Source organism: Rattus rattus, chromosome 2 (genome assembly GCF_011064425.1).
Source record: "Rattus rattus isolate New Zealand chromosome 2, Rrattus_CSIRO_v1, whole genome shotgun sequence".
Lineage (NCBI taxonomy): Eukaryota > Metazoa > Chordata > Mammalia > Rodentia > Muridae > Rattus > Rattus rattus.
This window is the reverse complement of record NC_046155.1, coordinates 8,905,571-8,968,933: the sequence shown is the minus strand read 5'-3', so window position 1 is coordinate 8,968,933 and position 63,363 is coordinate 8,905,571. Positions and strand designations below refer to the sequence as shown.

General features: G+C 49.2%; 2 protein-coding genes across 11 annotated transcripts in view; both read left to right on the top strand.

Annotated features, from left to right (window-relative positions):
- Positions 1 to 962, top strand: part of Eef1g (eukaryotic translation elongation factor 1 gamma) — a 10,829-nt gene extending 9,867 nt beyond the window's left edge. Inside the window, exons 8-10 of the mRNA XM_032891540.1 lie at positions 89 to 261; positions 353 to 477; positions 720 to 962. Coding sequence (XP_032747431.1) covers positions 89 to 261; positions 353 to 477; positions 720 to 878 — 457 coding nt within the window. The 3' untranslated portion in view covers positions 879 to 962. The remainder of the gene's footprint in view (positions 1 to 88; positions 262 to 352; positions 478 to 719) is intronic.
- A 10,736-nt stretch (positions 963 to 11,698) lies between these two features.
- Positions 11,699 to 46,294, top strand: Ahnak (AHNAK nucleoprotein). 10 transcript variants are annotated; one of them, XM_032891535.1, is made up of 10 exons: positions 15,732 to 15,826; positions 26,205 to 26,309; positions 26,638 to 26,794; positions 27,214 to 27,401; positions 28,253 to 31,538; positions 33,264 to 33,358; positions 35,753 to 37,775; positions 39,298 to 39,392; positions 40,527 to 40,815; positions 40,849 to 46,294. In XM_032891535.1, exons 3-10 carry the CDS (start codon positions 26,638 to 26,640, stop codon positions 45,432 to 45,434), a joined length of 10,719 nt encoding a protein of 3,572 aa, XP_032747426.1. In that variant the 5' UTR covers positions 15,732 to 15,826; positions 26,205 to 26,309; the 3' UTR covers positions 45,435 to 46,294. The 10 variants fall into 10 exon arrangements, with proteins under 10 accessions (XP_032747419.1, XP_032747426.1, XP_032747423.1 ...); XM_032891532.1 differs by having other exon boundaries at positions 32,301 to 33,358; XM_032891531.1 differs by having other exon boundaries at positions 28,253 to 31,598; positions 32,361 to 33,358.
- The last annotated feature ends 17,069 nt before the right edge of the window (positions 46,295 to 63,363 follow it).

Genomic DNA, 63,363 nt, shown 5'->3' with positions numbered 1-63,363 from the left:
ACTAAATGAACACCACTGGCCTAGAACTGCTTTGCAATCTCAGTAGGACTTGCTTCTTATGGACTCCTGTGTTTTCTCTTTTCTTTAGTACCTTTGTGTTGGATGAGTTTAAGCGAAAGTACTCCAATGAGGACACCCTCTCTGTGGCGCTGCCATATTTTTGGGAGCATTTTGATAAGGATGGCTGGTCCCTGTGGTATGCTGAGTACCGCTTCCCTGAAGAGCTCACCCAGACCTTCATGAGCTGTAACCTCATCACTGGTGAGAAGAGGAGGGTGGATCTAGGAGGAAGAAGATCCAGGTGGTGGTGACATGATTCCAGAGACTAGCCAAGTCTCCCTTTCCCCTCCAGGGATGTTTCAGCGATTGGACAAACTGAGAAAGAATGCCTTTGCTAGTGTTATCCTGTTTGGAACCAACAACAGCAGCTCCATTTCTGGGGTTTGGGTCTTCCGAGGCCAAGATCTTGCCTTTCCGGTAAGGACGGTGCTGGGGGAGTGGGCTATAACATGGGAAACTAGGAGTCTTGAGCTGTGGCCAGTGAGTATGAAGGAAGAATTCCGGGTGTGAACACAGGAAATATGCTCGCATCAGTGCGAATCCTGGCATCTGCCATCATGTCTGAGCTAGAATTTGGAGAGAGATGGTGTCTCAGTGTCCAGTGTCTAACCACATGCTTCTGTGCTGTTTCGTTATTGGTTTTTTTTTTAAACCTTCAGCTGAGTCCAGATTGGCAGGTGGACTATGAGTCATATACATGGCGGAAACTGGATCCTGGTAGCGAGGAGGCCCAGACCCTCGTTCGAGAGTACTTTTCCTGGGAGGGGGCCTTCCAGCACGTTGGCAAAGCCGTCAATCAAGGCAAGATCTTCAAGTGAACATGTCTTGCCAGTCACCTAGCTGCCTGCACCTATCCTTCAAGGGAGATGGGGGTCATTAAAGGAAACTGAACATTGAACTTTTTCCTGTCCTGCCTCCTTTGTGACTGATGGCTTCCTCAAAGTTTTTGCTTATGCCTGAGACATCACTGTGGCAGGGCAGAAGTTTTCAGAAGAGCAGAAGTAGAGGCCTGGCCTCAGTTTTGTCTTTATTGCCCTGCTTCCTACAATGATGCTGTTCTAGCTGGGAAAGATGAGAAACACAGGGTGGTGGCATGGGCACAGTTAACCAATTCTCAGGAGCCGTGTTTCACACTAATCATTGAAGAAAGTGTCTGCTGACCACGCTGAGCTGAGGGGAGCTCACGGATGCACAGGCATTTCTATCACAGCTGCTGCTCTGTGTGGGTTGGGTTTCTGCTGTAACCGAATACGTAGTCCTTATGCTGGAGAACCTCATGTAAATGGTGCCGTATTTTCATAGGGCCTACATCTGTCCAGTGCAGTTAATTTCTCTACAGAATATGGTTAGATAGATAGGGAAGTCTCATTTCCTCATAGAAGCCTTGTAGGGTGGGTAGGTGAGTAGCTGGATGTCACTGTCCAGCTTAAATGCTGCAAACATTTTAGATGACCAGCCACTTGGGGCAGGCGCTGGCTTGTTAGTCCTTGCCTGGCTGTGGATCACTCCAGTCATTTCCTTTGTCTGTGGGCACGTACTGCATGATTGTCCAGGTACCCTGGAGGCCAGGGTAGGGCATTGGAGCCCCTGGAGCTGGAGTTACAGGGAGTTGTGAGCTGCCCAGTATAGGTGCTGGGAACCAAACTCAGGTCATCTGGAAGAGCAAGTGCTGTTAACTGCTGAGCCATCTTGTAGCCTTTAGAGTTCGTTTCTGAAACATTTCTTATTGTGTAGTCCAGGCTGGCTACAGGTTTAAGACTCTGCTTCAGCCTCTCCCAAGTGTTAGGATTATAGGTTTGGGTGCTTGGTATCCATGCTTTCTAACATGGAAGCTTGGGGACAGTTCACAGTAACTCTAGGTAAAAACATCTGAGGTGGAAGCTGACTGCTGAATCCAGGAGGTGTGGCCTGAAGCCTGGAATACCAAGTTGTGATTATTTCCTAATACAACCTTTCAACAATTTTGGTTTTTGTTTTTTGTTTTTTGCTCCATACAGGCTCTTTCTAGGCCAGGCCAGGCTAACAGTGACCCTTCCTGCTTCAGCTTTCCAAGTACTGGAGTTAGAGGAATGCGCCACCCTATCTAGGTGTTCCCAAGTTTTAACAGCTCACATTAGAGATTAGATCCTAGGCTGGGTAGACCCGCAGTTGGTAGAGTGCTTGCCTGGTATTCATGCTGCCCTGTGGTCATTCCCCTATACTTACTACATAAATCAGTTGTGGCCTGATGGCAGACCAGGGCCGAGGCTAGATTGCCTCAGATTTAAACCATCTTCAGTATTACCAGAACTGTCAGTGCTACACAGTAAAACTCCCGTCTCTAAAAACGTTTAGGTTTGGTACCACCCACCCTTTAAGAAGTAGAGGCCAGCCTGGGCTACTTGAGAACAAAAAGCAAACGAATTAGAAACTAATATTTGCAGAAAGTTGACCTCCTTCATCTGGTACAGGATTTTGTGTTTGTTTTCTTATCCCATCCCTTAGTCCAGGCCTAGGAGACGGGTCTTGGGAGGAAGAAGAGTGACCTTACTAGGGATAAGACTACTTCGAGGCTGGAACCTGGAACCTGCTGTTGGTTTTTTTTTTTTTTTTTTAAGAGTGGATGGGTTAGTGGGAGTTGTAGTTTAGAATCCAAATAGCAAAGGTGGGTTGATCCTTACTCCTGTGCAGTTTGGCCTCAGGCATTCTCAGTACTAGATGCTGGTGTTGGGTGTTGCTGGGGCCTCACTGAACCTGTCAGACTCCTAAATTCCGTTTCTTACCCTCCCTACTTGTACAATCTCCACTACTTTTTGGTGTCCTTTTCATTTTTCCAATAGCAGAGGATTGAGGTAAAAAGACCATCTTGTGTGCTGCATAAAGGGTAGGTAGGCAGGCCGGGAGGCCTGACTGTTAAAGGATAGTTCTTCAGGGTGGGCCAGTGTTTGGGCAGCAGTCTGCCAAGCAGCCTACGTAATCTGGTCTGGAGGTGGGCAGAGACCCTCACCTCAGCTCCCTTTCCTCTCTGAGCCTGCAGGCAGGGTGACTCATCTGTACATCCTGCTTCAGGCTTCTGACCCTGGCGGCTTGCTTTGCTGCAGGGTGAAGGGTGGCCAGTGCACATGGGTTGGAGATCTGAGAAGAGCTTATGGAAGGAAGGCTTTGGGGGTTGGGCCCCTAGGAAAGAGTTAACAGGAGTTTCTAAGGGGTGGGGGCTGGGGTGGGGGTGGCCTTGTGCAGAAAGGGGAAGCACATCTGGGGTTAGTTTGGTCCCACCCTGCCCTGGGGAGGTCTGAGTCACCACACTGCCAGCCTGGCCTTCCTCCATCTCAGTTTGGACTGGAGGCATCTTGTCAGAGCCTAGTCCTTTCTACCGTCAGCCGCAGATACAAGCATGGGCCTGTGACTGCTCTGGTGCCAGGGAGCTTCTCTGCTCCCAGCCACTGTCGAGAGTTGGCAGCACTGCCCACAACAGGCGGCAAAAGTTAGGGGTCAGGGGAGAGGAGGTTGGGAATGGGTCAGGCTGAGGTCTTTGGAAGCTAGTGGAAGGAGGCCATTGTATCCACTTAACGCAGAATCTCAGAGCTCAGGAAACTAGAGAGGGGTCGGGGACTAGAGTTGCAGTTGCCCGAATCTTTAGAGTCTGGAGTGTGAATGGGAATGCAGAGCCTTGGTTTAGTTTGCAGATAAGCCAGTGGACACTGGTCAGAAGCAGCTCTTATGTTAGCTTTGTTGGCAACTCTGCATAAAACGCTTGTTAAAAAGTAAAGATTCTTTAAAATTCTGTCAAGATAGACCTAGATTATCTTTTTTTTCTTCCATTCATGTCCTACTTTGAATTAGATCTGGACAGCTGCTGTTCTCCCTGGGTTGGAGTCAACCCACCAGCTGCCTACATGCCCTAAATGTGCCACTTCCCCCTTTGAAAGATGCAAGTGTGTGTGTGAAGAGTGTTTTGAGGGCCCCACCCTGAAACGAATAGTTTCTGTGACAACTAGCACTCCTTAGAACATCCCTCCATATATATCAGATGGCTTGTGTCAGGAGGCCGTAGCCTGCCCAGGCTCTCAAAGTGGGAGGTCAAAGGTATAATATTCCAGTTTGTTCTGATCCTCTGTGTGGATGAATGTAGTTAAGGGTACCCACTCTACTCCCTTCCCCTAATGCTGTGCCACTGAAATATTGATGCCCCTGAAAGAGAAGCTACCACCTGCTCCTGTCTGTGTGCACTAAATCAGGCTGGCATGGATCCCAGAGTAGGCTGTCTCTTAACTCCAGTGGAGTTCTGGGATGTCCTGTGCTCAAGTGCCTAGGGCTTGGGGTAGAGATCCTTCTCCAGGGGACATCTGCAGAGCATCACTAGTCACTTTAATCACAAGAGGAAGTATACCTTGGGTACCTAAGTATTGGTTAATCTTGGATATCCGTTCTTTGGAGCCCATCGGTAATTGTGTGTTTTTTTTGGGTGGAGGGGGTTTGAGGGTTTTTGAACACGTGATAGAGCAGAGAGTGACCTTGTACTTCTATTCTCTTTCACCTTAGTGTTAGGATTACAGGCGTGTGATCCCGAACCTGGCTTCTATGAAGCTGGAGATTGAACCCAGGGCTTCGTTTGTGCTAAGAAAGCACTCTACCAGCTAAGCTACTTCCCCATCCCTGATACTGCACAGACCAGGAGCTGAGGTGGTTAGGCTATTGGACTATTTTCTGATGGGATCTTCCATGGAATGTGCCTCTATTTCCAGCTGTCCCATCCCCTTGCAGCAGCAGCAGCAGCAGCAGCAGCTGTCATGTGAAGGCCTCTAGCTGGCTCAGCCCTTTTGCAATTAGCTGGCTGGTTCTGCCAGCATTGGGGGTGGACAGTGAGGATGGGCAGAGCTAGTGGCAGTTGGGAGCATGGCAGGCAGGGCATGAGGGAACTGGCGGAGGCTAAGGAAGACAGGGTTTGAGGGCTAAGGAAAGGGGTTGCCTAGGTTAAATGGGAGGAGTAGAAAGCAGCTGAACAGGAAGTGGGAGCTGAGGTGGGACTGACAACTTTGTAGATGTAAGGGAGAGTGAGTGTTTGTTGTAGCCGGACCCTAGCCAGTCATCAGGGAGAACCTCATTTCCCCTGACTCAAACTGCAGAGCCATAATGCACTTTGCAGCCAGTCCTTTACCATGTGTGACTTGAGTCATACAGTTCTGAAGGCGTTGGCTTCCTTACTGTGGCAATTCCTCTGCCTGGCCCTGCCCCACCCATCCCCATTCATTTCTTCTGTGAGGACAGGTTAGTGAACACACGCCTTTTATCCTACTCTCTTCAAATAGTAAGTATCCATTTCTTTGACTCAGTCTTACAGAATGTACCTCACTTGTGCTGTCAGTAAGACCATCTCCAGTCATTCTTTATCTCACATGTCAATGAACTGGAGCCCAGAGAGGGGAAATGACTTATCCCACGTACTTCTTGTGGCCACATACTGAGTCACCTTTGCTCCTAAGTAGGAGAACGCTCCCCTCAGAAGATGGTGGTAATAACAGTGGATACAGAATGCAACTGTTGGAGGCCAGGGAGTAGGTAGCTTCCAAAGGTTCTAGCAGCCCAGAGCTGCTAAGAACTTAGCCCAGTGCTAAGAAGCCTAAAAGTGAAGCAAGTCCCAGGGCAGGGTCAGCTACAGCAATCTAAGTCCTGGGGCGGGCAGAGGGCATAGGGTGTAGCAGAGGCAAGACTGTGAGTGACAGGAACCTCAACTATGTGGTGACTCAGGCTCTAGGCAGTCTAGGCCTTGCCTTCTCAGCCTGATCTTAAACTGAGCTTGGGGAAGTGTGAACAGAAGAGGGAGGGAAACCCAGGCTGGCATTCCTTTCCCCCAGGAAGGCACAGGAAGTTAGAAAGCTGATTCCAAGACTGGTGTTCCCCAATGTCTCTGCCCCTCCCTGTCCCTTTGGAGAGGGAAAACAGGCTGGGCTAATTCTACTTACTCTAGCTCCCTCTCTTTGCTCCTATTTAGAACACTGCTTGCCCAGTCTGAGTGCCTGCCTTCTTTCTTATCCCCCCTTCTCTTTCTTAAGCAATCAGGCTTTTTTTTCTCTCCCTGATCTCTAATGGCACCACCATGCATGGAGTCTCTCCACTGCTGGTGTAGGTACCCATCCTTCCCTCTACTTAGCTATTTTCCTTTCTCTGAATAACCAAAGACTTCTGTCCCTCAAGACACCATCATCATTCTTGTTCCCTAACCAGTTTTAACTTGAACTCCAGCTGGTCCTAAAGGTTTCATTAGGGCCTGGTGCCCTGGAGGATTTCCCTGTATTGGTTTGAGCAATTCAGGAAGTCCTTATTTGAATCTGAGGTGAGTTACAGGCTGAGATTTGTATTGAATTGGGGAAAAGTAATCTTGTTTTTGGTTTTGTATTTTGCTTAAGAGGGAAGAGTTCAGAGTTTGAGCATTGCTTAGGAAATGTTTGGATTCCAGAACTAACCAATTGGCTGGGAAAGACAATAGATTAGCAAGAGCTAAGAGTGAATGGAGAAGCTCCTGCTTAACAGGGTCCCCTAGTGCTGGGTGGGGCTTGGCGGGTGGAGGTGGGCACTGGGAGAACCCTGTGGTACTCAGAAGGGTTGCCAGTCATTTTTCTGTGTATAAGGGTGCCACCCAAAAGGACTTTCAATGGGGGGAGGAGTATGTTTCTAAACTGTGAACAGCAAGCTTTGACTTCCTTTCTAGGATCGCACTTAAAAAGCTCTTGGTTTTTTTTTTTCTTTAATGTACTGGTTTCAGAAAAAGGGACTGTGGCAAGAAGGGAGGGGAAGGGGAATCCCCTGGCAGAGGGCCCATCCACAGAGCTCCCCTTTGTGGTTACTATGGAAACTGGCATAATAGGAACAAAACATAGTCATGTTGCTTGGCAACCCAGCAGCCTAAGGTTCATCACACACATACTCATGACTCCTTCATTTCAGGGAACCCCCCCAGGGTAGGAGCGTCATTCCTGGAAGCTGGGTTATCCCAGTGATGAGTCCTAGAGCTCTTATAGCTTTCTCTGTGAATTTGGAGGACTGAGGTGTGGGGCACCTCTGAAGGGTGATACAGTGCCACCTGTACAGCTGACCTGAACCTGGGTCAGTGTTGACAGGAGTCTGAAACCTTGAAGAAAGCAGGTTTTCTTTGCAATGTTAGGGCAAAGGAGATTCTTCTCAAGTGTGTGTGTGTGTGTGTGTGTGTGTGTGTGTGTGTGTGTGTGTGTGTGTACACGTGTGTGCATGTGCAGGAAAGACAGGCTTGCTCCTGCGTCTGGTGTTGGGTGTGGGATAGCAGAAAAAGACAGTTTTCCATTTCCTGAACAGAAAAATTTTCTGGCAAGGAACCAAGAAGACAAGGTAAAAGATTCTGGCCATTCCTTCTGGGCTAAGTACCCAGAGGCCAGGGATTCCGTCCTGCTGAGTTCCCTTTTACCTACTGAGGAGTCCTTGGGCCCAGGGTTGGATGACAATAATGTTTGTGCAGCTGCAATAAAGACCTACAAGTAGAGGAATTGTTCCCTGGGGGCTGACAGTCTGGAGGAGACATGAAAGAGAGGCAAGGCATTCGTATAAGGAGCCGGGGTTTTGGAGTCAGTTATATCTAGAGACATTCTAGATTAAAGTGAATTAACATGACGGAGGACTGTGGATGTATCTTAGTGGGGAGTGTTTGCCTAGCATGGATGCGACCCTGGCTTTGATCCCTAGCTCTACAATAAATAAACAACTCTTGTTTCTAAGCAATTGCTGAACGTCTGCCACCCACCCAGAGGGAAAATCCCTTTAAGGAGTGCAGATGTGAGTGGGAATCTTAATTTTTCCTTTGCCAGCTGTGTGACTTTAGGTAAATTACTAACCCCTCTGAGACCATTTCCTTATCAAGTACCTCCTCCTCCTCCTCAGGGTATGTGAGGATTAAATGAGCTAATATATGAAAATCTGCTGCAGAATCACAGACAATGGCCATTATGGCAGGGGTGGGATAAGGAGCTATGGCATGGGCTGGCAGTGGGCTAGCATTTCCACTCAAAACACTGAAAAATTGTTGTGTGTGATTCTTTGAGAAAAAGCTCTCACTCTGTAGCCCAGGCTGGCATAGAACTATATAATCTAGGCTGGCCTGGAACTCAGTGATCCCCCTGCTTCACTCCACTGGGCACTCAGATTTACAGACATAGAACTGTCATCACACCTGTCTGAAAACATGAAAACAGCCCCTTCCTCTGGGCTAACTAGGAAACTTCAGGTGTGGTTCCAATTGCATGATCATGATCTTTAAGGATTTTAAGGATGGAGGCTATCCCTTCTATTCCCTTAGCCTAGAATGGGACAGGAGCCAGTTCCCAGAACTATGCCCTGACCAGGTGATCTTGGCAACCTTAACCTTGAATGAAGCATCTGGACAGTAATCCCTGTATAACAGTTCCAAAAGCCAGCCTTGCCCTCCTGCCTTCTTCCCTGTTGACCAAGAGGGTGGCCAGAACAAACACTGGGGCAGATACAATTGGCTCAGAGTCCAGGAAGCTCTTCCTTTTGGAGATGCATTGTGCAGCAAAGTTGAGGTGCCCGGTGCCCACATTCCTTCATTGTTCTTGTCTCTCTCCTGTGGCAGCCATCACATCACATCATAGCCACCTTCCTGAAAACCTAGGGACAAATCAATTTTCATTTGAACATTCATTAGGGAACTTGTTCTTTCAAGGAATAAAATGAAGGGCTTCTCTGTGTAGCCTTGGCTGTCCTGGACTCACTCTGTAGACCAGACTGGCCTCAAACTCAGAGATCCTCCTGCCTCTGCCTCCTGTTATTAAAGGCGTGTGCCCTGCTACCATCTAGTTGAAGACTTTTCAAAATTAACAATCTGTTGGTAATTAACTGGTGACTTTGGGGCAGGAGAGTCTGGGTAGAGAAAAAGGAAGACATTTACACTTTTGGAGACAAGCTATTATGTAGTCCAGGTTTACTTTGAACTCTATGTAGCCAAGGTCACAGATGATCCTGACTCCTAGGGGTCTCGGTCAGACAACCTCAGAGTGACAACCACACCAGGCAGAAGTTTACTTTTAAGGTTCTGCCTCTCTATGGTGCTTAAATTTCAAGGACTAGGATGAAGCTCAATTGTACAGTGTTCATTTCTCATGTAAGAGGCTTTGGATTTGATTCCTAGAACTCATACACAAAACACCTAACAAATGCCCTTGACCATCATGGAGCCATTGATTTAATGTCAACAGGGATTACCTGACTAGTAGGATGCAGAGTACTTCATTTTATTCTTGGTCTATGTTTAAAGATTTATTTATTAGATATAAATACTGTAGCTGTCTTCAGACACACCAGAAGAGGGCACCAGATCTCATTATAGATAGTTGTGAGCCAGCATGTGGTTGCTGGGAATTGAACTCAGGACATCTGGAAGAGCAGTCAGTGCTCTTAACCACTGAGCCATCTCTCCAGCCCCTAATTCTTGGTCTATGTTTAAGAGGTGAAAAAAAAATGCTATTTATATGTAGACAGGGTCTTACTATGTAGCCCAGGCTGGCCTCATACTCAGAATTTGCCAGTCATTACCTCTTGAGTGCTAAGATTAAAGGTATGTACCACTATTCCTGACTCAATAAATGTATGAGCACACATCTAAAAAGAATGAAATAAAATGTCTTGACCTGGTAAACACTTGTAATCTCAGCATTTGAGAGGCTAAGGCGGAATTATTGTACATTTGAGGACAACCAAACTTACATTGTGAGTTCCAAAACAGCCTGGGCTACATTGTAAGACCCTGCTTCAGTAAATCACGATCGAGGGCTAGGAGATGACTCACCCTGTTCAGGTACCTGTCACCAAGCCTCATGACCTCTTTGATCACAGTGCAAGCAGAGAACAGACTCCCACAAGTTGTTCCTTGATCTCCACATGATCATGCACACTAAATTAAAGAAGGAGAAACAAAAAAACAACTGGCTCTTGAGTTTTATTTTTTTGAAATGAGTTTTAGCCTGATCCTTACTTCGTATCTCTGGGTGGCCTGGAACTCACTAAGAATTCACTCTAGTGAGTGCTGGGAAAGGAGTGGATGGGGGGGGGGTGTTGAGCCTATTGACAGTGTGTTTGTGATGTTTAGTGGGTTGGGGAGAGAGAGAGAGAGAGGGAGAGAGAGAGAGAGAGAGAGAGAGAGAGAGAGAGAGAGAGAGAGAGAGAGAGAGAGAGAGAGGAGAGAGGAGAGAGAGAAACGAATGTTAGTAACCAAGTCTCTGCCTTGCCTGTCCTTACACGTCCATGCCTGTCTGAATTTCTACCTACATTTCTCCACCCTGGTGCGTCCATTATATACGGGGCTGTTCTCTATCTCTCCCTTCTGTGGTCTCCCTCCCCCCATCGCCTGTACCCTGTGTGGTAACTGGACCTGGACACAGCCCCCAGGGCTGGCAGCAGACTTGGCTGATATTTTTAGCCTGTAAACATGTTTGCCATTTCAGAGGACAGGGCAGGGCTGGTCTCAGCCCCAGCCCACTCATGATCTTGGAGCGAAGGTGCTCCTGCCTCAGGCCAAGGTCTCAGTTCTCCAGCTTGAGGTCTCTTGGGGTGTTTGGGAAGGAAGGGAAACTGGAGTGGGCAGTTGGGTAGCCACCTGCCAGGGAGGGTAGAACTCATAGGGAAGGAGAAAAAGGGGGTGTGGAGGGGGGTGTAGCCAGAAGATCTCTGCACCCCATCATTAAACATTTAATAAAATCCACATATAGTTAGAAGTGGCTGTGGGAAATGGCTGTAAATCGGGAGCCGAGCACCTCCAAATGGGAATATGGGGGAGTAACTGTGAGGGGCAGAAGGACTGGGAGGCAAAGAAAAAAGCTGGATGTTGTTCCCAAGCTCACCCGGGGCACAGTGGTTCCTGCCTGCATCCCAGGGAGGCAGAGGCAGGCGAATCTGTAAGGGCTATCAGGTTCTAGCCGGTTCCAGTTCCAGAATCGCCAGTGTTGTTACACAGTCTGTGCTTCTTCCCCAAACAAAAAACACCAAAAAGGCACGGGGACAGGGTTTACAGAATGGGGTGAGCAGTCCATGGTTCGCCCGCAATGGCTGCAGGCCCGACTGGTGTCGATGAATGAAGAGCAGACTCCATTCTTGGGGTCGGATCTAGAGTCTTAAGTCAGTGCGTTTTGAAGAAGAGCCGGAAGGCGAGAAATGGGCGAGGCTGCAAGAAGCTTAGGGACGGAGAGGAGGCTGGGGCCTGGGACTAATGTATCTGAGCTTGAGAGAAAGCTCAAAGGTCCGTGTGGAGGCTGGAGGTCGAGGTTGAATCATCTGAACTTCTTGGCTCTCCTGCAGAATAGGTTGATGCTGGATTCCAACTGTGAGGGTGAGCCTCTGCCCCTGCGTGCTTCCAGGAATTTCTTGCCGGTGAAGACATATACACTGTTTAAAATGGAGTGGGAAGATCCAAACCCGGGACAGGAGCAATAGATGGGATAGAGGAGGGGGAAAGGCAACGCCTCCTAGTCCCTGAGCCCCCTTAACGTTCTTCCTTCACCAGCCCATTCCAGGGTGGCTTCAGTGTTGGTCTCACTCTCAGGTCCCAGCCCTGTTCGGGCCCCGCCCGGCCCCGCCCTCTCCCCACCGCTCCGGGCAGACCCGCCCGACCTACAAGAGCCGCCTCCGCGCGCGGGGGCCCGGCCACTCGGAGCAGCTCTGCCGCGGGGACTGCACTGTCCGCCCTGCCAGACCCGTCCCGACTGGGGCTCGCTGTCGCCAGCAGTCACAGCACTGCGACCTCGGGCCCTTCGCCGGCAATGGCTGCGTCCTGGGGCTGAGCCCACAGGTAGGGAAGCGAAGCGCTGGGCATCGAGGTGTGGGACCAGGGTATGGGCGATCAGGGGAGAGAGGGACTCGGACGAGGTGCATTTGCGCTAGTGTCACTGCGAGAGTTCCAACAGTTTGGAGCAAACCCGGCCGCCTACGGCCGCCGGGGCAGGCGACGCGTCACGCTTCGGGAGTAAAGCTCTTTCTCCGGAGTTGGAGCCAAGTTTAACTAAGTTAGAAAATCGCTTCCAAGTGTTCTTAGGTTTTTTCCGCGGGTGGATTGTCGTCCCAATTGCACTGCAGGGCCATCCTGGTCTGGTGGTCCCTGACCCACCTCCCTCTCTTTGGGGCGGTGGCTCAGAGCGCTACTGGGTTCCTATTCCATGTTTACTGGGGAAGTTTTCCAAGATTCCCCACCGCCCCTCCCACGCCCCTGCACCGCGTGCCCCCTCTGCTGTCTTTCGCGGCTCCCCACAACTCCATCTCGAGCTTCGCGTCCGAATCCCCTCGGCCCCACCCCTGTTCTGTACCAGCTAGCCTCTCCCTTTCTGGCTCCTAGCGGCGACTTCAACAGCTCCCCTTCAGCTGCCCCGCCCTAGTCTTGCCCCTCTGTGTTTCCAGATCCAGAAAACTCTCTTCTTTCTCCAGGGCGTCGGAGCCTGGAAGTTTGCAGCGTGCCTCCCTGTGGGATGGGTGGGAGTGGGGGGTGGGGGACATAATTAGGGAGATTCCTGCGCTGGGGTGGGCGGGGAGGGGGCTGTGCAATCGACTTAGTCCCCAGAACCTCCCTTGCTCCTTTTGGGGGCGGTGCTTTCTCCCCACCCCACCCCACTCCCAAACTCGTCCGGGCGGGATGGCCCCCGCCCCAGCGCCTGGCTGGATTCCAGCAGCCTGAGGAATGTAGTGGTTGGAGCCGGTGACTAATTCAAACCAGAATCCGGGGGGGGGGGGGAGGGGCAGAGGGGAGGGGGGAAAGGGGCCGTGTGTAGGCGGTGGGGCCGGAGCGCTGGGCGTAGGTGAAGGACTTCACTGCTCTCTTTGGAACCCTCCACTTTTGCAGTGCACGCCAGCGGAGAGGGCGGGGGGCAAGATCCTACTGTGGAGTTGGAAAGGCACCGTGCTTAGGGTGTGTGCAGAGAGCTGTGTTATGTAAGGCTTTCCCATGCAGGGAGGGGATGTGCAGTGTGCGGGAGCCTGGGCCTCCTCTGGCCGGAGCCCCTTGTAATGCCAGGAGGGGTCTGGGGGACACAGAACCTTGGTGGCTCTGGTTTGGCAGCAGGGCTAGCTGTACATGGCGATGAGCACTGGAAGACTCTTAGGGGGAACCCCGGGGATATGCTATAAGTCAAATGGAGTCCTGACCACGTAGTGTCCTGTGTGTGTGTGTGTGTGTGTGTGTGTGTGTGTGTGTGTGTGTGTGTGTGTGTGTGTGTGTGTGTGTGGTTTGCCTGTGCACTCTGTCACTTCTGCACAGTGTGACCACAGAAGATTGTGCGCATGATGTCTGCTGGCACTCTGGTTTGGCAGGGGTGTGGCCCTAGGCTGTCTCTGAGGACACGCGGTGCTCCGGGGTGCTTGTATTATTCTCAACGTCCCTGTTCTGTGGAGGGGAAAAGCTTTCTGAGGTAAATTGGGGTCCTTGGAGGACCTGGAATTCCTGAGAAAAAGGACCCAGAGGTCTATTTCTGTTCCCAGAAAACCGCTGGACTCCCAACAAATCGTTTTGAAACAGTCTGCCCCTAAACTTTGTAGGGCAAGGACAGAACCACCTTACTGCAATTTTCCTTAACAGCAAGCCTAACATATATTAGATGCTGGGATGAGTTCTCCAGTGATCCCCAGGGTGACTGGGAGAGGAAGGGCACACAGAAGGTGCCATGAGCCATGTTTAGGTCTCTCTCACCCATACTACAGTAATAGTTTTGGTCTGGCACTATTAGGGATGTCCCTGGGGGTAGGTGGGTCTTTTCCTTTTTTCCAAGCTGAGGAACAGTAGCCCTTTTCTTAACTTGAAAAACTAGGGGCGGGGGCTGTATCTGGTTTGTAGAATGTGCAGATTGTTCAATAGAAGGGAACCCCTCATTTAAGGGGCACTTCCTTGTTCTGAACTGAGTTATGGGGCAAGGGGAGTGTGGGAAAGGAACTGGGAACATGGGGGCTGAGCTAGTAAAGGACTCAGGGGCCTGGGTGTGGATAGGGATGACATCTGGAAGATGTCCTGAACTCCTTCTAAAGCTCTTGTCCCTAAGAGATTATGCAAAGGGACATTGTGAAGAGTTCCAGGACATTCAGAGAGACAGGCATGTGAGTCATCCGAGGCTGAGTGCTAATGGTATGGAGGTCAGCAGCGAGGGAGAGGGGGGTTTGGTTTATCACCCCACAGCTCCAGGTCCTGGAAAAAGGACAAGAGAAAATGGTGGACCAAGGAGCTCTGTGGAAGAAGAAAGTAGCATTAGCTAAGGATGAAGATGAGCTATGGAGCCCTAGTTCACTTCAGGCCTAGAGAGGCTCTGCTTAGAGGTTCAGAGCCCTACCAGGCCGTGTGCCCACTACCACCCCATCGCCTGTACCTCTGTGGTAACTGGACCTGGACACAGCCCCCAGGCTGGCAGCAACCAGGCTGATATTTTTAGCCTGTAAACATGTTTGCCATTTCAGAGGACAGGGCGGGCTGGTCTCAGCCCAGCCCTCATGATCTTGGAGCAGGTGCTCCTGCCTCAGGCCAAGGTCTCCAGTTCTCCAGCAGGGTCTCTTGGGGTGTTTGGGAAGGAAGGGAAACTGGAGTGGGCAGTTGGGTAGCCACCTGCCAGGGAGGGTAGAACTCATAGGGAAGGAGAAAAAGGGGGTGTGGAGGGGGGTGTAGCCAGAAGATCTCTGCACCCCATCATTAAACATTTAATAAAATCCACATATAGTTAGAAGTGGCTGTGGGAAATGGCTGTAAATCGGGAGCCGAGCACTTCCAAATGGGAATATGGGGGAGGAACTGTGAGGGGCAGAAGGACTGGGAGGCAAAGAAAAAGCTGGATGTTGTTCCTCAAGCTCACCGGGGCACAGTGGTTCCTGCCTTGCATCCCAGGGAGGCAGAGGCAGGCGAATCTGTAAGGCTATCAGGTTCTAGCCGGTTCCAGTTCCAGAATCGCCGGTGTTACACAGTCTGTGCTTCTTCCCCCAAACAAAACACCCAAAAGGCACGGGGGACAGGGTTTACAGAAATGGGGTGAGCAGTCCCATGGTTCGTACAATGGCTGCAGGCCCGACTGGTGTCGATGAAATGAAGAGCAGACTCCATTCTTAGGGGTCGGATCTAAGTCTTAGAGTCAGTGCGTTTTGTAGAAGAGAGAGCCGGAAGGCGAGAAATGGGCGAGGCTGCAAGAAGCTTAGGGACGGAGAGGAGGCTGGGGCCTGGGACTAATGTATCTGAGCTTGAGAGAAAGCTCAAAGGTCCGTGTGGAGGCTGGAGGTCGAGGTTGAATCATCTGAACTTCTTGGCTCTCCTGCAGAATAGGTTGATGCTGGATTCAACTGTGAGGGTGACCTCTGCCCCTGCGTGCTGAGGAATTTCTTGCCGGTGAACCTTATACACTGTTTAAAATGGGTGGGAAGATCCAAACCCAGGACAGGACAATAGATGGGATAGAGGGAGGGGGAAAGGCAACGCCTCTAGTCCCTGAGCCCCTTAACGTTCTTCCCTTCACCAGCCTGATCCAGGGTGGCTTCAGTGTTGGTCTCACTCTCAGGTCCCAGCCCTGTTCCAGGCCCCGCCAGCCCGCCCTCTCCCCACCGCTCCAGGCAGACCCCCGACCTGCAAGAACCGCCTCCGCGCGCGAGGCCCAACCCTCCAGGCAGCTCTGCCGCAGGGACTGCACTGTCCGCCTGCCGGGCCACGGCCCGACTGGGGGCTCGCTGTCGCCAGCAGTCACAGCACTGCGACCTCGGGCCCTTCGCCGGCAATGGCTGCGTCCTGGGGCTGAGCCCACAGGTAGGGAAGCGAAGCGCTGGGCATCGAATTGTGGGACCGGGTTATGGGCGTCAGGGGAGAGGGGACTCGGACGAGGTGCATTGCGCTAGTGTCCTTGCGAGTTCCAACAGTTTGGAGCAAACCCGGCCGCCTACCCGCCGGGGCAGAGCGACGTCACCTTCGGGGTAAGCTCTTTCTCGGAGTTGGAGCCAAAGTTTAACTAAGTTAGAAAATCCTTCCAAGTGTTCTTAGGTTTTTTCCGCGGGTGGATTGTCGTCCCAATTGCACTGCAGGGCCATCCCGGTCTGGTGGTCCCTGACCCACCTCCCTCTCTTTGGGGCGGTGGCTCAGAGCGCTACTGGGTTCCTATTCCATGTTTACTGGGGAAGTTTTCCAAGATTCCCCACCGCCCCTCCCACGCCCCTGCACCGCGTGCCCCCTCTGCTGTCTTTCGCGGCTCCCCACAACTCCATCTCGAGCTTCGCGTCCGGAATCCCCTCGGCCCCACCCTGTTCTGTACCACTAGCCTCTCCCTTTCTGGCTCCTAGCGGCGACTTCAACAGCTCCCCTTCAGCTGCCCCGCCCTAGTCTTGCCCCTCTGTGTTTCCAGATCCAGAAAACTCTCTTCTTTCTCCAGGGCGTCGGAGCCTGGAAGTTTGCAGCGTGCCTCCCTGTGGGATGGGTGGGAGTGGGGGGTGGGGGACATAATTAGGGAGATTCCTGCGCTGGGGTGGGCGGGGGAGGGCTGTGCAATCGACTTAGTCCCAGAACCTCCCTTGCTCCTTTTTTAGGGGCAGTGCTTTCTCCCCACCCCTCCCAAACTCGTCCCAGGCAGGATGGCCCCCGCCCCAGCCCCTTGGCTGGATTCAGCAGCCTGAGGAATGTAATGGTTGGAGCCGGTGACTAATTCAAACCAGAATCCGGGGGGGGGGGTGAGGGGCAGAGGGGAGGGGGGAAAGGGGCCGTGTGTAGGCGGTGGGGCCGGGGCGCTGGGCGTAGGTGAGGGACTTCACTGCTCTCTTTGGAACCCTCCACTTTTGCAGTGCCCGCCAGCGGAGAGGGCAGGGGCAAGATCCTACTGTGGAGTTGGAAGGCACCGTGCTTGGGTGTGTGCAGAGGCTGTGTTATGTAAGGCTTTCCCATGCAGGGAGGGATGTGCAGTGTGCAGGGAGCCTGGGCCTCCTCTGGCCAGGCCTTGTAATGCCAGGAGGGGTCTGGGGGACACAGAACCTTGGTGGCTCTGGTTTGGCAGCAGGGCTAGCTGTACATGGCGATGAGCACTGGGAGACTCTTAGGGGGAACCCCGGGGATATGCTATAAGTCAAATGGAGTCCTGACCACGTAGTTATCCCTGGGTAATGTGTGTGTGTGTGTGTGTGTGTGTGTGTGTGTGTGTGTGTGTGTGTGTGTGTGTGTGTGTGTGTGGTGTGTGCCTGTGCACTCTGTCACTTCTGCACAGTGTGACCACAGAAGATTGTGCGCATGATGTCTGGGTTGGCACTCTGGTTTGGCAGGGTGTGGCCCTAGGCTGTCTCTGAGGACACGCGGTGCTCCGGGGTGCTTGTATTATTCTCAACGTCCCTGTTCTGTGGAGGGGAAAAGCTTTCTCTGGAGGTAATCGGGGGTCCTTGGAGAGTGACCTGGAATTCCCTGGAGAAAAAGGACCCAGAGGTCTATTTCTGTTCCCAGAAAACCGCTGGACTCCCAACAAATCGTTTTGAAACAGTCTGCCCCTAAACTTTAGCAAGGACAGAACCACCTTACTGCACCCTTTTCCTTAACAGCAAGCCTAACATATAATAGATGTTGGGATGAGTTCACAAGATCCAGTGATCCTCATAGGTGACTGGGAGAGGGAAGGGCACACAGGAAGGTGCCATGAGCCATGTTTAGGGTCTCTCTCTACCCATACTAAGAGTAGCTTAGGTGAGTTTTGGTCTGGCACTATTAGGGATGTCCCTGGGGGTAGGGTGGGTCTCTTTTCCTTTTTCCAAGCTGAGTGAACCAGTAGCTTCCTTTTCTTAACTTGAAAAACTAGGGGCGGGGGCTGTATCTGGTTTGTAGAATGTGCAGATTGTTCAATAGAAGGGAACCCCTCATTTAAGGGGCACTTCCTTGTTCTGAACTGAGTTATGGGGCAAGGGGAGTGTGGGAAAGGAACTGGGAACATGGGGGCTGAGCTAGTAAAGGACTCAGGGGCCTGGGTGTGGATAGGGATGACATCTGGAAGATGTCTGAACTCCTTCTAAAGCTCTTGTCCCTAAGAGATTATGCAAAGGGACATTGTGAAGAGTTCCAGGACATTCAGAGAGACAGGCATGTGAGTCATCCGAGGCTGAGTGCTAATGGTATGGAGGTCAGCAGCGAGGGAGAGGGTCTTGGCCTATCACCCCACAGCTCCAGGTCCAGGAAAGGACAAGAGAAAAATGGTGGACCAAGGAGCTCTGTGGAAGAAGAAAAGTAGCATTAGCTAAGGACAGAAGATGAGCTATGGAGCCCTAGTTCACTTCAGGCCTAGAGAGGCTCTGCTTAGAGGTTCAGAGCCCTACCAGGCCGTGTGCTCCACTACCAGACTCTTTTTTTTTTTTTATAGATTTTTTTTAAATTTATTTTATTCTATGTATGAGTTACACTGTAGCTATCTTCAGACACACCAGAAGAGGACATCAGATCTCATGACAGATGGTTGCTGGGATTTGAACTCAGGACCTCTGGAAGAACAGTCAGTGCTCTTAACCACTGAGCCGTCTCTCCAGCCCCACTACCAGACTCTTATGCTCCACTTGGAACTGTCAGGTTCTGGCAGAGCACACCACTCTGAGCCTGAGGAGCTGGTTTGAGGGGTTGGGGTAGAGCTGTGGGGGTGGAGGACTGTGTTGGGCACTGGGGTGTGGTCCTACCTTTTTCAGAACTTGGGAACTGCCTGAAGACAGACAAGAGAGGCAAACTGGGAGAGCTAGTCTGACTTCTGAAAGGATCTTTGCCTGGACGCCCCCAAGTTTCTCTCCTTGGGGCTGGGCTGACCACGTGCTTCTATTCACTTAGGTTAGCGGAAGGGCGGTGGCTGCCGAGTTAGAAAGTGCAATACACCTGGGCCCCTTCGGGCTTCAGCCAGGCTCTAAGGAACTTGGCAATTCTTTGATTTGACCACTGGATCATCTGGCTGGCTCCTGAAGCCTTCTTGATCACAATATTACCCGTGTCTGAGTGTGTCCAAAAAGTGTCGGAATGGGGAGTTGGTGTCACAGAGTGTTTCGGCCGGACTGTCTGCGTACTTTGATGAAGCTCCCCTTTCTCTCTCCTAGCTCCAGTTTCCACTGGGGCTAAAGCTCAAATAGTTGGTCTTGGGTCTGTCACAGTTTGCACTACAGGAGTTGTTTCCTTCCAGCGAAGTTTGTGTTATTGCCTGTGAGAGGATGTCCTGTTGCCTATTCACGGGGCCCTCACACTGTGGTAAGCCTGGATATGTCACCTCTGTTGGCCTCCCGGGACTTGGAGGGCAGAGGCAATGACTGACTGTTCTAGCGTGGAAGTCCGTTTCAGTGTACGGAGACTGCAGTTATGGACTGAAGGGAGCTCCTTTGTCCTGTACAGGTCCAGGCCCTGAAGTTTGTGTCTAGAGGCCCCCAAGGAGGACAGGGCAGTCTTGGGAGTAGAGTCCCCACAGATAGAGGTTGAGCAGGGCAAAGCATTGCGTACAGTCTGTCAGGGAGCGGCATCCTGCCTGGTCCCTGGGGCCTGGAGCGGAGGTTCTGGGGGAAGGGGAAGTGCCTGGAGCTGATCCTGGCTACGTGTCCTGGCTAGGCTGGGGGTGGGAGGGAGCATTGCAGCCGCCGTTTGAAGACCTGGCTCTTAGTCTTTTTGCTACACGGCTTGACCACTAGGGGGCGAACACGCAGCACTTACTAGGGCGCTGGGTGGGGCACAGGGTCTAAACTGTAATCTACTCCACAAAGCAACGACAAACTTCTCCCCCGGGTTCCCTAACCATAGGACACTGCCGTTAGTATTTTAATCCCAGAAGTCCTGTCTAAGGCCACTTCTTCTTTAGTGTTGTGTCCTGATGGGGAACTTCCCACCTGGTAATACAATAGTGTCTTCAATCTCTTATCACTAGGAGAGGTGGAAAGCCCCTTGGCTAGGGGAGGAGAGAGGGACTCTCCCTGCTGGAAGTGAGAATTTAGAGCTTTGGGGCTTGCAGCTTGTTCTAAAGAGTTGGGGGGAAATGTGTGTGGCCAGAGTAGAGAGGAGGAGAGGTGGAAATCAAGAAGCAGTCATGGGTCTGGTTGTAGCTTTTCTAGAAGTCAATGAGCAAAAAACCCAGCATGGTGGGGAGGAACTGTTGGGGAGGGGGATTCTAAAGGAGGTTGGTGAAACTTCCTTCTGTAGTTGTGGTAGCATGGCTGACCCTCGAAGGTAGGTACAGACACAGAGAGGAAGGTGCACACCCAGGGATCTGAGTACCAGGTGGACAGGTGGCAGATACCTGCTGTGAGTCATAAAGCTCACCACGGAGGACAGCCTAAGCTGGGAAAGGTGGGAGGTGGGGCTGACAAGGGTCTCTGTGAGCTACAGGTGTATAGTGCGTGCATGCGTGTGTGTCTTTCCCCTTATGTCTTTCTCTGAATATTCCTCCAATATCCAGGTCATCTGGGTCTTCTTGGTTTAATTCTTTTCGACTGTTCCCTCCCGTAAGTGGAAAGTGTCCCATCATGTCTACTTAAGTAGCTTCATTTGCCTAAACTTTAGATATTCTTGTCTTAGCCTCCTGAGGATTCTAGGTGGCTTGAGACACGGGGTTCATTCCTATGAAGTTTTTTGTTTGTTTTCGACAGGATCTCATGTAGTCAAGGCTATCCTTGAACTCCCTACGTAGCCTAGGATGGGCTGGAACTTGCCGAGATCCTCCTGGCTCAGCCTCCTAAGTGCTAGGATCACACGTGTGTACCATTGTGTCTGTCTCTGCTAAGTGTCTGCTGTTTTACTTGTTTTGTTATAAATGTGTTTTTTTGTGCATGCATGTGCGTGCGCCCTCAGGCTTTGGCACATGTGCAAACGTTTGAGGACAACTTGCAGGCATCAGTTCTCCTACCGTGTGGGTTCTGTTGCTCCAACTCAAGTTGAGTGCTAGAAAGAAAAGTGTCTCTTGTCTTCCACATATCAGTCCAAGAGAAATCCAGAACTGGGTCCTGGCAAGTTGAGGCTTTTGAAAAGCTTGGGATTCTTGCCTCTTGGGCTCAGAGAGACCCAGAATCAAAGGTTTCTTTGAGCTGGGTGCGGGGTACCGACAACTCTGCCGAGGTAGGGCCATCATGAGGCTGGTGGATGTAGGAGTGAGGTTCTTGCCCTCTTTGGTGGTACTTCCCTCCGGCTCACTCGCTCCTGCTCCAGCACAGAACTTACTTCCGCGTGTTAGTTTCCCTTGTGGGTCTTTCTCTGTGGTTTCCCATATGTCTCATCCTATAGGTATATTTGTGTCTTGGTCTCTTTGCTTGGCTGAAGACTGTTGGATTGGGGCTTGTCTCCAAATTCCTAAAATAATGTTGTTAATTCATCCTGTAGGATTGTTTGATATCCCCTAAGAAGGGGATATCAGTCCTGGCAGGTAAGTAGAATCCCTTCTCTCTCTCTTCTTTTTTCTTGGTGAAAAAAAAATTTTTAAAAAATAGTTATCTTTAATCTTTTTTTTTTTTTTAACAGTTCAGTCATTATCCCCCTCCCAGTCCATCTTCATCCTCTGACAGTTCCTCATCCCATTCCTCCTCTCTAGTTTCCTAGAGGATGTCCTTCACCCCCATCCCCACCAGGCTTCCCCATACCCTGGGTCTTCAAGTCTCAAGGATTAGGTGCATCTTCTCTCACTGAGGCCAGACCAGGCAGGCCTCTGCTGTATATGTGTTGGGGACCTCAGATCAGCTAATAAATGCTGCCTGGTTGTTGACTCAGTGTCCAAGAGATCTTAGAATTCCTTCTTTTAACTATTGATGGCAGGTCAGTGTTCATTTCTCTCTTTCTCTTTGGAGTGTTTATGACAGTATTATCTATCGTCCTTCTGGGTGTGTCTCTTCTGACTATCCAACCCCTCACCTGTTTAGGAGTGTCAGGGCTTTCCCTCTGGCAGAGAGCTCTAATCCTAGCTGTGAGTCATTATGTTCTTGGGATGGAAACTCCTTGTTCCTGGCCTCGTGTGTAGAGCAGATTGGTTAGAGCATGCGGGTACAGCAGTGAGGCTCAGTTAGGAGGTCCTCCCTGAGGTAGGCGGAGAACTTCTTTCTTCCCTGAGTATTCTGTGTGCAGGTTGTGCTAGGCAGGTCCCCTCCATGTGCCCTTCTGGTGTAGGCCTTGTCTTCAGATTTGTCCCATTCAGCCATTGAGGCCCAAGGACTTGGCTTAGCAGAGAGAGGCGGGGGGGGGGAAGGGGGACGAGAGACCCTGGCATCCTGACACAAGCAGTGGCTGTCTGTAGCTGCAGTAGCAATTGCCCTGAGCTTTCACCTGTGGGGAAGACAGAAAGTCCTAGTTCCCTGGGGTCAGAGAGAATGCTCTTCTGGAGGTCACTGTTGCCAAGACTCTGTTCAGCCCCTATGGTAGCAGTGTGTGTGTGTGTGTGTGTGTGTGTGTGTGTGTGTGTGTGTGTGTGTGTGTGTGATTTTGAATTGCAGAAGGGGCATTCTGTTATGATATTTGGCCAGAATCATGCTCTACCTCTGAGTCCTTTCTGTTTTTACTTAGAGCATCCTCACTACCTCAGTCTTTCTCTGTTCTCTACGCAGCCTTCTGCCTTAGGAGTTCTCCACTCTAACCCTGCCTCTTCCTATCACAAAGGATAACAAGCTCAACTCTACTGGGCCACAGGAGCTAGCAGACCTGAATTCTAGGGCTCTACCACTTCCCTATTCTGGCCTCTGCGTGCCTTCCCTTCCCTGTATGTGAGTAGCAGCCAGTGCTGCCCTCTAGGATGCTAGTGTAGGGAGATTTGCATACCCTTGTCTAACCGTGGCTGTTAGGCCCCTGTAATGTGGCTAATGGTATTACATTTTTAACTTTGAGCTGGGCATGGCAGAAGACCTTTGTAATCTCAGCCCTCAGAAGGTGGAGGTGTGAGGATCAAGACGTTCAAGGTCGTTCTCAGCTGCAAAGCTAAGGTCAGCTTGGACAATATGAGTCCCTGTCTCGAAAAGCTAAAATCCAAACCAAAACACCACACAGGGCTGGAGAGATGTCTTGGTGGTTAAGAGTGAGTACTATTCAGAGGACCCAAGTTCGGTAGCCATGTTGGGCCTCTTAATAACCACCTGTAATTCCAGTTCTAAGGGAATTCGACACTCCTGGCCTCATTGGCACTTGCAGTCATGGACACATATGCACATATGTACAAACACACACAATTAAAAACAGTGAAAACTAGTTTAAATGCTTACTTATGTCGATACGTGTGTGCCTGTGTGGGTGTGTGCACGTATGTGGAGGTATGCACGGAAGCTAGAGGGCTTGGGACTCCCTGGAGCTGAAGTTGCAGATGGTCTGAGTCACCTGACATGGCTGCTGGCAGCTGAACTCAGGTTCTCCGGAAGAGCAGCAAGCATTCTTCCCCACTGAGTCAGTTCTCGGTCTTTTCCCCCCCTCTTGTGTGTGTGTGAGTGTGGGAAACCGCAGTAATTTAAGTACCTGCCCAGGATTTGGTTCTCATGTAGCCCAGGCTGGCACCGAACTAGCTCAGGCCACCCTTAAACTCTTGCTCTCCCGGCTTAAATTTTTTTTTTTTTTTTTTTTGGTTCTTTTTTTCCCCGAGCTGGGGACCGAACCCAGGGCCTTGCGCTTCCTAGGCAAGCGCTCTACCACTGAGCTAAATCCCCAACCCGCCAGGCTTAAATTTAAATAGCCACATGGGGCTTCCACGTTAGCAGCTCACATCTGACTCCTTTCAAGCCCCAAAGGCTTGTGATGAGTGACTGAATCGTGAAGAATTCCCCCAACCTCCAAAGTCCTTATAGTTTTTCCTGGAAGCTTGACTCAGCCTGAATGGGAGGAGAGGGAGGACATCTGCACTGGCTACCAGCTCCGTTAGCGGAGCACAGACCAGGAGCTGCCACCCCGATGCAGAAAATAAAGCTTGTCACTGTGGCCTCCTCTGCAACCCCTGGCTTTCAGGACCATACATGTTGAGAAGGGAGTCCTTGGCCAGTGGCAGAGTAGACAGGTACTCGGGTAGCGCCAACCTGTAGCATGAGTCCAGTGGTTCCTGTTTGCTTTTCAGGATGACTTCTCTCAGTAACCTACCGAGTGAATCGTGGAGCAAGTCCAGGGTGGTCCTCAGTGCTTTTGGCATCTAAGGACCCTTGTCTTAGGGCTCAATCTAGAGAAGGGAAACTGGGAAGTCCTAGCCCCTCTGGCATTTGGGGGCCAGGCCTAGGAGGCATTGCACTGACTGGGTTTTAGGCGTGACCCTGTGCATGTCTGGAGCTGTTGCTGCAGACTGCAGTGACTCACCATGGAAGGAGGCAGGGTGGGGCCAGCATGTGGGTGAGAGTGAGCTGGCTCTCTCCTCTGCTGGCTCAGCACCAGGATGTTTGGCTGATCAAGGGGCCCTGCACAAGGAGGAAGACTGGTGCTAGGAAACCTGAAGGGGTGGCTTGAGCTTGAGACTTTTCCTTTCCTGTTTCTGCCGGGATTCTGTCTTCTAGCCTGGCTTCTCAGTGTTGGTCCCTGGTAGGGCAGACAAGACAGTGCCAGTTTCAAGTTGGGAAGAGTCGCTGTGGCTTTCCTCTAAAAGCAGCCTCTTCTGCCTGTTGGGAAGGGAGGGGTTTCCCTAGCTCAAACCTGCGCCAGCAGGCTTGTCTCTTGTCTTCACTTACACTCTAGCCAGCACCTGTGTGGTCAGGTAGGCCCACGATAAACACTGTGTTTATGAGTTTATCAAGTTTGAGAACAGGTGTGGTGATCTAGGTTGTTGGGTTTTTGTTTTTTGTTTTTGTTTTCTTTTGCTTTGCTTTGTTCTGTGTGTGCTTATCTTTTGTTGGTTTCTGCCGGAGACTGGACCTGCTAAGTGCCCTGGGTTTCTAAGAGCCATCGTCCCATGCTAGAGGCTAGTTCTAGTACCCTGGAAGCCTTGTTTATAATTTATTCCCCGAGATGCCTCTTAAGAGTTCTGGAACATTGTGGAACCCAGCTGGTCACACCCAGAGTCCCTTGTTTATCATTTGTATGTACTCTAAGTCTTAAATTTCCATATCTGGCATAGGGAGTGCATTTAATAAATGTCTAGAGGATGCATGAGTGTTGGGAGGTAACAATCTAAAGCAGTGTACAATTAAGTGCTGGGCTGGGCTGTGTTTGTCCCTGGCTGGTTTCCTTTGCAACATCTAATACAGACTCGGACATACAGGAGGTGATCGGTATACATGAATTTATGATTGGTTGACTAATTTCTGGATGTAAACAGTTTCAGGGTGGAGCTTTGGGTGAGGCTCACCACAATTTATAGGGTCCTTCACACAACTTCACAGGTATGCTTTTAGATGGCTGCCAGTGGTATTTTGTGTGGGTGGCCGTAACTCATTGCCATAGCCACCATTCTGCTGGGTGCTTTCCCAGGGCACCTCTGCCGCTGATAGCTCATCCTGTGGCAAGGAGGGGTGCCTTCACCTATGGTGTCTGTCTTAGGGTCCAGTGTGGGCAGCCACATTGCCTTGACTTAACTACAGCCCAAGCTGGGCTTTTGGCTTTGGAGATGGCATTGTCTTTGTTTAGGCCACTGCCAGGAACATGGCTTATAGAACGTCCAGCTGGTAAGGGTTCCTTTTGGTCCTGGGAGACAGGCTAGAGATAGAAAGCTGAGTCACTGTCACTGGGGTGGACACCGCCATCTGTGCTTCGAGAACAGTCTCACATTAGTGAAGAGGTGTAGACTCGATGAGGCATAGCGGGAAGACCCACAGAAACACCTGCATCGTCACCCTTTTTATGTCCACTCCAGGCAAATGGCCTTTCAGAGCCCTAATCTCTGCTTGTAACTGTGGGACCGGTCATTCTAGAGACTGATAAGCATGGGTGTTTTGTGGACCCTTCATGAACCAGCTGCTGTCTTATGTTCCTTCAACCTGCTCAGAACTCTTACTATTTCCATGTTCACAGACAAGGAAACATAGGTTCAAAGAAGTTAAGTGTCCTTGGCAAGAGTCCTGTAGCTGGGAGGATGCAGCCAGCGTTAGAAACCTAATCCACTTCCCTTTAACCTCATTTTCTGCAGCAATGGACTTCAGTGTCATGTAGTTACTGACTGTAGTGAGGACCGGAGTTTTGGCCTGCCCTGGGGTTCAGTATTCATCTGTCATTTGGGTGTTAGCTCACTGAGGTTTTGAGAGTCTGAGGGTTAATATCATGGTGAAATTTTTCCTAGGTTGTGTGACCGAGATTCCCAAAAAGAGAGAGACTGATACAGAAAGAGAAGAAGGAGGGGCGGGTTCCTGGCAAGGCGTTCGCTCCTGAGCAGAGTCCTGCAAAGGTAGGGGGATGGTGCAGAGGAATGGAGGGTGGGCTGGGGCATGCTGGATACATGGTGTAGCATTTGGATCTGGGCCCTGGGTGGATCAAAGGGCTGTTTTCCCTCTTTCTGTCTTCTTTATTGTGCATTGTGAGAACTTCCGTAGTGGAAAAACATGGAACAGATCACCCTCCCCCCAGGAGCCGCCAGGTGAGCCAGGGCGGAGGGAGCAGGTGCATGCAGCTTCTATTCCCTGGATGTGCACAGCACCAGAGATCTCTGGCTCTCTCAGGCCTTTCTGCCCTCCATATCCCCACGACCTGAACTCTGTATTTTCACCTCATCCCAGATGGAGAAGGAGGAAGAGACAACCCGGGAGCTGCTGCTGCCCAACTGGCAGGGCAGTGGCTCCCATGGGCTGACCATTGCCCAGAGGGATGATGGAGTCTTTGTACAGGAGGTGATGCAGAACTCCCCTGCGGCCCGCACTGGGGTGGTCAAAGAGGGTGAGTTTCCCCAAGATAATCACTGGGCACTGGAGGTGAGAGGGGGGAGAGTGGGAGGCAGGGGGCCAGGCAGAGATGACCAAATGACTGGAAGGCCTGGGTCCAACAGCATAAAGAACGTCAGTACCCAGGCCTTGTTCTTTGCTATTCTGTGTCTTGCTTGTGAATCTCAGGGGAGGTAGTCACGTGGAGTCCTGGAGATCGGCCGTATCTTCAGATTTGATTCTGCATTCCTCACCAGTTCAGCAGCTGTGTGTAAAATAGTTGGCCTCTCCAACCGGTTTCCTCATCTGTACTTGGGCAACACTGTGTCTGCATGGTATTTGTGAAGCTAGAGGAAAGTCAGTTTTAGTGGCTCTTATGTGGTACTTTCCTGAGACCTGTGGGTCTTTACCTGATTGTTGTACTCCCTGACTTAGGGGACCAGATTGTGGGTGCCACCATCTACTTTGACAACCTGCAGTCTGGTGAGGTGACCCAGTTGCTGAATACCATGGGGCATCACACTGTTGGCTTGAAGTTGCACCGTAAAGGGGACCGATCCCCCGAACCTGGACAGACTTGGACCCATGAAGTCTTCAGTTCCCGCAGCTCTGAGGTGGTTCTGGTGAGTACCTGCGGACCCCGGTCAGAGCTCCCCCATGATCCTGATGGTCTCTTGGTCTCACTGCCTGAGCCTTCCTTCTTTTATCTTCTGCATTCTCTTGTGACTTCTCTCTGTTGGTTTCTTCCTGTTTATGTGTGGCATGTGGCTGATTTTGTTCCTACAAGTATAGTGTCCTTCAGTCTCTTCAGACTGTGCCATGGTGTGGGAAACAAACAGTGGGGGCTTTGCCAAGAGGAAGGTTGGTTGCTTTACTCGGAAATGACTTCACTGGTGTTCAACATGCCTCCCTACACTCCCTGAGTGAGAAAATGAACAGCACAGTGCTTACGGGAAATGCTTCTTTACTCCTAATGGCTTGCTTATTGAATAAACCATGTGTCCTCAAAGTGAAAATATTATCCAATCACAGCCAAGCCATCAGGTTTCACAAATCCTTTCCAGGCTGCAAAGGCTCCTGGGAGACCTTAAACAATTAAGCAGTGAGTTGAGCATTGAAAGATGAAGGGCCTGATTAGGATGGATCCCTGGAACAAGTTTTGTTTGAACTATCACTGGGTGGTACATCTTCTTCCTTGGCAGCACAGCCAAGGAATCTGCATATTTCCCAATCCTACCACGACTTTTGCTTACCAGAATTTTCTTCCAAATAATTTCTGTTTTCCTCTTATGATATGACTGTCAACTGCTTTCTCCAGTGCTCTGTGTTCTACCCCAGGAGGCTCTCTAGATCTCTGTTATGGTCTGAGCACCTTTGGGAAACAGGCAACCCTGTTGTCGGCTGGGCTGCAGCCGGGCGTCTGTCGGTTCAGGCAGGCTTTGCTGCAACTTCTGCCGGGCATGTCTTTCTGCAGAGCGGGGATGATGAGGACTACCAGCGCATCTACACCACAAAGATCAAGCCACGCCTGAGGTCAGAGGATGGAGTAGAAGGGGACCTTGGGGAGACCCAGAGCCGTACCATCACAGTGACCAGAAGGGTCACAGCCTACACTGTGGATGTGACCGGTCGGGAAGGAGTGAAGGACATTGACATCAGCAGCCCTGAATTCATGATCAAGATACCGAGGCACGAAGTGACTGAAATTTCCAACACAGATGTGGAAACCCAGCCTGGGAAAACAGTGATCCGACTGCCATCGGGATCCGGGACAGCCTCTCCAACCACGGGCTCTGCTGTGGATATCCAGGCAGGTGCCATTTCTGCCTCAGGACCAGAGCTTGAAGGTGCCAGTCACTCAAAATTCCAGGTCACTGTACCTGGGACAAAGGTGGGAAGCCTAGATGTCAATGTCAAAGCAAAAGGCTTGGACTTGGGTGGCAAAGGAGGGATCCAAGTTCCAGGAGTGGACGTTTCGTCTTCTCTTGGGGCTGGCTCAGTAGAGGTACAGGGCCCATCCCTCCAGAGTGGTGATATTGGGAAAGTTAAAATTCCTACCATGAAGATGCCAAAATTTGGTGTTTCAGCAGGCCTGGAGGGCCAGATACCAGAGGGAGGGCTGAATGTTTCTGCACCTGAATTCTCTGTGGGACACAAGGGTGATAAGCCAGGCTTGGCTATTGGGGGAAACATCCAGGCTCCTCATCTGGAAGTAAGTACCTCCTCTGTCAATATTGAGGGGCTTGAGGGGAAGCTGAAGGGTCCCCCCCAGATCACTGGGCCATCACTTGAGGGTGACTTAGGCCTGAAAGGTACCAAGCTGCAAGGAAACATAGGAATGGATGATGCCTGTGCTTCCAAAATTGAGGGCAGCATCACTGGTCCCCGTGTGGAAATTGGAACCCCTGATGTTGCTGTTCATGGGCTAGGGGGAAAACTGAATGTGCCTAAGTTCTCTGCATCAGGTTCAAAGGGAGAGGGAGTTGGCATTGATGTGGCACTGCCCACAGGCAAAGTGACCCTTCCTGGGGTCTCTGGGGATGTCAATCTGCCTGAGATTGCTACTGGTGGGCTTGAAGGGAAGATGAAGGGTGCTAAAGTCAAGACTCCTGAAATGATTGTCCAGAAACCTAAAATCTCCATGCAGGATGTGGATCTGAGCCTTGGGTCCTGTAAACTGAAAGGAAATATGAAGGTATCTGCTCCCGAGGTGAAAGGTGGTGTTAAAGGCCCTCAGGTGGCAGTTAAAGGCTTCGGAGTGGACACTGAGACACCAAACTTAGAGGGGACCTTAACAGGACCCAAGCTCAGCAGCCCTTCTGGAAAAATAGGGACCTGTAGGATTTCTATGGCAGATGTAGACTTAAATGTAGCTGCACCTAAAGGGAAAGGGGGTATAGATGTCACTCTCCCCAAAGTAGAAGGAAAAGTCAAAGGTCCTGAAGTTGATGTCAAAGGCCCCAAAACAGACATCAGTGCTCCAGGTGTGGAAGTTCATGGTCCAGAATGGAACTTGAAGATGCCCAAGTTCAGCATCCCAGGAGTCAAAGGAGAAGGTCCAGACGTAAATGTTCCTTTGGCCAAAGGAGATATCAGTCTTTCAGGGCCTAAGGTCAATGTAGAAGCTCCAGATGTCAATGTGGAAGGTCTGGGTGGCAAACTTAAAGGCCCTGACATTAATCTTCCTGAAGGAAGTGTCAAGACTCCAAAGATTTCTATGCCTGATGTGGATCTGCACATCAAAGGGCCAAAGGTGAAGGGAGAGTATGATGTAACAACACCAAAGCTTGAGGGGGAACTGAAAGGCCCCAAAGTGGACACTGAGATCCCACAAGTGGATGTGCATGGCCCAAACCTGAAGATTCCCAAGATGAAGATGCCCAAATTCAGTGTGCCAGGGCTCAAAGCAGAGGGCCCAGAAGTGGATGTGAACCTGCCCAAGGTAGACATCGACATTTCTGGGACTAAGGTGGAGGTCAGTGCTCCAGATGTAAGCATTGAAGGACCAGAAGGGAAGTTGAAAGGGCATAAGTTTAAAATGCCTGAAATGAATATTAGAGCTCCAAAGATCTCCATGCCAGATGTGGACTTACACTTAAAAGGCCCCAATGTAAAGGGAGAATATGATGTCACAGTGCCAAGGGCAGAAGGTGACATTAAAGTTCCTGATGTTGAACTTAAAAGTGCTAAAGTAGACATTGATGTTCCAAATGTGGATGCTCAAGGTCCTGAATTGCATATGAAGATGCCCACGATAAAAATGCCCAAGTTTGGCATGCCAGGCTTCAAGGCAGAGAGCCCAGAAGTGGAGATGAATCTCCCTAAGGCTGACATTGATGTCTCAGGACCCAAGGTGGACGTCAAAGTTCCAGATGTGAACACTGAAGGACTGGAAGGAAAACTGAAGGGTCCTAAGCTGAAGATGCCCGAGATGAACATCAAGGCCCCAAAGATCTCCATGCCTGACGTGGATTTGCATATGAAAGGTCCCAAGGTAAAAGGAGAGTATGATGTCACAATGCCAAAGCTGGAAGGAGACTTGAAAGGCCCCAAAGTAGATGTCAGTGCTCCAGATGTTGATGTTCATGGTCCTGATTGGAACATGAAAATGCCAAAGATTAAAATGCCCAAATTTACCATGCCTAGTCTCAAAGGAGAAGGCCCAGAGTTGGATGTGAACATGCCCAAAGCTGATGTGGACATTTCTGTACCAAAGCTAGATATTAGTGCTCCAGACTTGAACCTTGAGGGACCAGAAGGGAAGTTGAAAGGCCCCAAATTTAAGATGCCTGAGATGCACTTCAAGGCTCCAAAGATGTCCCTACCAGATGTGGACCTGGATCTCAAAGGACCCAAAATGAAAGGAAATGTAGACATATCTGCACCAAAAATAGAGGGAGAGATGAAAGTTCCAGATGTGGACATTAAAGGTCCAAATGTGGATGTTCAGGGCCCAGACTGGAGCCTGAAGATGCCAAAGATGAAAATGCCCAAGTTCAGTATGCCTACTCTCAAAGGTGAGGGCCCGGATGTGGATGTGAGCCTGCCTAAGGCTACTATTGATGTCTCAGGACCTAAACTTGACATTGAAACCTCAGATGTTAGCCTTGAGGGCCCAGAAGGAAAGCTGAAGGGCCCCAAGTTTAAGATGCCTGATATGCATTTCAAGGGCCCAAAGATTTCCATGCCTGATGTGGACTTAAACATGAAAGGCCCAAAAGTCAAGGGGGACATGGATGTGGCAGTGCCTGAAATAGAAGGTAAAATGAAAGTGCCAGATGTGGACATCAAAGGCCCCAAAGTGGATGTTGACGTTCCAGATGTGGATGTGCAGGGCCCGGACTGGCACCTGAAGATGCCCAAGATGAAGATGCCCAAGTTCAGTATGCCTGGCTTCAAAGCAGAGGGCCCTGAGGTGGATGTGAGCCTGCCCAAGGCTGACCTTGATGTGTCAGGACCCAAGGTGGACATTGATGTTCCAGATGTGAATATTGAAGGTCCAGATGCAAAACTGAAGGGCCCCAAGTTCACGATGCCTGAGATGAACATCAAGGCCCCCAAGATCTCCATGCCGGATTTGCATCTTAAGGGTCCCAAAGTAAAGGGTGATGTAGATGTTTCTCTTCCCAAAGTGGAAGGTGAGATTAAAGTTCCTGAAGTTGACATCAAAGGCCCCAAAGTGGACATTGATGTTCCAGATGTGGATGTGCAGGGCCCAGACTGGCACCTGAAGATGCCCAAGATGAAGATGCCCAAGTTCAGTATGCCTGGCTTCAAAGCAGAGGGCCCAGAGGTGGATGTGAGCCTGCCCAAGGCTGACCTTGATGTGTCAGGACCCAAGGTGGACGTTGAAGTTCCTGATGTGAACATTGAAGGGCCAGAAGGAAAACTGAAGGGTCCCAAGTTCAAGATGCCTGACATGCACTTCAAGGCCCCCAAGATCTCCATGCCTGATGTGGACTTAAACCTGAAAGGCCCCAAAGTCAAGGGGGACATGGATGTGGCAGTGCCTAAGATAGAAGGTGAAATGAAAGTGCCAGATGTGGACATCAAAGGCCCCAAAGTGGACATCAATGTCCCAGATGTGGATGTGCAGGGCCCAGACTGGCACCTGAAGATGCCCAAGATGAAGATGCCCAAGTTCAGTATGCCTGGCTTCAAAGCAGAGGGCCCTGAAGTGGATGTGAGCCTGCCCAAGGCTGACCTTGATGTCTCAGGACCCAAGGTGGACATTGATGTTCCAGATGTAAATATTGAAGGTCCAGATGCAAAACTAAAAGGTCCAAAATTTAAGATGCCAGAAATGAACATAAAGCCTCAGAAGATATCCATGCCAGATGTTAGCTTGAATTTGAAAGGCCCTAAGACAAAAGCAGAATATGATGTCTCAGTTCCTAAAGTGGGAGGAGAAATAAAAGCTCCTGCTGTTGACATCAAAGGCCCCAAAGTAGAGGCACCAGATGTGGATGTTCATGGCCCAGATTGGCACCTGAAGATGCCCAAGGTAAAAATGCCCAAGTTCAGCATGCCTGGCTTCAAAGCAGAGGGCCCGGAAGTAGATGTGAACCTTCAAAAGGCCAATATTGATGTCTCAGGGCCCAAAATGGACATTGATGTTCCAGATGTGAATATTGAGGGTCCAGAAGGGAAACTAAAGGGTCCCAAGTTCAAGATGCCAAGCATGAATATACAGACACACAAAATCTCTATGCCTGATGTTGGACTGAATTTGAAAGGACCTAAACTGAAAAGTGGTGTAGATGTTTCTCTTCCAAAAGTGGAGGGAGATTTGAAAGGTCCCGAAGTTGATGTAGATGTTGGTGATGTTGATATTGAATGTCCAGAAGGGAAGCTGAAAGGTCCCAAGTTCAAGATGCCTGACATGCACTTCAAGGCCCCCAAGATCTCCATGCCTGATGTGGACTTACATCTGAAAGGCCCCAAAGTCAAGGGGGACATGGATGTGGCAGTGCCTAAGATAGAAGGTGAAATGAAAGTGCCAGATGTGGACATCAAAGGCCCCAAAGTGGACATCAATGCACCAGATGTGGATGTGCAGGGCCCAGACTGGCACCTGAAGATGCCCAAGGTGAAGATGCCCAAGTTCAGTATGCCTGGCTTCAAAGCAGAGGGCCCAGAGGTGGATGTGAGCCTGCCCAAGGCTGACCTTGATGTGTCAGGACCCAAGGTGGACGTTGAAGTTCCTGATGTGAACATTGAGGGGCCAGAAGGAAAACTGAAGGGCTCTAAATTTAAGATGCCCAAGTTGAATATCAAAGCTGCCAAGATCTCCATGCCAGATGTGGATTTGAATTTGAAAGGGCCCAAACTGAAAGGAGAGATAGATGCTTCTGTGCCAGAAATGGAAGCTGATCTCAGAGGTCCTCAAATTGATGTCAAAGGACCCAGTGTGGATGTGAACGTGCCTGATGTTGATCTGGAATGTCCTGAAGCAAAGCTGAAAGGCCCCAGGTTCAAGATGCCTGACATGCACTTCAAGGCCCCCAAGATTTCCATGCCTGATGTGGACTTACATCTGAAAGGCCCCAAAGTCAAGGGGGACATGGACGTAACAGTGCCAAAGTTAGAGGGAGAATTAAAAGGCCCAAGTGTGGATGTGGAAGTGCCTGATGTTGATCTGGAATGTCCTGATGCAAAATTGAAAGGCCCCAGGTTCAAGATGCCTGACATGCACTTCAAGGCCCCCAAGATCTCCATGCCTGATGTGGACTTACATCTGAAAGGCCCCAAAGTCAAGGGGGATATGGATGTGGCAGTGCCAAAGTTAGAGGGAGAATTAAAAGGCCCAAGTGTGGATGTGGAAGTGCCTGATGTTGATCTGGAGTGTCCTGAGGCAAAGTTGAAAGGTCCCAAGTTCAAGATGCCTGACATGCACTTCAAGGCCCCCAAGATTTCCATGCCTGATGTGGACTTACATCTGAAAGGCCCCAAAGTCAAGGGGGACATGGATGTGGCAGTGCCTAAGGTAGAAGGTGAAATGAAAGTGCCAGATGTGGACATCAAAGGCCCCAAAGTGGACATCAGTGCCCCAGATGTGGATGTGCAGGGCCCAGACTGGCACCTGAAGATGCCCAAGATGAAGATGCCCAAGTTCAGTATGCCTGGCTTCAAAGCAGAGGGCCCTGAGGTGGATGTGAGCCTGCCCAAGGCTGACCTTGATGTGTCAGGACCCAAGGTGGATGTTGAAGTTCCTGATGTGAACATTGAGGGGCCAGAAGGGAAGCTGAAGGGCCCCAGGTTCAAGATGCCTGACATGCACTTCAAGGCCCCCAAGATTTCCATGCCCGACGTGGACTTACATCTGAAAGGCCCCAAAGTCAAGGGGGACATGGACGTAACAGTGCCAAAGTTAGAGGGAGAATTAAAAGGCCCGAGTGTGGATGTGGAAGTGCCTGATGTTGATCTGGAGTGTCCTGATGCAAAATTGAAAGGCCCCAGGTTCAAGATGCCTGACATGCACTTCAAGGCCCCCAAGATCTCCATGCCTGATGTTGATTTCAACTTAAAGGGTCCTAAAATCAAAGGAGATATTGATGTTTCAGTTCCAAAACTTGAAGGTGAATTAAAGGGCCCAGAACTGGATGTCAAGGGCCCCAAATTGGATGCCAATATACCGGAAGTAGCTGTGGAAGGCCCAGAAGGTAAATGGAAAAGCCCCAAGTTCAAGATGCCAGACATGCACTTCAAAGCTCCAAAAATCTCCATGCCAGACATTGATCTTCACTTAAAGAGTCCAAAGATAAAGGGCGATGTAGATGTAGATGTTCCCAAATTGGAAGGAGACCTCAAAGGGCCAAACGTGGACATGAGTGGGCCAGACATTGAGATTGAAGGACCAGAAGGCAAACTGAGAGGCCCAAAGTTCAAGATGCCTGACATGAACATCAAAGCCCCCAAGATCTCCATGCCTGACATTGATTTACATCTTAAGGGTCCCAAAGTGAAGGGTGATGTAGATGCTTCTCTTCCCAAAGTGGAAGGTGACCTCAAAGGCCCAGAGGTTGACATCAAAGGCCCCAAAGTGGACATCAATGCCCCAGATGTGGATGTGCAGGGCCCAGACTGGCACCTGAAGATGCCCAAGATGAAGATGCCCAAGTTCAGTATGCCTGGCTTCAAAGCAGAGGGCCCAGAGGTGGATGTGAGCCTGCCCAAGGCTGACCTTGATGTGTCAGGGCCCAAGGTGGACATTGATGTTCCAGATGTGAATATTGAAGGTCCAGATGCAAAACTGAAGGGCCCCAAGTTCAAGATGCCTGAGATGAACATCAAGGCTCCCAAGATCTCCATGCCAGATTTACATCTTAAGGGTCCCAAAGTAAAAGGTGATGTAGATGTTTCTCTTCCCAAAGTGGAAGGTGAGATTAAAGTTCCTGAAGTTGACATCAAAGGCCCCAAAGTGGATGTTGACGTTCCAGATGTGGATGTTCATGGTCCAGACTGGCACCTGAAGATGCCCAAGATGAAGATGCCCAAGTTCAGTATGCCTGGCTTCAAAGCAGAGGGCCCTGAAGTGGATGTGAGCCTGCCCAAGGCTGACCTTGATGTGTCAGGACCGAAAGTGGACATTGATGTTCCAGATGTGAATATTGAAGGTCCAGATGCAAAACTGAAGGGTCCCAAATTCAAGATGCCTGAGATGAACATCAAGGCCCCCAAGATCTCCATGCCAGATTTACATCTTAAGGGTCCCAAAGTAAAGGGTGATGTAGATGTTTCTCTTCCCAAAGTGGAAGGTGAGATTAAAGTTCCTGAAGTTGACATCAAAGGCCCCAAAGTGGACATTGATGTTCCAGATGTGGATGTGCAGGGCCCAGACTGGCACCTGAAGATGCCCAAAATGAAGATGCCCAAGTTCAGTATGCCTGGCTTCAAAGCAGAAGGTCCTGAAGTGGATGTGAGCTTGCCCAAGGCTGACCTTGATGTGTCAGGACCCAAGGTGGACATTGATGTTCCAGATGTGAATATTGAAGGTCCAGATGCAAAACTGAAGGGCCCCAAGTTCAAGATGCCTGAGATGAACATCAAGGCCCCCAAGATCTCCATGCCAGATTTTGATCTGAATCTGAAAGGCCCCAAAGTGAAGGGTGATGTGGACGTGTCTCTTCCCAAAGTGGAAGGTGAGATTAAAGTTCCTGAAGTTGACATCAAAGGCCCCAAAGTGGACGTCGATGTTCCAGATGTGGATGTGCAGGGCCCAGACTGGCACCTGAAGATGCCCAAGATGAAGATGCCCAAGTTCAGTATGCCTGGCTTCAAAGCAGAGGGCCCAGAGGTGGATGTGAGCCTGCCCAAGGCTGACCTTGATGTGACAGGACCCAAGGTGGACATCGATATTCCAGATGTGAATATTGAAGGTCCAGATGCAAAACTGAAGGGCCCTAAGTTCAAGATGCCTGAGATGAACATCAAGACTCCCAAGATCTCAATGCCAGATTTGAATCTTAATCTTAAAGGCCCCAATGTGAAAGGAGATGTGGATGTTTCCATTCCAAATGTAGAGGGCGATTTGCAAGGCCCTTCACTTGACATTAAGAGCCCAAAATTGGATGTAAATGCTCCAGATATTGACATTCATGGTCCTGAGGGCAAATTAAAAGGTCCCAAACTGAAAATGCCTGACATGCATGTGAACATGCCCAAGATCTCCATGCCGGACATTGACTTGAATTTAAAGGGCTCAAAAGTCAAGGGAGATGTTGATATCTCTGGACCCAAACTAGAGGGTGACATTAAAACTCCAAAAGTGGATGTGAAGGGCCCAGAATTGGACATTTCTGCTTCTAAGGTCAATATTGATGCGAAAGGAAAGAAATCTCGTTTTAAGCTTCCTAAATTTAATTTTTCTGGGTCCAAAGTTCAGACACCTGAAGTGGATGTCAAATTTAAAAAGCCAGATGTTGATGTAACAGCTCCAAAAGTTGATATTAATGCTCCAGAAGTTGAAGTCCAAGGCAAAGTGAAAGGATCCAAGTTTAAAATGCCTTTCCTGAGCATTTCATCTCCCAAAGTCTCCATGCCCGATGTGGAGCTAAACTTGAAAGGTCCTAAAGTCAAAGGCGAATTAGATGCAACAGTCCCAAATTTAGAAGGAGATTTCAAAAGTCCCAAAGTGGACATTAAAGCACCAGATGTTCAACTTAATGCCCCAGATGTGGATGTTCATGGTCCAGAATGGAATCTGAAAATGCCCAAGATGAAAATGCCCAAGTTCAGTGTGTCTGGTGTAAAAGCAGAAGGGCCTGATGTGGCTGTGGACTTACCAAAAGGAGACATCAATATAGAAGGTCCCAGTATGAATATTGAAGGCCCAGAACTCAATGTGGAATGTCCAGAGGGAAGCTTAAAAGGCCCCAAGTTTAAAATGCCTGAGATGAACATCAAGGCTCCCAAGATCTCCATGCCTGACATTGACTTAAACCTGAAAGGCCCCAAGGTGAAGGGTGATGTGGACGTGTCTCTTCCCAAAGTGGAAGGTGACCTCAAAGGCCCAGAGGTTGACATCAAAGGCCCCAAAATGGACATTGACATTCCAGATGTGGATGTGCAGGGCCCAGACTGGCACCTGAAGATGCCCAAGGTGAAGATGCCCAAGTTCAGTATGCCTGGCTTCAAAGCAGAGGGCCCTGAGGTGGATGTGAGCCTGCCCAAGGCTGACCTTGATGTGTCAGGGCCCAAGGTGGACATTGATGTTCCAGATGTAAACATTGAAGGTCCAGATGCAAAACTGAAGGGCCCCAAGTTCAAGATGCCTGAGATGAACATCAAAGCCCCCAAGATCTCCATGCCAGATTTACATCTTAAGGGTCCCAAAATAAAGGGTGATGTAGATGTTTCTCTCCCCAAAGTGGAAGGTGACCTCAAAGGCCCAGAGGTTGACATCAAAGGCCCCAAAATGGACATTGATGTTCCAGATGTAGATGTTCAGGGCCCAGACTGGCACCTGAAGATGCCCAAGGTGAAGATGCCCAAGTTCAGTATGCCTGGCTTCAAAGCAGAGGGCCCTGAGGTGGATGTGAGCCTGCCCAAGGCTGACCTTGATGTGTCAGGACCCAAGGTGGACATTGATGTTCCAGATGTGAATATTGAAGGTCCAGATGCAAAACTGAAGGGCCCCAAGTTCAAGATGCCTGAGATGAACATCAAGGCCCCCAAGATCTCCATGCCTGACATTGATTTGCATCTTAAGGGTCCCAAAGTGAAGGGTGATGTAGATGTTTCTCTCCCCAAAGTGGAAGGTGACCTAGAAGGCCCTCACGTTGACATCAAAGGCCCCAAAGTGGACATCAATGCTCCAGATGTAGATGTTCATGGTCCAGACTGGCACCTGAAGATGCCCAAGGTGAAGATGCCCAAGTTCAGTATGCCTGGCTTCAAAGCAGAGGGCCCAGAGGTGGATGTGAGCCTGCCCAAGGCTGACCTTGATGTGTCAGGACCCAAGGTGGACATTGATGTTCCAGATGTGAATATTGAAGGTCCAGATGCAAAACTGAAGGGCCCCAAGTTCAAGATGCCCGAGATGAACATCAAGGCCCCCAAGATCTCCATGCCGGATTTACATCTTAAGGGTCCCAAAGTAAAAGGTGATGTAGATGTTTCTCTTCCCAAAGTGGAAGGTGACCTCAAAGGCCCAGAGGTTGACATCAAAGGCCCCAAAGTGGACATTGACGTTCCAGATGTGGATGTGCAGGGCCCAGACTGGCACCTGAAGATGCCCAAGGTGAAGATGCCCAAGTTCAGTATGCCTGGCTTCAAAGCAGAGGGCCCTGAAGTGGATGTGAGTCTGCCCAAGGCTGACCTTGATGTCAGGACCCAAGGTGGACATTGATGTTCCAGATGTGAATATTGAAGTTCCAGATGCAAAACTGAAGGGCCCCAAGTTCAAGATGCCTGAGATGAACATCAAGGCCCCCAAGATCTCCATGCCTAACATTGACTTAAACCTGAAAGGCCCCAAAGTGAAGGGCGATGTGGACGTGTCTCTTCCCAAAGTGGAAGGTGAGATTAAAGTTCCTGAGGTTGACATCAAAGGCCCTAAAGTGGACATCAATGCCCCAGATGTGGATGTGCAGGGCCCAGACTGGCACCTGAAGATGCCCAAGATGAAGATGCCCAAGTTCAGTATGCCTGGCTTCAAAGCAGAGGGCCCTGAGGTGGATGTGAGCCTGCCCAAGGCTGACCTTGATGTGTCAGGGCCCAAGGTGGACATTGATGTTCCAGATGTGAATATTGAAGGTCCAGATGCAAAACTGAAGGGCCCCAAGTTCAAGATGCCCGAGATGAACATCAAGGCCCCCAAGATCTCCATGCCGGATTTACATCTTAAGGGTCCCAAAGTAAAAGGAGATGTAGATGTTTCTCTCCCCAAAGTGGAAGGTGACCTCAAAGGCCCAGAGGTTGACATCAAAGGCCCCAAAATGGACATTGATGATCCAGATGTAGATGTTCAGGGCCCAGATTGGCACCTGAAGATGCCCAAGGTGAAAATGCCCAAGTTCAGTATGCCTGGCTTCAAAGCAGAGGGCCCTGAAGTGGATGTGAGCCTGCCCAAGGCTGACCTTGATGTGTCAGGACCCAAGGTGGACATTGATGTTCCAGATGTAAACATTGAAGGTCCAGATGCAAAACTGAAGGGCCCCAAGTTCAAGATGCCCGAGATGAACATCAAGGCCCCCAAGATCTCCATGCCAGATTTACATCTTAAGGGTCCCAAAGTAAAAGGAGATGTAGATGTTTCTCTCCCCAAAGTGGAAGGTGACCTCAAAGGCCCAGAGGTTGACATCAAAGGCCCCAAAGTGGACATCAATGCTCCAGATGTGGATGTTCAGGGCCCAGACTGGCACCTGAAGATGCCCAAGGTGAAGATGCCCAAGTTCAGTATGCCTGGCTTCAAAGCAGAGGGCCCTGAGGTGGATGTGAGCCTGCCCAAGGCTGACCTTGATGTGTCAGGACCCAAGGTGGACATTGATGTTCCAGATGTGAATATTGAAGGTCCAGATGCAAAACTGAAGGGCCCCAAGTTCAAGATGCCTGAGATGAACATCAAGGCCCCCAAGATCTCCATGCCAGATTTACATCTTAAGGGTCCCAAAGTAAAGGGTGATGTAGATGTTTCTCTTCCCAAAGTGGAAGGTGAGATTAAAGTTCCTGAAGTTGACATCAAAGGCCCCAAAGTGGATGTTGACGTTCCAGATGTGGATGTTCATGGTCCAGACTGGCACCTGAAGATGCCCAAGATGAAGATGCCCAAGTTCAGTATGCCTGGCTTCAAAGCAGAGGGCCCAGAGGTGGATGTGAGCCTGCCCAAGGCTGACCTTGATGTGTCAGGACCCAAGGTGGACATCGATGTTCCAGATGTGAATGTTGGAGGACCAAATGTGAAAGTGAAGGGTCCCAAATTCAAGATGCCTGAGATGAACATTAAAGCCCCGAAGATCTCCATGCCTGACTTTGATTTGCATCTGAAAGGCCCCAAAGTGAAGGGTGATGTGGATGCTTCCTTGCCTAAAATGGAAGGTGAACTCAAGGGTCCTGATATTGATATGAAAGGCCCCAGTGTGGATATTGACACTCCTGATGTCAATATTGAAGGTCCAGAAGGAAAATTAAAAGGACCCAAATTTAAAATGCCAGACATGCATATCAAAGCTCCCAAGATCTCCATGCCTGACTTTGACTTAAATCTGAAAGGGTCTAAAGTGAAGGGAGATGTGGATCTTTCCCTCCCGAAGGTTGAAGGTGATCTTAAAGGGCCAGAAATAGACATTGAGTGCCCTGAAGGAAAACTCAAAGGCCCCAAGTTTAAGATGCCAGATGTCCATTTCAAAACTCCACAAATCTCAATGAGTGACATTGATTTGAACATGAAAGGACCTAAGGTAAAAGGAGACATGGATATTTCTGTTCCTAAACTAGAAGGGGACTTGAAAGGTCCCAAAGTGGATGTCAAAGGCACTAAAGTGGACATTGACACTCCTGATATTGACATTCATGGTCCCGAAGGGAAACTGAAGGGCCCTAAGTTTAAAATGCCTGATCTCCACCTCAAGGCACCCAAGATCTCAATGCCAGACGTTGACCTGAATCTGAAAGTACCAAAGGTGAAGGGTGATGTGGATATTTCTCTACCTAAAGTGGAAGGTGATCTCAAAGGCCCAGAGGTTGACATCAAAGGCCCCAAAGTGGACATCAATGCTCCAGATGTGGATGTGCAGGGCCCAGACTGGCACCTGAAGATGCCCAAGGTGAAGATGCCCAAGTTCAGTATGCCTGGCTTCAAAGCAGAGGGCCCTGAAGTGGATGTGAGTCTGCCCAAGGCTGACCTTGATGTGTCAGGACCCAAGGTGGACATTGATGTTCCAGATGTGAATATTGAAGTTCCAGATGCAAAACTGAAGGGCCCCAAGTTCAAGATGCCTGAGATGAACATCAAGGCCCCCAAGATCTCCATGCCTAACATTGACTTAAACCTGAAAGGCCCCAAAGTGAAGGGCGATGTGGACGTGTCTCTTCCCAAAGTGGAAGGTGAGATTAAAGTTCCCGAAGTTGACATCAAAGGCCCCAAAATGGACATTGATGTTCCAGATGTAAACATTGAAGGTCCAGATGCAAAACTGAAGGGCCCCAAGTTCAAGATGCCTGAGATGAACATCAAGGCCCCCAAGATCTCCATGCCAGATTTACATCTTAAGGGTCCCAAAATAAAGGGTGATGTAGATGTTTCTCTTCCCAAAGTGGAAGGTGAGATTAAAGTTCCTGAAGTTGACATCAAAGGCCCCAAAGTGGACATTGACGTTCCAGATGTGGATGTTCAGGGCCCAGACTGGCACCTGAAGATGCCCAAGGTGAAGATGCCCAAGTTCAGTATGCCTGGCTTCAAAGCAGAGGGCCCAGAGGTGGATGTGAGCCTGCCCAAGGCTGACCTTGATGTGTCAGGACCCAAGGTGGACATTGATGTTCCAGATGTGAATGTCGACGGTCCAGATATGAAAGTGAAAGGTCCCAAATTCAAGATGCCAGAGATTAACATCAAGGCCCCCAAGATCTCCATGCCAGATGTTGATCTGGAGTTAAAAGGACCCAAAGTAAAAGGAGCCTTTGATGGGTCTGTTCCTAAGATCGAAGGTACTCTCAAAGGACCTGAAATAGACATGAAAGGTCCAGGTCTGGATTTTGAAGGCCCTGATGCTAAACTCAGTGGTCCTAATTTGAAGATGCCGTCACTGGAGGTATCTGTTCCTAAAATAAGTGGGCCTGATGCTAATGTGCACCTCAAGACGCCAAATGTTGGAATTTCTGGGCCTAAGTTAGGAGGAGGTGAAGTAGACCTCAAGGGGCCTAAAGTTGATTTAGAAACTCCAAGCTTAGATGTCCACATGGAGAGTCCAGATATTAATATTGAAGGGCCAGATGTTAAAGTTCCAAAGTTTAAGAAACCCAAGTTTGGATTTGGTGCAAAAAGCCCCAAAGCTGACATTAAGACCCCCACAGTTGATGTGACTGTCCCTGAAGCAGAACTGAGTGTTGAGACTCCTGAGATAAACATTGGAGGCAAGGGCAAGAAAAGCAAGTTTAAAATGCCTAAAATTCACATGAGTGGCCCTAAAGTCAAGACCAAGAAACAGGGATTTGATTTGAATGTTCCTGGAGGTGAGATTGATGCCAGCCTCAAAGTTCCTGATGTGGATGTCAGTGTTGCAGGGCCTGATGCTGCGCTCAAAGCTGAAGTAAAATCTCCCAAAGTCAAGAAAACCATGTTTGGAAAAATGTACTTTCCGGATGTAGAGTTTGACATTAAGTCACCCAAATTTAAAGCAGAAGCTCCCCTACCCAGCCCCAAGCTCGAGGGTGAAATCAAGGTACCAGATGTGGATATTTCTTCACCTGGGATGAATGTGGAAGCTCCTGATATTCACGTGAAAGCTCCCAAGTTCAAGGTGCCAGGCGTGGAAGCCGCAGGGCCAAAAATAGAGGGCAACTTGAAAGGTCCCAAGGTGCAGGCAAACCTGGACACACCAGACATCAATATCCAAGGTCCGGAAGCTAAAATCAAAACCCCCTCTTTTAGTGTGTCGGCTCCTCAAGTCTCCATACCCGATGTGAATGTTAAAATGAAAGGACCAAACATAAAGGGTGATGTTCCCAGTGTGGGACTGGAAGGACCTGACGTAGATCTGCAGGGTCCAGAAGGAAAAATCAAGTTCCCCAAGTTTTCATTGCCCAAGATCAGTGCCCCTGGTGTGAAAGTGGAAGGTGGGAGCACTGAGATCCATGCTCAGATGCCCTCTCTTGAAGGAGGGTTGAGCACATCAGATGTTAAGTTTGAAGGGCCTGGTGTGTCTCTAAAAGGCCCAGGAGTGGACTTGCCTTCGGTGGACCTCTCTCTGTCAAAAGTGTCTGGGCCTGATCTTGACCTGAACTTGAAAGGACCAAGTCTGAAGGGAGACGTGGCTGCCTCCAGTCCCAGCATGAAGTTGCATGCCCCAGGTCTTGACATGAAAGGTGTTGCTGGAAAAGTACAGATAGGAGCAGATGGTGTGAAAGTGTCAGGGACTGATGCCACACCAGCGCTTAGTGTGGGGGCACCAGATGTGACACTGAAGGGACCAAGTCTCCAGGGAGATCTGGCTGTGTCTGGAGACATCAAGGGTCCTAAAGTATCTGTGGGTACTCCAGAGGTTAGCTTGGAGGCCCTAGAAGGTGGTGTCAAACTTCCCCAAATGAAACTGCCCCAGTTTGGTATCTCCACTCCGGGCTCTGACTTGGACATTAACATCAAGGGGCCACAAGTTTGTGGAGAACTACAGGGGTCAGGGACGGATGTGAACCTGAAAGGACCTCAGATCTCAGCGCCAGGCATGGACTTTAACTTGGAAGGACCAAAAGTGAGGGGGAGCCTCGGAGCCACTGGTGAATTGAAAGGCCCATCGATTGGGGGAGGTCTTCCAGGCATCAGCATTCAAGGCCCAGAAGGAAACCTCCAAATGCCTGGAATTAAGGCTTCCGGATGTGATGTGAAAGTCTCATCAGGGCAGATTTCTGGTCCCGAAATTAAAGGAGATCTGAAAGGTTCAGGAATAGGTCTTCATGGAGCTGTTCCTGACCTAAGTGTCAAAGGGCCTTCCTTTAATATGGCATCTCCTGAGTCAGATTTTGGTGTCAGCTTGAAGGGTCCCAAAGTCAAAGGAGGTGTAGATGTTTCAGGGGGTGTCAGTGTCCCAGATATCAACCTGGGTGAAGGGCATATGAATGTCAAAGGCTTTGGAGGTGAGTGGAAGGGACCCCAAGTCTCTTCTTCTGTAAACTTGGATACATCTAAACTTGTTGGGAACCTTCATTTCTCAGGACCAAAGATAGAAGGAGACGTGAAAGGGGGCCAGATTGGACTCCAGGGTCCCGGGCTGAGTGTGTCTGGGCCTCAAGGTCACTTGGAAAGTGGATCTGGAAAAGTAACATTCCCGAAGATGAAGATCCCTAAATTTACCTTCTCTGGCCGTGAGCTCACTGGTAGAGAAGTAGGGGTGGATGTCAACTTCCCTAATGTGGAGGCCAATGTGCAGGCTGGTGCTGGAGAAGGCGAGTTGGAAGAGTCTGCAGTCAAACTTAAGAAATCCAAAATCAAAATGCCCAAGTTTACCTTTTCTAAACCTAAAGGGAAAGGTGGTGTCACTGGCTCACCAGAAGCATCCGTTTCTGGGTCCAAAGGGGACCTGAAGAGCTCAAAGGCCAGCTTGGGCTCTCTGGAGGGAGAGGTGGAAGCCGAAACATCGTCACCCAAAGGCAAATTCTCCCTATTCAAAAGCAAGAAGCCAAGAAACCGCTCCAACTCCTTCAGCGACGAGAGGGAGTTCTCAGCGCCTTCCACCCCAACTGGGACTTTGGAGTTTGCAGGTGGAGAAGGTAAAGGCAAACATGGGAAGCTGAAATTTGGTACCTTTGGTGGCTTGGGATCAAAGAGCAAAGGTCATTATGAGGTTACTGGGAGTGATGACGAGGCAGGCAAGTTACAGGGGAGTGGAGTGTCCTTGGCCTCAAAGAAGTCCCGACTGTCCTCCTCCTCCAGCAATGACAGCGGGACTAAACTTGGCATCCAGCTTCCTGAGGTAGAAATATCAGTTTCCACAAAGAAAGAGTAGTGGGCCTTCATGCATGTACATATATAAATACATACAACATCAGCCTTGGGTGTGTTTGTATATAAACTCCAAAGGAAACACCCCAGCGGCCTCAGCAATAATCAAAGATCTTGCCTCTGCCAGTGGCAAGTGCGGACAAACCCAAGTGCCTGTAGGCTCCTGGGACTCTGCAGCTCGGTGACGAGTTCTCAGCTTATCTGGCCCATGTGCAAAGTCAACAGTATTTGCCTTAAGATTTCAGTTTTTTTTTTTTTTTTTGGTTTCTTTTTTTTTTTTTTTTTTGCATTGAGCGGCTGAGCTCGTGTTTACTAAGCAAGCTTTTTTGCGTTTATCTTCCCTATTTTTACTGAACATCGTTAGTACCTGGGTAACGGGAAACCCACTCCTTTTTTTCATTGTAATGACTTTGGGGGCTTTTGTGAGTAAGGGAGGGTGAGATAAAAGGTGGCAGAGGAGGCGAGGTCTTAATTGCTCTAAAGGTTGGACCTGTACAAACCGTGAAGCCCTGGCATGGCCCTGACAAGGCGGCAGCCAATGGGATGGTTGTTTCTCAATCTCTATAGCATGGCTTCTTAATCCCCAGGTGTGTTAGTCCCAGCCTAGTTTGGTGCTCAAGGTGAGAGGGGATTCGAATCTGTTTGCCAGTTGTCCAACCCATCAGGTCAATGTGAGGGGGCTTACGTTCTGGGTTTGGTAAGAAAAGTATTCACTCATGACCGATGTGTCTTGAGAAAAGTTCCGATTTCTTTAACAAATGTCATCGTGATTAAAGAAATGTCTGGCACTTTAATGACAAATTAATGGAGAATGTATGAAAGTCAATGCTGTACAAGCCAAATAAAGCTCTTTATTAACCCTGATGCATCATGCTCTTGCATTCCGTGTTGCGGGGATGAAGCCAAGGGAGGCCGTACCCACAGCCCTCACAGTTCAGACTTGATCCATCCAATGCTATCGTTAGTTTTGTTAGTGATGTTAAGGCATTACCTCTGCACGGGTACCAGAAGGAAGTCTTTGCTTCTTGATTATGATGAGAGACTGGCAGCATCTTTGCTGAGCAATTGAGAGTGGACAGTGACCATAATTACCATAGAACATCTACCTTAGCATGAGCGAGACTTTAGAGGGCAGTGGTGGTGGGCTCGAGGGTGTAATTCGGTTCATAGCCTGCTTGGCTAGTATGCATAAGAACCTGGGTTAAGGGGTTGGGGGTTTAGCTCAGGGTAGAGCGCTTGCCTAGGAAGCGCAAGGCCCTGGGTTCAGTCCCCAGCTCCGAAAAAAAGAACCAAAAAAAAAAAAAAACAAAAAACAAAAAACAAAAAACAAAAAAAAACCTGGGTTAAATTCCCAGACACTCATAAGACCCAGTGTGGTAGTTCACAACTACAGTCCCACCACATGGGGGTGGAAGCAGAAGGATTCTCTTTGTATTTTTTAGACAGATATTTCATATTTTGAGACACACTGTACCCAGGTATTCAGGCTGTCCTGGAACTCCCAGTGTAGTCTGAGCTGGCCTTGAACTCGAGACAATCTTCCTGAATGTTGGGGTTGCAAGTGTAAGACATCACATCCAGTACCCATGTACACTGTTGGGAAGATGACCACAGTGTAGCCTGAAGTGTCCACTCACTCAGTAAATACTTTTTGAGCGCTGTGGCTAGATGCTTTCTAAGGCCCAGTGATTTCAAAATCCTCTTCTGCTGACTTCTACAGACCAAATGATGTAATGGATGTTGAAATCCGGAATGCTTTGAACCCTAAAAAAAAAAAAAGGATTGGGGTTGGGAAAATGACACATCTAGTGGAGATGATGAGACTCCCAAGACCTTCAGGTAATAACTCATTGGCTGAGACAGTTGGGAGTCCTGGGTAGAATGGGCGGACAGTAGCTGGCCACTAAACCTCAAGGAACCTTTCAGGTAGTCTCACATCAGGCTCAGGCTGGCGGCTTGACTATAGAATAGGAGGTCTCCATCCTCAGGGGCCATCTCCACAGGAAGCCAAAAATAATGTTTTTGTTCTTCCTCTGTTGTAATTGCATAGAGAGTTAAGTATACATTGATAAGGGATAATTTGGACTCTTGAAATGGCTCAGTAGGTACAAGTGATTGCTACGAAGCCTGATGTCCTGAGTTTAATCTCCAGGATCCAAATGATGGCAAAAGAGAACTGATTCCTGCAGTTTGTTTTCTGGCCGACAGACAGACGAGACAGACAGATGGACACATAAATGCACATACAGATAATTTCCTTAGGGAAACAAAAGTTCTCTCTTAATTTTGCAAAGAGCCAAAAGGGACTGGAAGTTATGGCAGAGATCCTGGGACCTGCCAAAAAGTACTGGCCTGGGAGTCACTGGAGTTCATCTCCCATGTTGGGTACATTAGGGTCGCTTGTGAGCCTCTATTTACTTCCTGGTAATGTGGATGAGGCATTTAGAGTCTCTAAGGTCCTTGTCAGACTCAACAGTTCAGGATTTCTTTGGAAGCAGGCTGGAGAGTGGTGTGGATGGGCCATTTTGGGAGAAGAGCAAGGCGTGATTATAACACTAATTATTTTTCCTGTGTGGCATTGTCTGAAATGTTTTGAGACATGCTCATGTTGAAGGGTCGCTGAGACTCCAGCTTCCAGACCCAAATGGACAGCTTCCACCAGGACTCACGCATGGCTAGCACACACATTCTACTTCAGGGCACCATCTGAGCTGTGAAGTCAGGAACTATAACCTGGGGACTCAGCTAAGCATGCAACTAAAGGTGTTGGTCCTTTCCTCCCTCCTGCCTCCCTTTGATCATTTCTCTTTCCCTTACCTCCACCCCAACCCCAACTCCCAGATCTCATTCTGTAGCCTTAACTAGCCTGAAACTCATTATATAGACCAGGCTGATCTCAATTTCTCAAAAATCCACCTGCTTCTGCCTCCTGGGTGTTGGGATTAAAGGTGTGCACACCACTTCTGTCTTCCCTCACTCCAACATTAAAGTATGTGCACTTTAAATTCAATATACACACATTCTTCATTCTCCCCCCCTCCTCCTCCTCCTCCCCCTCCTCCACTTCCTCCTTCTCCCCCTCCTCTTCCTTCTCCTCCTCCTCCTTCTCCTCCCTCTTCCTCCTCCTCCTTCTCCCCCTCCTCCTCCTTCCTCCCTCCTCCCCCTCCTCTTCTCCTCCCTCCTCCTCCTCCTCCTCCTCCTCCTCCCCCCTCCTCCTCCTCCTTCCCCTCCTCCTCCTCTTTCCTCCTCTTTCTCCCCCTCCTCCTCCTCCTTCTCCCCCTTTTCCTCCTCCTTTTCCTCCTCTTTGGAGGACAGGATCTCTCTGTGTAGCCCTGGCGGTCCTGGAACTTTCTCTGTAGTCCAGGCTGGTCTCAAACTCCAATCTGCCTGCTTCCTGAGTGCTGGCATTAAAGGCATGTACCACCTCCAGGGATGTTCTCCAATTCTTAACACTTTTCATCACTTAATGTCTCACCATATAGATATTATAATCATCATCATCATCATTTATTTATTTATGTATGTATTTATTTATTTTCTGAATTTGTCGAGAGCTGACTCCAGATGTCATAACACTTAAACTCCTAAGTGCTTCACTGTGTGTGGACACTTTCTTATGTAACTTTAATATAATGATTAAATTCAGTAAATCTTACTTTGATCTATCATTGACATCATCCACTCATAAATTTCTTGATTACCCTTGTAGTTTCCTTAACAGAGCTGACCTTTTGTCCCAGCTAGGGCTTCAAGCTAGACTTCCGAGTCCTCCTTGGAAATCAGTTGTCTTCTCCATGATTCCAATCTATTATTTTGTTTTGTTTTTAATTCTGTCTGACACAGAGTCTTATTCTTGTTTCCTAGGCTGCCCTGAAACTCCCTGTGCATGACTGGCCTCATACTAACACCGATCCTCTTGCCCCAGCTTCTCAAATTCTGGGATTACAGCCACTAGTTCTTCAATCTAGAAGGTCTCACTATGTATCTCAGGTTCTCCTGGAGGTCCTTATATAGTTCAGGTTGGCCTCAAACTCACAATGCTTCTGCCTGAGCCTTCCAAAGCTATGATTATGAGTGTACATAACCACCCCTAGCAGCTGTTGATATCTTTTCGTTTTTAAAAATTCAGTGTGTGAATGAGTGTGTGAGTGTATGTGGCGGGGGTGGGGGAGGAAGGGAGGGGGAGGGAGGGAAGAAGGAAGGGGGGGGCGGGCAGCTCAAGTGTGGAAATCAAACTTTGGAACATGGGATCTTTGGTCTTGGGAATTGAACTCAGTCCTAAGGCTTAGCAGCAAGTACCTTTACCTGGGCTGGCACTGATCTCTTTGAAGGGTAGGGAGCCAGTTGTTCTATAGCAGTGTCCCTTCATCTGGTGTGTCTGATGATGTCCTCATGATCACATCAGGTGATGCCTTTGGGGGTAGGACACTCAACAGCAGTAATGTTGGGTGCCTTTTAACTCACCCTTCTGAAGGCATGCAAGTGTAGGAGCTTGCCAGACGTCTTCCTTGTAATCTTGCCATGTTTCCCTTTCGGAATTAACAAGTAAATCTAAGTTTTCAAGTGAGAAGTCCAAGTTTGGGCAAGTTTATTTCGCAAGTGCGCTCTGGAGGCTGGTGCATGCTCGGCCTTGGCATGGCTGTGGATTTTGAAAGTGGGGCTCTGGCCCAGGGCTTTGCAGCACACAGCAGCTTTCTGTCTTTCCTCACGAGGACAAAGAATTCTGTGCATGAATGCTGGCCACAGAGCTGGGAATACCACGAGCTGTTTACCAGCCTCTGAATCGTCCTGTGGCTTCAGGCAACTTCAGGGGCCTCCTGAAGATGAATGCTCCCTGCAGAGTAGCAGCCTTGTGCCACAGCAAATGTGGGGGGGAACATTCTGCCTAGGAGGGTGGTTTCATTTCCCCATAAGGGCCTCTGTTTTTTTCCACAACAAGTTTGAGGTCTGGCCAGCACAGAGAGACTTCTCAGTAGGACGGCTGAGGTTGGGAAGGGTTACAGATGAAGAGCCCTTCTTCTTCTTCTTCTTCTTCTTCTTCTTCTTCTTCTTCTTCTTCTTCTTCTTCTTCTTCTTCTTCTTCTTCTTCTTCTTCTTCTTCTTCTTCTTCTTCTTCTTCTTCTTCTTCTTCTTCTCCCCCCCCATCCTCATCCTCCTCCACCTTCTTTTTGGACAGACAGGTCCTTTTAGTGCACAAGTGCTTTATCTCTGGGCATCGCACACTGTGTTCTCAGCTCCGCCCAGGAAAGCGGGTGCTACCCACTCAACTCAGTCCAGAGAAGTGAGGCTCAGCTCAGAGCCTAGAAGGGCTAATCCTATCTAGGGAAATCAAAACTTTCAGATTTTAGAAACAAAATTGTTTTTCTCCCCTGTGATAGTTCTCTGAAGAAAGAGGGAGGTTCTTTATTTGGGAGGGGCATGAAAAGACATCTCTTGAAATCTGTAGGATCTTAGACATTTTCTCATCTCTAATAGTATTAAGGGAATAATAATAAAAACTAGAGCCAAGCATGGTGACACAAGCCTTTAATGTCAGCACGGGGGAGGCAGAGGCAGGTGGATTCTCTGTGAGTACTAGGTCAGCCTGGTCTATAGAGTTGAGTGCCAGGCTAGCCAAGGTCACATAGTGAGAACCTACCTCAACAAACAACAAACAGACAGACAGACAGCGATTAACGGGATGGAGAGATGGCTCAGTAGTTAAGAACCCTCGTTGCTCTTGTAGAGGTCCTGGACTCAGTTCCAGCACCCACATGGCCACCTGCTATTTCAGTTCCTGGGATCCACATCCTCTTCTGACGTTCATGGCCTCATATGTGCACATGGTACACATGTCCTCATGGAGTTTCACACACATACACATACATTAAAAAGACTAAACCTTGGGACTCAGATCACTTGCTGTTTTTCTGGAAGGCACTTGCTATTCTGGAAGATCTCAGTTCAGTTCCCCAAACCCACAGGTTGGCTGACAATGGTCCAAAACGCTAGTCCCAGACGATCTGATACACGTTCTGGCCTCTTCGGGCACCAAACACACATGTGCTATGCATACCTATAATCAAGCAACACAATCATACACATTAAAGACATCTTTTAAAGTAGTTAAAAATAGCTATCAAACGCTGGATGGTGATGGTGCACATCTTTAATCCCAGCACTCAGGAGGCAGAGGTAAGTGAATCTCTGAGTTAGAGGCCAGCCTGGTCTATAGATTGAATTTCAGGATGGCCAGGACTATATAGAAAAACCCTGTCCTGAAAAGCCGCTTTTAAAAAGGGCTATCATTTCTATGGGTTCCTGCCTTTGGGACCCTGGGTAACTCATTAAAATCCGTGACACGAGGCTGGGGATATAACTTAGTTGGTAGAGTTTTTGCATGGTATGTTCAGGTCCTGAGTTCGTTCTTTAGGACCCAGGTCAGGAGATAGTTATGGAATTTCCTTTTCTATAAGATGAAAAGAAGGAGATGGTATGGAATTCTTCTTACAACGTTATGAGAATAATGTAAATTAACATACATATTTTCTTCCTACTCCAACCTCTGCTTCATGAAACACGGTGTGTGTGTGCTCGGTGTATAATAAAAATTATATGAATTACTCCTATGAACTGCTTGCTAACTCTCTGTTAAGTTAAGCATTCTGTATGTCACACACAACTCCACAAGGTGAGCCCTAATTTGCATTTACTAGACAAGTTCAGTCAGGGTTAGGGCTGCGTGCAGGGCACATAGTAAAACAGGGTCAACATTGTCACTGGGGTCTGTTTGGAGAAACCTCATGCCTTTACCAGCAGTTTGTTCTTTTTGCTACCAGGAAGGCTGGGTTAGTAAACTGGTGTTTTAAGGCTTGGAGAGGAGTTGAGGGAGGTTTTCCAAGCAGGGAGGCAGCGGGAGTCAAAGCTGGTAGTGAGGTGTGGGAGAGAGGGTCAGCAGGGTGGGGCTAAGACAGGAAGGGTGGGGGGCTGGAGAGATGGCTCAGTGGTTAAGAGCACCGACTGCTCTTCCAGAGGTCCTGAGTTCAAATCCCAGCCACCACATGGTGGCTCACAACCATCTGTAATGGAATCCAATGCCCTCTTCTGGTGTGTCAGAAGACAGCTACAGTGCACTCATATACAAAATAAATAAATAAATCTTTAAAAAAAAAAAAAAAAAAAAAAGACAGGAAGGGTGGACCCTGAGTTCCCAGAGGCACACAGGTTTCAGGATCCGCTTTGGAAGGCAAAGTGTATGCACCCAATTTTTCCCCTCCAAGAGGAGGCAGTGGGCTCAAGGGCAGTCAGACACTGGTCCAGGCTTGCCCTCTTGGGCAGCTGTCAGTCTCTTCCTTGGACTTCCTACCTCATACTATCCCCAGTCTTTTGCCAAATCCAGTCTTCGCTCTTCCGTGATACTAATAAGTGAGATAAACTACAACGGAAGTGAATGTGTTAGAGTTAGCCCCGCCCCCTGGTCCCAGGGTCCCTAGAGAGTAGTAGACAGGTTGACTCTCTGCAAACACTGCTCTGGTCAATCTGAGACCTAGGAGACTCCTTAAAGGGAGGGCCTGGGAATGTGAGGGGCTTCCACACAGGGATTAGGAGTAGGAGAGACTTGCTCCCAAGGGTGCTGTTTCCCCGTGTGCCTCTCACCTGCCATGCCTGCTGGACGCCAGTTTGAGAAGCAGCCAACAGCCTGCAGTATGATCCGTGATTTCCACGCTCCCTGAGTGGGATGGGGCAGTTCCACCCCAGCCTGAGGGTAAGAACTCAGGACACTTAGAGCTCTTCAGTCACAGATCAGAGCTTACAAGGAAACAAGTCAACATCCGAGGGGAAGCCTGGCAAAAGTGGATCAGTCAGAGCCAGGATGATTTGGATGAGCCAGAGAAACATAAAGGGTGTGGAGGAGGAAGACCAGAAAAAAGGAAGAGGGGTTGGGGTGTGACTCAACGGTCTAGTACGTGCAAAACGTTGGCTTTATTCCTTACCATGTGGATAGCCCCAAAGGGTGGCTTCGGAGGGCTTGAGCCCTGCCTTTCTGGATGCCCCAAATAAATGTACTCTCAGAGCACTGTGACATCGAGGCAAAATTTTTGCTCTGACCCCAAACCAAATGATCGGACACCCCCACCCCTCCCCCTCCCCCCCAATTCACCAATCCGGGCTGTTAGTGCCCAGGGAACAAGGGAGCCCAGTCTTTGGGGGTTAACTGTAGCCCCTTTTAGCCACCCGGCCAATCCTGGAACTAATCCAAGTTCTGTCACAGTTCCTAGGCAGATTTTTATCTATTTAGGCCCAACCGCTGTGAAGTAATGGGCCAGGCTGAAAACAGACTGGGCCATTACTGGGCAATCACAGAAAAAGACCAGCAGAGACCAGCTGGAAGCTGCGGTATGTGGTCCACACTCTATGTGTTGCCTCTGGGACTTACTTGGTGGGACCTTAATTTCTAAAATGCAGCATCAGCCCCAGCTCTCTCCTTCATCCAGACTTTGCTGAAGAGAGGACCTTGTATGTGACAACATCTTAGGTGTGCACTTTTGAATGTTGCTATTTAATAGAGGGCTGGGGAGATGGTTCCGTATTTAAGCTCTTGCTGCTCATGCATGAGGACTTGAGTTCTGGTGTCCAGAATTAAGGTAAAAGGTGGGCATGGTATTCTGGTCTGTAACCCTATCACTGGAGGGTGGGGTGGGGATGGAGGACTCCCAGAGCGCTCTGGTCTGACAGTCTAGCCCATTGGTGATCGAGATCAAGTGAAGAACAGATCTCGAGAAGATCTGAAGAGAAGAAGAGAATGATAGAGAAAGATAAATGACTTTGGCTCTGGCTTTCACATTCATGGGCACAGACTTGGACCCACACACATGTGCACATGCATAAACATGCACACACATACAAATACACACAAATTATAATAAAAATAAGACTTGTGTGTGGACTGGGAATGTAGCATGCATAAAGTCCGGGGCTTGCCGTTATCATAAACCTGGTGTGGTGTCACACAGCTGAAACCCCAAAACTCAGGAGGTCCAGGCAGGAGACTCTGAAGTTCAAGGTCATTCTCCCATTGATAGATAGCTTTATTCCAGGTCAGCTTGGGCTACACGAGAAATCACCCTCCTGGTGACTATTTAAGGCCCATCCATCCATCTCCTGGAGTCTGACAGCCCTCATTACTGAGCTGTAGTCACACTGGCCTGCAGTATGGGCACTGGTTGCCCTACCGAGGAAAGAGCTCTCTTTAGATTAAAGGTCGCTACTCCTGTCCACCCAAAGTGGAAGGCTTTGATTTTTTTCACCCATGCAGTGTAGCCTGCTCTGCGTATTTTTTCCTGTGTGTGCAGTCTCTCCCAGGGTACATAGCTGCCAGGCAGCCGTGGCTCTGTTCCGCTGGCTCTGGCAGGCAGGCAGGCAGGCAGGCAGTGGGGAGGGCTGGAATGTGAAAAGCCAAGGGAGAAGAATGACAGCGCATTTTCTATTTGTAAGCCGGCGTTTGGCTCGCCACTTGAATTTCAAGTGGGCCCTTCAGGCAGATAGGGACGTCAGGTGAGAGAGCGAAGGCAGCCGATTTGAATTGTCTAAATTCCTAGAAAATAAATTCTAGGAATTTCAGCTGTAGGAGTAAGGTGGGTCAGGTAGGGCAAATTCACTGCCGGAAGGTGGAGTCCTGTAAGGGATGGGGCCCTAGTAGGGGTGGAGCCTGGTAGGGGTGGAGCCTGGTAGGGGTGGGGCCCCTGTAGGGGGTGGGGGTCTAGCGTGGGTAGGCTTTCACTTTTTTTTTCTGTTTGCATACCATATTTTCCTTCAAAGTATTATTCCTTTTGAATCTAATAGACAAGTTTTGAGCTAAGGTTTTTGTTTTTTTCTCTAACCGAGCCGCAGATCTCTTCTGGAGGGAGAAAAGCCACTCCCTTTAAATACTGTTTTTGGTTACTGTTCTTTGTTTGGAGTAATTACTACCCCCAGAAGTGGGAAATTACAGATTACTGATTATCAGAAGGAAATAAGTGCTTTGGATTAGCCAGGCTCTTGCCCCTGGATGGCCATTCCAGCCCTTGCCAGTGTCCCAGGTACAAAGCCCTGTACTGCATGTTCTGCAGACACTCCCCTTCGTTGTTTCCAGAGGGGAAATGGTTGGATCCTGTGTCGCTTGTCATGTTCTTGTTACATAACCATGGGAAACCTTTGATAAGTTTTGTTGGTCACAGGAATGAGTACAGGAAAAAACATGGGGGTTGTGACTTGTCTTTTATTCACTGTGCCCTGACAATGGGTTGAATTTGGAGTGTATTTACTAGCACTTGCTTAATATTTGCTAGAAAGATTTAAAAGTTGGCTGCAGGTGGGGTGGCTGGAGAGATGGCTCAGTGGTTGAGAGTGACTCCTGTTCCTTGGGAGAGGACCAAAGTTTGATTCCCAGCCCCCATATTGGGTAGCTGACATCCATTTGCAACTCCAGCTCCAGGGGAGCGGACCCTCTCTTCTGGCCTCCTTGGGTATCTGAACTCGTGTGTGTCATCTGTGAACTCACACAGATACACGCATACCCATTTAAAAACAATCTTTGTGGGGTAGGGTGGCCCATACCTTTAATCCCAGGGCATTGAATTAGGAGGCAGAGGTCAGTGGATCTCTGAGAGTTTGAGGGCCGCCTGATCCAAACAGCAAGTTCCAAGACAGCCAGAGCTACCCTGGATACCCTGTCTCAAAAACCAAGACAGAAAACAAAACAAAACAAAACAAAACAAAAAGCTGGATGAGAATGCCGTGGTGGGCCAGCCTGACTGTTGGTTCACACAGAGAGGGAAGCGTGTGGAGGTAACCCAGTTTGTCCATACCTAACCATACCCAGGAACCTTGACTCCCAGGCCCCCCCTCTACTGTTTACTTCAGTGATTGTCAGTTTCCGAGAGTTTTCTGACTGGCCTTGCCAGCCACATTCAGCTTTTCCCAGCAGCCCTCTGGCTTTGATGCAGCCCTCTCTTGTCTTGCCCTTGGGTTTCAGCCCTGACTCCTTTCTCTTTCCCGACTCTTCTGTGCTCTCATTCCTCTAGTTTCCTGGGTTTAGTGCTACTTATGTTGAGATAACAGCGACCGATGGCTTGTCGGTCTCTCTTCCCCATTAGACTGTTGATCCTGTGAGGGAGGGATGCTGTGTTCCTTCTTATTATTGTACCTCTGGCATAACGCCAGCACCTGGCATGTGGCACCCAGCACATGGCAGAAACTCTGTGAGCCGCCGCCGCTATCTTATCGCTGCATACACTTCCCATCAGCAGCGGGGACACCTGTTTTCCTTCTATCCCTTGCTGGGAGTCTCAGAGGCTTTTCCCTAAAGTCAGGGATGAGAACAAATACAAACAAACAGAAAGCGAACACCGAACACCAGAGCTGTTTTTGTTTTGTTTTTTATTCTTCTTCTCTGAGTTATTGTCGAGGTTTCTGCAGGCCAGCTGCTTCCCTTGAACTGTTAAAGTGTGAATTCAGCTGCGGTCAGGAATGCACGGTCTGCAGACTGTCGATGACACTCCTCAGGTCTGCACCATCCCAGCTTCCAGAAGGACACATGGGTTGACAGGAGGTCAGGTGGGAGCCTGGAGACACAGAAAGTGAAGATCTTAAAACCTGAGAATGGTGGGCTGCTGGTAGCTGCTGTGGGAGAAGGGTGAGTGGGAGAGTTTTCTGTCAGTGAGGTCCCAAACAAGAGGCAGGCATCTGGCATGTTATTCATGGCTCAGTCAGTGAAGCGTGGCTACAACTATTATGCCGCCCTTCAGTTGTTTTCATTTTTATTAAATGTACTGTATAGTCATATATATGTTATACATTATATACATATATGTGTATGGAAATATATATATATGTATGTATATATATGTGTGTGTATATGTGTTATATATATATATATATATATATATATATATATATATATATGGAATGAGAGAGAAAGAGAGAGAGAGCTGGGATGGTGGCTCACGCCTTTAATTCCAGTACTGATGAGGCAGAGGCAGGCAGATCTCTGAGTTTGAGGTCAGCCTTGTATACATCATAAGTTCTAGGAAAGCTAGAGCTACATAGTGAGACCTTAATTCAACTCCCTCTCCCTACCCAAAAAAGCTAGAATGGTGGTGTGGATCTGTGGTGCCTCCTACTAGGAAGGCTAAGATAGGAAGATCACTCGAGCCCAAGAGTTTAAGACCAGCTGAGCAATGAAGCAACCTTGGAATAGGGGCTTGGAATAGAGAGAGAGAGAGAGAGAGAGAGAGAGAGAGAGAGAGAGAGAGAGAGAGAGAGAGAGAGAGAGAGAGAACCAGGTTCAGTCCCCAGAACCCACATGGTGGTTCACGGCCATCTGTAATGCCAGGGGATCTGATGCTCTCTTTTGGCCTCAGAGGGCTCCAGGCATGCAGGTAAAAAACCCACATTCGTAAAAAAAAACTATGTAAAACATAACAACCCATCTGTACTGGCTGGTTTTGTGTGTCAACTTGACACAAGTGACGGGTAGACACAATCGGCGAGGAAGGAGCCTCAGTTGAGAAAAGCCTGCATGAGAGCCAGCTGTTAGGCATTTTCTTAACTAGTGATCAACGTGGGGAGGGCCCAGGCCATTGTGGGTGGTGCCATCCCTGGGCTGGTGGCCCTGGGTTCTATAAGAAAGAAGGCTGAGCAAGCCGAGCCGTGAGAGCAAGACAGTAAGCAGGCCACTCCATGGCCTCGAACCAGCTCCTGCCTCCAGGTTCCTTCCCTGTTTGAGTTCCTGTCCTGACTTCCTTCAATGATGAACAGTGATATGGACGTGTAAGCCAAATAAACTCTTTCCTCCCAGCCTGCTTTTTGGTCATGGTGTTTCGTTGCGGCAATAGAAATACTAAGACAACCCTCCAAAATAAAGTGTGTGTGTGTGTGTGTGCACGCGCATGAGTAGTTTATGAACGTGTCATGTATACAAACATATATTGGTGAGGTGTGGCATATATGAAGGCCAGAAGAGAGGGTATCTTGTGTCCTGCTCTATCACCCTTTGCTGTATCCCCTTGAGACGGTCTCTTGCTGAACATGGAGCTGTACTGGCTGCCAGTCAAGCCCTAGCCATCCTATCTCTGCCCCTGACAGGGCAGGGTTACAGGTGAGTGTTGACACCCAGCTTTTTACACAAGTGCTGGGGGTCTCATCTCAGCTCCTCAGGCACTGTTGCCTGCTGAGCCATCTCCCCAGCCTCAGGTTTTATTTTACTAAAATATTAAAACAAAACACTTTTATTTGCCCTTCTTCTCTTCCTCCTTCTTTCCCTCCCTCTCTTCCTTTCTCCAGAGTGTTTTGACTCCCAAAAAATCGGCTGGAATGTGGGGAGTCATGGTTTCCTCTGATTGTCCCAATCCCCCTGCCTGCCCTCCTGTTCTGTTTGAGCCTGCCAGACACAGGACAGTGGCCAGGTTGCCAGTGCAGACCACGCAGAATGAGACAAAGCCCTTTTGCTAGGAGGCATTTGGCTGTCACATACTGGCATGTGAATGCAGAAAAATATCTGTGATGTCCTGGGCATATGTGTATGTTTTTCAGGTTGAAACAAAGTCCTTCTAGAAAGCAGTTTTGAGGGCTGCGGACGTAGCTCCATTGGTACAGTGATTGCCTACCATGCCTGATATGCTGGGTCTGATTGATCACATTGCACTATCTGAATTGGGCATGGTGGCACGTACGTGGCTGTAATCTTAGCACCTGAGGGGTAGAGGCAGGAGGCTCAGTTATTCAAGCCATCCTCGGCTGCATAGAGAATTCAGTGCCAACCATGTCTTTAAGAAGTGACTTGTTAGTGGATTTGTGCAGGGTTAGCAATTCCTGTTCCTCACCAGCTCCGTTAGCTTCACTGGTTTTCTTCTGTGGGTTCCTCTTCCACAGAGATCAAGCTTCTGCTGGCTAAAACAGAGATAAAAAGATTATTCACTAGGGCAGTGGAAGCCATGAATCTCACCACTGATTCTTTTACCTCTAAGGGGAAACAAAATGACTTTAAGGTAATTCTTTGATAGTCCTTATGGTCAACCAGGTTTAGCAGCTTAAAACCCACCTGGGTTTTGCAAATCATGGGAGCAATCAGATTGGCTGTGTCTCACCCCAGGGCTATTCAAGGACATGCACGTAGGAATAAGAGGAACAGGTTCAAACCTGATTCAGATAATTAATGAAACTGTCTTCCCTAGCAACCATGAATCTCCAGGCCAATCAGATTACCCCAGCATTGCAGTACCCGTGTGAACCCACACTCAAGGAAGCTGGCTAGGCCAGGCTTGGGTGGGGCAACCAAGTCCTGTGAAGTGCAATTTGAGGGCCTCGGGATAGGCTGCCCTAGCCAGAAATATCTCCTTTACCGGCTTGTCAGGGGATATCTGCAATTTCACCAGCACTGAGTCATTTATCTTTTGTTTCTGTGACTGTCTTTGCCATCTCTGTGAATGCAGTGGTCTGGGATACATGATTCCCTTAATCTTCTCCCTTTAAACAGAACAGCTTCAAGTAAACCATGCTTAATGTTTTGGGTAAACCACAAACTCAGTTCCTACCAGGCCCCTGTGCAGACCTCTGCCTATCCCAGTAAGTTCTGTTTGTTTAGACAGGTAGTAAAGCTAGATGGCCTAGTGAGAGAGGGGATGGTCAGAAGCAAGGGCCTGGGGACCAACAGGCTTTGCCACATGGATTCTCTGCACTTCGGGGACTGGGTGGGCTTCATCCTGGGACCGGATGGCGTATGGAGGGAGATGCTCAGCCAAAGTGGAGTACAGTTGGCATCTGTATGGACTCCTCTCTCTGACTTGTTCCACTCACCTCCCTTCTTATATCTATTTATTGTCCTCCTGTCCCCCTTGGTCACCTCATTGTAGGTGGTCTCATGCAGGAAGGGCATTCTCTCGAGATATTCCTAAACCAGACTAGAGGTTTGCCACTCACTGTCAGCACCTCCTGAAGGCTGGGGAGTGGCAAAAGAGCAGGGGCTGAAGATTCTTCAGCTTGAACAACTGCTTGCAGCAGACCTGGAGACCCATTAATGACAGGCCAGCCTGATGCCACACCTGTGTTAAGGCCTTAAGGCCCTCCCATCTCTTCCAATTTGTGTGGCCACCAAGAGACGACCAGAACCCACTTTTGCATAATCTTGCCTTCAGGCATGCTTTATCTCCCCAGCTAGCTCTTCTAAACATGTCCCCCTACCCCAGTAATGACTTTAGGAACCCCTCTGAAATAGAAACTCCACAATTTCTTTTTCTTTTTGAGACAAGACCTTGTGTAGCTAAAGCTTGTTTTAAACTCCTGATCTTCCTGCCCCCACCTCCTGAGTCCAAGATTGCAATCGTGCGCTACCACACCCCTGCCTGGAAACTCCAGTCAGTTTTTTTTTTTTTCCATTTGTGTGTGTGTGTGTGTGTGTGTGTGTGTGTGTGTGTGTGTGTGTGGAGGAGAGAGAGAGAGAGAGAGAGAGAGAGAGAGAGAGAGAGAGGTTTTTTAATTATGTGTGGGAATATGTGCGTGTGTGTGTGTGTGTGTGTGTGTGTGTGCGCGCGCATGCATGTGTGCATGCATGTGTGTGGCATGTATAGGCATGATTGTTCTTCTCCTTTATTCATTGAATCAGGGTCTCTCCAGCAAGCCCAGTGCTTGCTGACATGGTTAGTCTTGTTAGCCAGATTCCCTGTCACTGCCTTCTGAGACTGGAGTCACACACAGGCTGCCATGCCTACCTTGCATTTATGTGGGTTTCTGGGGATCTGGATTCAGGTCCTCATGCTTGTGCAGCAACCACTGAGCAGTCTATCCACCAGTCTGCACGTTTAAAAATCATTTATTTTACGTGTATGTGGCTAAGTGTATGTATATAGACCACATGCACACAAAGCGGGTGGAGGTCAGGAGAGGCTGTTGGATCCCCTGGACTGGAGTTACAGATGGCTGTGAGCTGACACAGCTTGTCTCCAGAGCTGGAAGGAGTTAACACGTGAATGAAAACTATGGCCTTGCTTGGCACATGCTCCGTGCTAATGTGTTTGCCTTATTATTTGATCATTGTTGCCAACAAGGAAAAGCATTCCTTTCTTCTGTGGTTATTTGGACTTATTCTAAGATTCATTTCATAGCTGGAAACAACAAATTGAAAGAAAAGAAATAGCAATCGAACACTTACTCAACCAAACTCTGGGAAAGCTGTGATTGTTTTTTGAAAACTATTTCATATCTGATTAATCTATCAGAAATTTTGGAAATGTGTGCTAATGAGGAATCAGTGATGGGACAGTGCAGCTTTTTTGATTGTTTATTTTGAGACAGTGTTTCTTTGTGTAGCCCTGGCTGTCCTGTACCTTGCTGTGTAGACCAGGCTGGCCTCATACTCAGAGGTCTTCCTGCCTCTGCCTCCTGAGTGCTTAAAGTCATGGCCCACTGTTGCCCCTCCCTATGTGCAGTTTTTTTTTTTAGAGCCTTAGAAGTTTCATACCATTTTAAAACAAGATTTCTTTCTTTCTATTGTCTGTGTTTGCACAGTGCCTGCATGTATGTATGTGCACTATATGCATGAATGGTGCCCAAGGAAGTCAGAAAAGGGACTGGTTCCCCGGGAACTGAAGTCACAGATGTTGTAAAGCACTGTGTATGTACTGTGAACAGAACCCAGTGCCTCAGAAAGAACAAGTGTTCTCTAGCCCCCACTTTTTTTGAGACACAGTTTTATACAGCCCAGACTGGCATCAAACTGAACGTTTAGCCAAGGATGGCCTTGAACTCCTACCTTTACCATCCTGAGTGCTTAGATGACTGATGTGCACTACAGGGCCCAGCAAGAGAAATTTCCTAGGGTAAGGGACTGTAGAGATGCCTCAGTGGTCAAGAGTGCTTGCTCTCCGGTAGAGCGCTTGCTTAGGAAGCGCAAGGCCCTGGGTTCGGTCCCCAGCTCCAAAAAAAGAACCAAAAAAAAAAAAAAAAAAAAAAAAAAAAGTGCTTGCTCTCAATCCTGAGGACCAGAGTTCCAATCTTCGGTAACAAGCCAGGTATCCCTGCAAATGCCTGCAATCCCAGCACTTTTGGTTTTTGCTTCTTTTCTAACTAGTATAATAAAAAAGCAACGGAAGGGCAACAGAATAATCCAAACTACACTTCGAGTGGCTTCCAGGAGAGCCGAGAAAATGCAGGTTCAGGAGATCCTGCCTCCCAAGTAGAAGGCAGAGAGTGAGAGAGGACACCCAGCACCATCTCCAGGCCTCCTTGAGTGTGCATAGACTCGCACCTCTACACATGTGCATGTACTTACACAGACCAGACACAACTAAAAAAATCTCTAAAGTAATTTGCTAGAATGACGGGGAAGGAGCAGCCTGTAGAAGCTGCCGCCACTAAGTTCTGTAAATTGGTTTCTATGTTGCTGTCTGGTGGATTCTGGCTATGGCTGGGAAATCCCAAGGCAATGTGGGCTCTCCTTTCTGATAGGATTCCTCCATCCAGGATGGAGGTGACCCTTGGATTGGAGGGCTACTTCGTGAGTCTTCAGGATCTCCTTGTGGAGTGCAGCCTCCTGATTGAGTGTTCTGCCCCATGACATTTAACAGTGCTGGCCTGAGAGAAGAGGGTGTTTCATGGACAATAACTGACCGGTTTGCTGGTCCAATTAAAAACTCCTCTTTCCTTGTAGGCTGTTCATAATGTTGAAGTACAGCTTGTTTCTCTCTTTTGTCCCTGTGAAGCCTTTGAGGACTGGATCTGGCGATTGATGAACCAAAGACAGTGCCTCTTTATGGGAAATATATAAGGGCTTTATGTGGCTTTCACAGAAGGATGGCTGTGAGTACAGGGTCCTCTGCGGTCTCCTCTACAGCCCGGGCTTCCAGGCTTGGGGTAGGGAGAGGCTGGGAGGGTTGCAGGTCGTTTGGGAAAGGTGGCTTCTCTGTTGTTTTTGTCCATAC

Coding starts and splice junctions, on each gene's coding strand:
- Ahnak (XM_032891528.1), top strand. CDS start 26,638: ATGGAGAAGGAGGAAGAGACAACCCGGGAGCTGCTGCTGCCCAACTGG. Junction 26,795..27,213: donor CACTGGGGTGGTCAAAGAGG/GTGAGTTTCCCC, acceptor TCCCTGACTTAG/GGGACCAGATTGTGGGTGCC. Junction 27,402..28,252: donor GCAGCTCTGAGGTGGTTCTG/GTGAGTACCTGC, acceptor GTCTTTCTGCAG/AGCGGGGATGATGAGGACTA.